Consider the following 72,089-nt stretch of genomic DNA (forward strand, 5'->3'; position numbering starts at 1 on the left):
GTTTTACATAGCTTCAGTGCAGGTTCGCATAAGCTCCTAGCTGGCAGACTAAAATCACTACAGACAAGTTCGATTGACAGCCTCTGCTGGCATGTGATTGGCTGCACGCTAGTAAGGGGAGGCATTTTACTAGCAGCTACTGGTGCAATGATAAATGCAGGAAGCGTATTGCTGGCCATGGGCAGCTATAACAGGCGGACTGGTTTGCTGGAGCAAGCCTTGTCCGCCCGGTGCTTCTTAAATGATGACCAAAAGTGTAAGCTTAATTAGTTTAAAGTTTAAACTTTTACTTATCCCAGGTATTCTTGAATCCCCCACACTGTTTGTCTTTACCATCTCTAATGGAAGTTTATTCCATGAATCAACTTCCACTAAACAAAATAAACTAATCAACAATCTTTTGGAATTTGCAACAATCACTGAATGCAAGGGCAAAAAAATAATAAGAAATTAAATAAAAAAATATATTATATATATATATATATATATATATATATATATATATATATATATATATAAAATATATTATTTACTGTATATATATATACACAGATAGGTGGAGAAGCGCACTCCCACTTGCTCATGAGACAAATACCAGAGTGCAAAATATCTCAATAAACACAGTCTAACAATTGCACTCTCTGAATTTAAACCACAGCAACTTTATTGTGTGACGTTTCAGAGTATTCACTCTTTCCTCTGACAACCATAAAGTGAACAAAACAGTGCTTAAATAATCAATCAGGCTCCTCTCACTTCCTCTATAACCAATCACAAAAAGTATCACAAATGATACTTATTACAAATAGGTGATAATATAAACAAAACATCATGTGGATATAGATATACATCATGTCAGGATATGTAACACATACCGTTAGTGCAAATCTTATTTTGATAATATTCTTAATATCAGCAGTGCATGTAGTGCATATAACTAGTGACAAAATCATCTGAACCATCTTATATAAACATAATTATTATTATTATTATTACCTAGAGCTCTATAGACACAGCCATATACACACAAGAACTCACTGCATAGATGAAAAAGCAAATCCGTAGGGACTTATGAAATACACTCCATACAGCACCATTAGAAAACATTTACAACATGGTAGAGTGTTCCCAATACTGTGTGAGGAAGAAAGCGTGTAACATATCGTCACCCCGTGCACTGTGCCGATTGGCCAATCAAGAGGCCACATCACGATCCAGGATACACCCCCCCAAGCATAACCAAAAAAAATTGCATGCACATTACCCACTGTTTCATATTAGGGGTTGATCAGTTAATATAACACCATCACTAACCCTTTGATTCAGCTACTTTTGACACATCCAACATTTACACCGCAATGTGGTTCCGATACAATGCTTCAGGGGGTATGACTTGTGACGCCATATACGCCCTATTACCAAACATTTACAGCATGGTAGAGTGTTCCCAACGCTGTGTGAGGAAGAAGGTGTGTAATAAGATTTGCACTAATGGTATGTGTTACATATCCTGATATGATGTATATCTATATCCACATGATGTTTTGTTTATATTATCACCTATTTGTAATAAGTATCATTTGTGATACTTTTTGTGATTAGTTGTAGAGGAAGTGGGATGAGCCTGTTTGATTATTTAAGCACTGTTTTGTACAGTTTATGGTTTTCTGAGGAATGAGTGAATGCTCTGAAACGTCACACAATAAAGTTGCTTTGGTTTAAATCCAGAGAATGCAATTGTTGGAATATTGAGATATTTTGCACCCTGGTATTTGTCTCATGAGTGAGTGGGAGTGCGCTTCTCCACCTATCTGTATCTATACTTTGAAGTACCCACTGCACTTTAGCATACCTCCTCTTCAGCTACACTACACGTGGTGATACTTTGGGAGAAAAAACACTTGGTATTGGAGGATTCACATGGAGACACATATACCTATGACCCAGACACAAGACCCTGCTCTATCTGTACCACTGGAGGTAGAGGGTGCTGAAATGTTTACCCTGACTGAGGTAGATGCAGCAAGGATTTTATTTGATTATGAAGAAATTACACCTGACACTGAAACAGCACAATACATCTACCTATCCCTGCTTAAATTAAGTGGGAGGGAAGTGGATCTACATCTCCATGGTGAATAACTGTCTGAGTTTTATAAGAATAAAATGATCCCCAAAGGCTTCCGCGTCCACAATGTACCTACGTTTGGGAGAAATAATAGTGAGTTCTGCAAAAAAGGGTGTGCAGTATTGAACAAATGTTCATTGGATTTGCTGCTACTGGTAGTTGAGAAGGTAAGATCACTCTTGGGCAAAGTAAAGACTGAAATTCAAATTTTTGATACAACAAAGGGCACTATACTACAACAAGATCACACAGAGGATTGGCTTATTAAACTATCCCAACAGGTGAAGGAATATAAGGAAGCATTAGTGGCCTTTAAAAATAAAAAAATACTTCAAGTTGTGGAAGACTATAAAGACAGACAGGTCTACAAATGGATGCTGAGTCCAGAGGAAAGACAAACATACAGACCATGAAGGCCACGCAGACAGAGGATGTAAACAAGGAGACACTTGAATACAGTTGATACTAGCTCAGGCTCTGACTCTGATGCCCCTATGAGATATGAGAGACCTGCTACATCTGGTTCACAGCAACATTTTTTAGGGGTGTCTACAAGAGCAGGCCACTGAAAAAAAGGAGGGAGACCACATCCAAGGAGACCTCCACTACCTGGAAGGGAGTGGAGGATATAGTGATTAATCTGTCCGACAGGCCCCTATATCCAGTAGAACAGAGATTATTAAACAGGGGCCTTACATTTGTACGCTCAAAGAAACCTAGTGGATTCAATACTTGGTTGGATGTACAGAGGTTCCAAAGAAACCTGAGATTGCAAGACTTCTTTCAACATGAGACTGACACCAATGGTGATACACCATTTAAATGAAGGAGTACATTTGATCCAGTACAAACATACACAAGATTAGTGCTACAAGAGATACCAAACATGGATACTAAACGAGTGAGAGCGACTATTTCATCTGAAGAACAGAAGGCTATTACTGACCTGTCAAAAGATCCTAAGATTGTGATCCACAAAGCAGATAAAGGAGGAGCAATTGTAGTACTCAATTATTCAGATTACAGAGAGGAGATCTGCTCACAACTAGAGGACCAGTTGGTGTATCAACCCCTGTTGGGAAACCCCACTAAATAATTCCAGGGGATTGTCTCAGATGTATTGAAAGATGTATTGGAAAGAAATGTGATTACTAAGGAAACATATGAATGGTTGACTGTGGAATTTCCTATTTGTCCAATCCTCCATACACTTCCAAAGACACACAAGAGCCTACAGAAATCACCAGGGCGGCCTAGCGTATCGGCCAGATGGTCCCTATTAGGTCCATTGGCCCAGTGGGTGGACTACCATCTTCAACCACTTGTGAAACAGATGGCAGCATATGTTTGTGACTCCTCCGATATCCTTCGTCTAATACCTGAAATTCAAGGTGTTGGTCCTGATGACTACCTGGTGACAATGGATGTCACAAGCTTATACAGGATCATTCCACATCAAGATGGGATGGAGGTGGTCGGAAAGGCTCTATCAAGATACCCTTATGTGGGTCCTGAGAGTGAATACATTATCAAGATTTTACAACTATGTTTAAACTACAACTACTTTAGGTTTGAAACCAAGTATTTCCAACAAATCACAGGAATGTTGAATATGGCCCCTTCTTACGCCAACCTCTACATGGGGGACTATGAGGTTAATGTGATGAAAGTCTATGAAAATCCTAAAGTCATCATGTACAAGCGGTACATTGATGATGTCCTGCTAATTTGGAGAGGCGATGAGGACAGCCCCATATCTTGGCTTAAAAACTTGAACAAACAGACAACACCTGTGAAGTTCAAGATGGTACACAATAGAAATGAAGTGGATTTCTTAGACCTAAGGATCTTTAAGGATGGGTCACAACTGGAAACCACAATATACCATAAACACACGGAGAGAAATTCGCTGCTACTAGCAAACCGTTGTCAAATACCATCCCTCATCAAAGCAATACCGAAGGCGCAGACATGCAGAGTGGTGAGGAATATTTCCAAAAAAGAGGCAACATATTTTTTCAACGACAGGAGATGTCAATGAAATTCTATACAAGGGGTTATACTTATGATATGCACAGAAGGCAGCTAATGAATATACTAGAAATGAACTGCTGACAGATTAACGGAAGGAAGCTACTAGTACACGGATGACATTTGTTACCACATATACCCCTGCAGTGGATATATTGGCAAAATCAGTGAGGGAACACTAGAGTCTATTGACAACTGATACAGCTCTCCCTTTTCATACAACGGAGCCCCAGAGAATGGGTTTTAGAAGAGGTCATAATCTACAGGACCTGTTGATGTTAACAGACCCCACAAATGCATACTTAAAGGAATCATGGTTAAAGACCCAGAAGCCGGGATGTTTCAAGTGCATCAGTTGTATTATGTGCAACTCAATGATCCAGAGCAGTTCTTTTCACCATCCACATTCGAATCAGAGATACAGGATTAAGAGCCACCTAACCTGTTCAACTAAATATGTGGTGTATTTACTCAATTGTATTTGTAGGAAATACTATGTGGGTAAAACGTACAATGATATTAAGAAAAGAATGGCTAATCATCATAGTGCAATTAGGATGGCTTTGGAGAAAAGGAAAACTGATCAACCAGTGGTGCGGCACTTTCTGGAGATGAACCACACAGTGAAGGATCTACGCTTCATACTAATAGATCATTAACACCCCCCTGAGACGAGGTGGAGATAGGAAGAAGAAACTCTTACAGTTGGAGGCATGATTTATTTTTACCCTGGGGACTGTACACCCAAGAGGCTTGAACACCAGTATTGACTGGCACTGTTTTTTGTAAAACATAGTGCCATGGGAAGGTATCTACCATACTCTTTAAATACATGGGGTGGTAAGTTATAGTAGTCATATAGATTACAGGTTCTATGTAGCCTGGTATGCCTATATTTATCATATGAAGTTAGATCTGATGCTTCCCTCCCCTGTTATAGAACCATGATTTAGTTACACCATGATAGGGTAGATCGCCATTTCTTTTCATCCTACTATGTAGATATTGCTTTATTTTGGTATATATTTCTAGTACAGATATCTGTACATCTTGATATACCCTATTATATATTTGCCACATTGTCTTGCCCCGTTGCTTTTAGATTATTCCAGGTATACATATGTATAGTATCTATGTTTATGCCTTGGTGAATATAAGTTGATCAAGCCATAGTTTTGTGCCTACTTTATGGGTGTGGATAATCACTACATAACATAGCTGATATATTGATCGCCACATTATCAGTAGTAATGCGGGGGTGGAAAGGATGAATCAGCTGTTTGAGGGTGAATGCATTGTGACATCCAATCACACTGTGCTCTCGTTGGTTAGCCTGCCCTGGGGGCGTATATGGTGTCACGAGTCACACCCCCTGAAGCGTTGTATCGGAACCCCATTGCAGTGTAAATGCTGGATGTGTCAAAAGTGGCTGAATCAAAGAGCTAGTGATGGTGTTATATTCACTGATCAGCCCCTAATATGATACAGTGGGTAATGTGCATGCAATGTGTTTTGGTTATGCTTGGGGGGGTGTATCCTGGATCGGGATGTGGCCTTTTGATTGGCCGACCGGCACAGTGCATGGAGTGATGATTTGTTACATGCCTTCTTCCTTACACAGCGTTGGGAACACTCTATTATGCTGTAAATGTTTGCTAATGGTGCTGTATGGAGTGTATCTCATAAGTCCCTACGGATTTGCTTTTTCATCTATGCAGTGAGATCTTGTGTGTATATGGCTGTGTCTATAGAGCTCTAGGTAATAATAATCATTTGTCTCCTGGGTTCAGTGTTAATGTTTATATAAGATGGTTCAGATGATTTTGTCACTAGTTATTTGCACTATATGTACTGTTGATATTAAGAATATTATCAAAATAAGATTTGCACTAATGGTATGTGTTACGTATCCTGACAAGATGTATATCTATACCCACATGATGTTTTATTTATATTATCACCTATTTGTAATAAGTATCATTTGTTAAAGGGACAGTCTAGTCCAAAATAAACTTTCATGATTCAGATAGGGCATGCAATTTTAAAAATTTTCCAATTTACTTTTATCACCAATTTTGCTTTGTTCTCTTGGTATTCTTAGTTGAAAGCTTAACATAGGAGGTGCATATGTTAATTTCTTAGACCTTGAAGGCCACCTCTTTTCAGAATGCATTTTAACAGTTTTTCACCACTAGAGGGTGTTAGTTCATGTGTTTCATATAGATAACACTGTGGTAATGCACGTGAAGTTACCTTGGAGCCAGCACTGATTGACTAAACTACAAGTCTGTCAAAAGAACTGAATAAAGGGGCAGTTTGCGGAGGCTTATATACAAGATAATCACAGAGGTAAAAAGTATATAAATATAACTGAGTTGGTTATGCAAAACTGGGGAATGGGTAATAAAGGGATTATCTATCTTTTAAAACAAAACAAATTCTGGTGTAGACTGTCCCTTTAAGACAACCTGCAATAAGTGTACCTGATAAAAAAAACAAAACCATTTTATCTCAGCCTTTCCTAATACATTTTCTACATCTCCTCCCCTTCAAGGTTTCACAATCTTTCTAATAGCTAAAGAAATAAATAATATGTTTTGGGTCAGAGTTATGCTTAAATTTAAAATGAAGGGAGACAGTGTGTTTCTCAAAAGCTTTTCTTATATTATACACATATTAAACAAATCTTTTACTCAGGGGTCTGGAGGTGTGACCTATGTACTGCAACTTCATAAAACTTGGACTACTTTTAAAGGATTTACACCCCCCTACATTTACACCCCCTCACATTCCAGTTATTTAGATTAAGATATTCCATATATTTTTCTAGCTCTGATCTACTTTTTAGCCATACAAAATAACAGGTCATTTTTATAACGATAATGGGCAACTAGGTTTGCACTCCAGTAAACATAATGGTGCTCCCACCTGGACATATACAGGATCCCACAACTGGGAGAAAACCTAATGCTCATTGCCATACCGCTGGTCTGCAAATGGCATTTATTATCATACCAAAAGAAATTTGTTTTAAAGACCAATGTTATACCTTCTAAAATATTTTTGTAATGATTGGGTTAGTGCTTGTGTGAAAACAGTTTATAATATATATATATATATATTTATAATATTATATAATATCAGCACTACCCTACGGATGCAAAAAGCTCACTTCTGGTGGAGTTAGTGTGCAAGAGGGAGTGTTACATACAGCTACATTTGTAATCTGGCCCTGTATTGGGTTACATAAAGTACATAAAGGAACAATGTCCCATACATTTAATTTCTGCAGTTGGTATAACAAATAATGTTAAACACATTAAAGAGAAACCATTTTTACAGTTCTATTTTCTATAGCATAGCTATTTTCTAAAATGTATTTTATTACATTTTAGAACAGGCCTTTTTTATGTCAATACTGCCACATAACACTAAAGTCCACAGCTACATATACAGTATATACATTTATCAATTATGCAGATTGTGTTTGGAGCTACACCTATTCATTTGAGCATAAACCTAAACTATAATAAGAAATATGACACAAAAGCAAATTGGTGATTTTGCTTAATTTACAGTTTAAAGATGGGATTCAAATTCTTATTATAGAGTAGTTTAGGAAATATATTTTATCTCAGATATACATCATTTAATAAATAGCATAACTATTTAGAGAAATAACATTAGCATTTGAAAACACATTTCTTGAAATGTGGTCATACAGCGTCTAGAATGTTGACCTTGAAAGGAAAAGAAAGACAATAAAATGCAGGACAGGCTGAGATCTAAGCTCTGTCAATATGATTTCTTATTCTATTTTGCTCAAGGATTTCAAGGATTTAACATTCCTTAGTTTAAGTCTTGTGGTGGTGGTAGACCACTTAAATTCAGCATATTGTTTATCTAAAGCAAACACGTTTTTTGTTGCTGTTTTTTTAACTTTGTTAGTGTTTCAGTTGGTATTTGTCCTAAAAACATAGTGATGACAATTATAAAAACAATAAGTAAAGGAGATATATGCAGAGGCTTTCTCGTGATACAAAGATGGTAATAAGTCATACCCTGACACATGATGGCAGATAAGAACCGCAAGTCCAAACAGCCCATCATTCCTATAAAATCTAAGCTAAATTAGTTTGTAGGATAACGTTATTTTTATTCCAGGTATTTTTAAGTCCCTAAGCATTATCTTTACCACCTCCTATTGAACTTTATTCAATAGGGCCGATTTATCAAGGCCTGAATGCATCCGTATGCATCTGTTTCCAAGCGAGCCTTCAGGCTCACCAGAAACAGGAGTTAAGAAGCAGCGGTCTTAAGGCCTTAACTCATCCACCACCTTTGAGGCGACGGACAGCCCTGCAAGCAGTTGATTGGTCACAAATGTGAAGGGGGCGGCATTGCACAAGCATTTCACGAGAAATGCTTGTGCAATGATCAATGCCTACAGCGTATGCTGCCAGCATTTATCGATGTGCGGCGGACATGATCCGCTACAGCTGATCATGTTCACTCACACTTTGATAATTTGGACCCCAAGAGTCAATCATCCTTTCTATAAAAAAGTGGTTCTGCACATTCATTTTTTTCTGAGTGGATCCCATGTTAATATGCTTGGATCTGTGAGTGAACTTTCAAGGTATGTGAAACATATGTTTCAAAAGTATTTCTCATTTAAAATTTGTTTGTATAGTAGTATTTTTATATTTGTTAATTACATTTCAAAATTTGATTTTGGCTTCACGGTTGCAGACTTGATTACCTAAAGGGTAAAAAAAAAAATTGGGCTAAAATCAGTTTATGTTATGGGGGGCTCCTAATATCCACCAATTGAATTTTTTATTATTTGAGAAATGATTTGTGCAGTAGTCTATTGATTCACTCATGTGACTATAAGAATTCTAGATGGCCTATTTTTATTGAGAGTAACTGTATATATTCTTTGTACAGCACTTATTACGTTGTCTTGATTTTTGTTACACATTAATATAAATAAACTGGAAATGCAATTTTTTTAGGATATATTACTAGAGTGTTAAATTTTGATAGTATACTGAGGAATGCAAAAGACCTTTCCATTCTACTATGACAACAGAAATATTCATTATGAGTGCCAAACATTCACAGTAATTAAATAATAGATATCCTGCTATAATTGGTGATTTAAATATATAATAGTTACATCTGTGTCTCTTTAAGTGGCTATTAAAGGGACATGAAACTCAAATCTTTCTTTCATGTTTCAGATAGAGTGTGGGATTTTAAACACTTTTCCAATTCACTTCTATTATCTATTTAGTTTTGTTCTTTTAATATCCTTTGTTGAAAAGGATACCTAGGTAGAATCCTGAGCTGTTGATTGGTGGCTACACATATATGCTTTGTGTTATTGGCTCACCCAATGCATTCAGCTAGCTCCCGGTAGTGCATTGCTGCTTCTTCCATGAAGAAAACCAAGAGATTAAAGCAAATAATATAAAAGAAGTAAATTGGAAAGTTGTTAAAATTGCATGCTCTATGTGAAACATGAAAGAAAAATACATTTAAAGGTATAGTCTTTAACTAATGGACAACCAGTAGTTAGAAGCCATAATACAATACAGAATTGTCATCTGAACAGTCAGAAAAATGCCATTCTGATTTTATCCCCAGCATGCTGCCTATGTGGTCTAGGGACAAATCTAGCCTTGAACTTGACTTTATACATTGTAACCTTTATCTCACTGCTTGAGTATTATGTTTTTCTTCTTTCCTTCTACTTTGAAGTTTTGCTTTCAATGTAGATTAAGTTAGTTTGAACACTTTGGTCTAGCTTTGTATGTATACCCACAGAGAAAAGGTTGGAAATCATACTTTTTGGTATAATTTTCCTTTCTATAATTTCCTTAAGCTATCCTACATTAATTATTTTATCTCACATGATTCCCCTTTAATATGAATAAGTGAGAGTGATGCATATTGGCACTTTATAATATTTTATACTATTATTTGTCAAAATACTTCATTGGTTAATATTAAGTTTTACAAGATTACAAAAATGCCTTATTACATCACTTTTGATAAACATTTATTTGATATTTTCATACATCAATCGACTGAATATTTTTGTAAGATTTTAATTTTTATATCATTACTCATCAGTTAAATTAATACATACAGTATCTTAATATTTATAACAGGGCTATTGTGTTTAATCTAATAAATTTTTCTTTCCCTAGCAAGTTAACATTTTACATCTTTTTTTTTTCAATTCTTTATTTATTCAAAGGACATACATCAAACATACATTCCACTTGACCTGGGATTTAACATCTTCAAGTGATAGTGAGAATACAAATGTCTAAGAGTACAGAAATAATAAACATTTATCGAGTAATTAATCTTCAACAATGAATTTTCTTTACATTTTCTTAACATTTCACCCATCAACTATTCTTCTCCTTCAGACCATCCCCTCCCCACCAGGGTGCCATAGTTCACTCTCCTAGTGAATGCTTCCTACTCTCACTCTAAGGGACAATGTTTACTCTCCAAAATCTAATTGCCATTCCCAGGGCCATCTTTATTATTGGCTGGACCCTGGGCTAACAATTTCTAGCCCCCCTCCCCATGCAATTTCGCTTTCCACTCCAACATCCCAAAAAAAAACTAAAATAATTTATTTATTTATATCATTTAAAAAAAAACAAAATAAATTGCAATATGTGAAATTGGACCTTAAGCAGTACTAATAAGTAAATAACTATATAAATTCCTCCACTGTGGATTCATTTAATATGCTTTTGAATGTGATTATGCTGTGAGATTAGCTGGTTAAAGAGATTTAGGGCAGCCAACAGGAGCAAAGCCAGGTAAAAACTGAGGAGGAAGCATGGAGGTGCAGACAAATATAAGTTTACTGACTGGAACAGTAGAACTACTATGGGAAGCTGTAAAATCTGAGACAAAGAGAAAAAACTGTAAAAATAAACCTTACCTTAATGTGCGAAGTATCAGCATGACACTATACATCAGCCACAGCAGCACATATCATGTCTTTGCTAGGAATAAGTTCCCTCTCACCCTGCACTAGACAATGCTGCACGGAGGTGGGGTGTGTGTGCACTCACTTATTCTTCCCACTGACACCTTTCTACAAAGCACTATTCCCTAACAAACTTCAGTTAGTTGATCTTAGGGGCACAGCAGAAAGAGCTAAGGGGACCAGCAGACTGGATGCTGTTTGCCCAAGGCTGCATGGATACAGTGTGAGACGAGTCACACAGCCTCAAGACTGAAGAGCGCAGTGTATGCAGCTGCACAGATGCTCAAATCCTCATCTGCCTGCCACTCCAGCTTTCTGCTGCATGTGCCTACAGTCAGCCCTACCAAGAAACAATTCCCACCACCAGAGCAGTTACCTGGTAACAATGGTAACCCCAGCAGAACATTTTCTGATGCAGTGAGAATGGCTGTATGCTGAGTCAGGGCTTAGCATTCAGTGCTGCACAGTGCACATCTAAAACAGCACATGGCAATAGCTTGGCATGTCACATGACACCCATATGGTCTGGCACAGTTTCTCACAAATAAATATAAGCAGATAACTTTTGACTGTGACAGTATTAGGACTGACTGTGTCCCCCCCCCATGTCACATTATCTTTTAGGAATCTTGGGCCCCTCAACAAAGACTGGGCCCTGGGCAGCTGCCCTGTGTTAAAGACAGCCCTGGCCATTCCCCTCTTAGTTGAGCCTCCAGGATGTATTCTGAGTTTCGCACAGGGTACAGTATTCTTGTCTGCTGAGGTGGTTCGAGGGTATGCAGGTGTACCTCCCATTTCCCTTATGAAACAGGTTGTGTGTCTAGAAAGTCTCCTATAGTGCCTGCCTGTTCATACAGCAATTGTTTATGTATCTCCCTTTTTAGCTGCATCATGGTCTGGGCCCTCTTACCCAACCAGTTTTTGTAGATAATCTTCCTAGCCTGCAGAATAACGTTATGTGTGCATAATGTGTTTCATCTATTGAGGTTTTGGCAGTCTAGAAGTGCAATAATTTATGGTGTGAGTGGAGCAATGGAAATATTAAGGGACCTTAACCAGTAGTGAATCATCCCCCAGAATTTCATCAATTTAGGACATGCCCAGATCATGTGCAATAAATCTGCTTTAGCTTGGGTACACTTCGGACAATTCCCAGTGGATTCCACCTTCCAACTCCTGTAGAGTTTAGGCATAACATACGCCATTTCAAGAATTTTCATGTGTGACTTCCTAAGATCCATAGATAACGTAGCTTGATGTACCCTTTGTATGCTGTGTTTAATCTGTGTCTTAGTTACAGTTGTCTCTAGAAGCCCCGACCATTTTGCACCAATGTGTTCCTGTGTTTGTTCATTGGCTGGAGCTAGTAATACTTTGTAGATTGGGGAGATAGACCTGCATCCCTGTGTGTATAGATTGCACAGCTGATGAATAGTGTTGTCTTTGTCAGGGAAATCCCCAGATTTAAGCAGTGTATTAACATAATGCTTTGCTTGTAAGTAAGCAAAATGGTGTGTTCGCGGTAGGGCATGGGACGCCTGCAGGTGCGCAAACATGCAAACTGTCTCCCCACCTCCCTTCAGCATCATTGCTATCTTATCAATGCCCAGTGTCCTCCAAGTCTGAAATGTCTGTGTTGTCATTCCTGAAATGAAATTGGGGTTCCCCTGTAACGGGATGTACTTGGTGAGCTCATGATTTAACTTTAATTTGCGACAGAGCTTTCTCCACGCATACAGGGGCTGCTGAACTAGGGGGTAGTGTGTTAACAGCCTGTCTGCTTTTATTGCCTTTAAATGTGGTAGTGCAGCTAACGACCAGGGTTCAATAAGCATTTTACATTGTTTTTTTTTTTTTTAGTTGGCTTTGCAAAGTATAGTACTGAGGTTCTGCAAAATTAAAAACATCTTTGTGTAATTATCAAATTGGCTTCAAGCTACCATTAGATGGACGGACAAGGACCCAGCTAGGGAACCTATCTACCCATCTTTGTGGCAAGTGGTCAGCAGCAGCTGCACATCTACTGCCCGCAGTTATCATTGCAAAAGACAGAGCCGCCCTCTGCTCTCACACATTTGGTGACTTCAGGGTGATTTACTTTAGAGTTGGCGAAGAGGTTAAGAAGAAGTGATTGTACAACCACTGCTTTTTAATGTGCAGTAAACAGGCTTATATGAGTGAATCTGCACCACTATGGCTCTAGAGTAGCTTCCACTGTTTAGTTAATGATGATTATTGTGTAATAACTGCACATAGCTCCTGCACTTGTTATATGGAATTCCTTGCCTTACTTTGTAAGTCTAATCTCAAATCAGTGAATCCCTACACACGTGTGTTCAGACATGCATATACTCTACATTATGCTATGTATCTTCTTTTCAGAATCCTCACCTTCTCTCTATCAATCATATACCTTTGTTATGATTTTCTCATGCTCTCAAAAAATACTATTTTTAAAAAAGCATCTCTCCCTGTAACTTTCTAAATCTCTGTTTAGAGGTATTGACTCTAGAGACAGAATCTCTAAAGAGTATTACATGCTTAAAGGATACCCTAGAAACTTTACATTAACAATCTGTTTAACAGTGCCTTCAAAAATGTACCTTATCATTTACTCCTTAATAAAAATCATTTGCTCATTTTCCCTGAAACTTTCCAATATATTGATAAGTGAAGGGCAAGAATTATTATTATTTATTTATTTATGTATTTATTATTAAAGGGACAGTCTGCTCAAAATTAAACTTCCCTGTTTCAAATAGGGCATGCAATTTTAAAGAACTTTCCAATGAACTGTTATCATAAAATTTGCTTTTTTCACTTGGTATTCTTTGTTAAAAGCTAAACCTAGGTAGGCTCATATGATAATTTCTAAGCCCTTGAAGACTGCCTCTTTTCCAGTGCATTTTGACAGTTTTTCACAGCTAGACAGCACTAGTTTGTGTGTGCCATATAGATAAACAGTGTGCTCACTCCTGTGGTGTTATTTTTGAGTCAGCACTGATTGGCTAAAATGGAAGTCTGTCAAAAGAACTGAAATAAGGGGGCAGTCTGCAATGGCTTAGATACAAGGTAATCACAGAGGTAAAAGTATATTAATATAACTGTGTTGGTTATAGTGTTAGTGTACAATAATGCTAACATTTTTGTGCTTCACTTGTAATTTAGGTCTATATTTTTAATGGAAATGTGCAGATGAATTAAGTATAATCCTATATGTGTACTGCTTGAAAAATAAATGAAAATACACTGTACAGTAAATGAATTACATGAATAAATTGAAAACAAGCGTTGTGGTCAATATTGGTATCTGAAACAAATGGATGGGTTTTTGCTAATAGTAAATAAAAAATGCAGATATAGAAATGCATAGTGATAAATTATTTGCAATAAAGAAAATGTCTTTACTTTCCTAAATGTGCAAACCCCTTGAGGAATCTTTACTAATGCAATAAAAGTAACATCATGCTCCTCCAATATCTAACCTTCTTTAAATTGTTGAAATCATATAGCTATAATAATTTAATGCTGTATTCCACAGCTTCCTGTAGAGATATTCATTTACAGTATATTGCACATCACTATTTTATCATAGACATTATGTTATATAATTTACACACTAAAAAGTATATTCTGGTAATTTATTTGAACATTATATTTATTGATCTATGGTCTTGTTATCATTCTGGTCTGTAATCTGTATACTTAATAAACTTACACATACACACATCTCAGAAGCAAGTATGTGTTTTAGCAATGTATGGCAGCAAAGTTTGTTACAATGTTTTTAGCAATTTTATACATTGTTGCTAATGCTTTTGCCATAGAGTGCCAAACATAGCTACCTAGGTTTACTCTTTAACTAAAGAAAGTTAAGCAATTTTAATAACATAATACTTTATTTTTAATTGCATGTTGCTCTGTCTAAATTATGAACGTGTAATTTTGACAACAAATACCTTTCACCAACCACCTAACATATACACCTAAAGGACTGTTTAGCTGTATGAACTTGATACTCAACCATTTACATGTTTTAAAGATTCCTTGTGGCTATATTTCTTATTAAACAATTTAGGTAACTGCCTAGAAAGTTCTTTTTCTCAGAGGAGATTCTTTTAGGCTCTCTGAGGGAGGGAATTTAATTTTGCAATAAATCCCTCATCATCTTAAATGTTGTACTCTGTACAACGGGTTGCCAAAAACAGCCTATAAGCAACTGTATTGGAGCATATATATACAAAACAGCATAAAAGAGGCATTAAACTCATAATAAATTGATGTAATGCCCCATGAAATGTTTAATTGTGTGTATTAAAAAACAATACAAATAATATATATATATATATATATATATATATATATATATATATATATACATACTTTTATTATTTTAGCTGCTTTTCCCATGATTATATCATGCAGAATCCAGAATGCTAAACCTGCCATGCACTTCAAAGTTTGTTTGATCAGTGAAAAAGCTTATTTACATCTGTCACTAATGGGCAACAACAGAAGAGATAAGATAAACAATACTCAAGAGGCTTTTTAAGTGATATGTCGCTGAACAGCAAAACAATCCAGAGATTTCTAACAAAATAATAGACTAAACCTTTTGCCAAATGCAGATATTTCTCAGTGCAATGGCTAAAGAGACAGTACACATTTCAACAATGTTTTAACCCCTTACTGACCACAGCACTTTTAAATTTTCTTATTGTTTGGGACCAGGGGTATTTTTACATTTCTGCGGTGTTTGTGTTTAGCTGTAATTTTCCTCTTACTAATTTACTGTACCCACACATATTATATACTGTTTTCACACCATTAAATTGACTTTCTAAAGATTCCATTATTTTCATCATATCTTATAATTTACAATAAATAATTATAAAATATGATGCAAAAATGAAAAAAAAAAAACACTTTTTCTAACTTTGACCCTCAAAATCTCTTACACATCTACAACCACCATAAAATACCAATGCTAAATAGTTTCTAAATTTTGTCCTGAGTTTAGAAATACCCAATGTTTACATGTTCTTCGCTTTTTTTTCAAGTTATAGGGCAATAGGTACAAGTAGCACTTTGCTTTTTCCAAACCATTTTCTTTTTTCAAAATTAGCGATAGTTACATTGAAACACTGATATCTGGCAGGAATCCCTGAATAACCCTTCACATGCATATATTTCCTTTTAGAAGACAACCCAAAGTATTGATCTAGTCCCATTTCCGTATATTTCATGCCACCATTTCACCATCAAATGCAATTGTTCCCTTTTTCATAAACTTTCATTTTTTCACTGAAATTATTTACAAACAGCTTGTGAAATTATGGCACAAATGGTTGTAAATGCTTCTCTGTGATCCTCTTTGTTCAGAAATAGCAGACATATATGGCTTTGGCATTGTTTTTTGGTAATTAGAAGGCCGCTAAATGCCGCTGCACACCACACGTGTATTATGCCCAGCAGTTAAGGGGATTATTAGGTAGCTTGTAGGGTTAATTTTAGCTTTAGTGTAGAGATCAGCCTCCCACCTGACACATCCCACCCCCTGATCCCACCCTGACCCCGCTCAAACATCTCCCTTCCATCCCCCACCCCACAATTGTCACGGCCATCTTAAATACTGGCAGAAACTCTGCCAGTACTAAAATAAAAGACTTTTTTTCTTTCTTTTTTTTCCCTCTTATTATTTTCATATATAGCTCTCTAACCCTCCTCCCTCTACCTATTTCAATTTGTCACCATCTTGGGTACTGGCAGCTGTCTGCCAGTACCCAGTTTGCTACAATTTTTTTTTTTTAATTAAACACCCCATTTTTTTGTAGTGTAGCTGCCCCCCTCAATACACTCCCCACCTATCCCTCCCAGATCCATTTTCCAAACACCTATTTCCCCTCTCCCACACCCTCTTTCCCTCACACTCCATGAAGATTTATCACAGTAGCGGGCGGGCACAGGTGTGCACCCCCGCCTCTCGTGCACACACTCCCTCTATGGGCACTCCTGGATCCGGAACTCATCTGCAGCGATGGGCCGCACACCCGCCTCCCTTGTATCCCTCCCACACCACCAACGATTGGCACCATCACTGGCCCCCTCTCCATTGATTGCCTAAAAAAATCATTACTGCCTAAAAAAATAAATGCTGCAATACCATGAAAGAATCTGGAAGCGATAACGATCTCTTCCAGTGCTTTAAATCCCAGAGGACGTGCCAGGCACGTCCTTGGTCATTAACTGACACCCAGTGTAGGTGCCTGACACATCCTCGGTTGCCAAGGGGTTAATGGGAAAGGCCAAAAGGCCAGATTAGCACTAACTGCGCTAGAAGGAAGTTTTGTGCTCGTTGAGTTGCGCTTGTATTATAAGTTGAAAGTAAACAGTTTTTGGTCACGCACTAACCCAACGAGTTCAAAAAGCCGAAGTTAAAATATCGCATGCATGTTCACATATTCCCCCATAGAAGTCAATGGAGCAAAAAAACTGGAGAGAAAAACTAACACGCTACTCATGTGAAACCCGATCGCATATTCTCATGTTCGCTAACCCGACATGAAAATATTAATATTTTACATTCGAATGTACGTTAAATAACATATGTTTTATTTATTTAGAAATAAACATTTCTAGATATATATATAATATTTTTGGTACAATATATATATATATATATATATATATATATATATATATATATATATATATGTATATATATATGTATGTAGTTATCTATACCTATATATAATCATACACACACACACACATATATATATATATATATATATATATATATATCTATATATATATATATATATATATATATATATATATATATATATATATATATACATATATACTGTATGTATATATATATATATATATATATATATATATATATATATATATATAATTATATATAGGTGTAGACAAATATTTTTATATATGAATATCTATTTATGAATAATTAGAACATATTCTGCCATGTGCAGAACAATTTAATTTCAAATATTTACAGTAAATACATAGTTTAAACCTTTATTAAAAATTAATATAGCATAAATATACTATTAGTATTAAGTGTTTTCATCTACTTAACTGCAAAGGGCTCCAATATTTGTGTGCATACTGTATGTATTTATGTTTTTATACGTGTGTGTATATGTCTGTAAATACATATATACACATATAAATACATATGTACACATATAAATACATATGTACACATATAAATGCATATATACACATATACATTCATACATACATATATACACACATATATACATAAATATGCATACATATACATCTTTAGAGATGTATATGTATGTATCTCAATGTTAAAGTCCTTTGCCTGCCTAACACCTAAGACCTCATATCTTTGAGCCCTTATAAGTTTTGTGTGCAATTTATTTTTCTTAATAATTTTTATTAGATAGTGTTATGAATGTAACTATACTTTGTAATGTATTTTTGATGTGTTTTGTGCAACCTTTTGTTTCACGAAACAGTTAACCAGAGCCAGGGGCGGACTGACAAGTCGGGCAATTCGGCCCTTGCCCGAGGGCCCGTTGCCTAGAGGGCCCTCCCACTGCCACTGCAGATGCAGCACTAATTAAAGAGGGAGACGTTTTAAAAAAATATTTTTTATTTTTTTTTATATCAAAATTTATTTTTATGCGTTAACTTTCTGGGATGGGGGTGTAAGCTCTCTGTTGGCTCATGGCTCAGTGATATCAGTGAAGTGTGGCACACAGGAAGTAGTTTAAACCTGCGCATGGGATTCCGTAGAGGATGGAGGTTTATTGTTGTCAGAGCTGGATGGCTACTCTGAATTAAAGCTGGGGCCCGCCTGTTTGTTAAACAAGCCTGTGCTGTCTGTTACACAATCCATATGCACGGACCTAACATTCTTTGTAGCAAAGCAGAGGACCAAGGTAGGGCAGCATTTTAGTTGATATTTATTGTCTACGAAAGAAGCTGTCTGTCAGCCAGGAAAATGTACATGCTGTAAGACCGCAGTGAAAAGTTTGTTTAAACAGATTAACGATCTTGTATCTCCTCTCAGTTTAACAGAGGGGCACATCTGTTATCTGACCCAACCTATCAACTCTGTAATCTTGACATGGTGACCCTTCCACTGCCATAACGCTAATTCCAAAAGCTTCAGGAATGACTTCTAACAAAATAGCAGTATCATTTGTTGTGTCTCAGTGATATTACACATATTTAACTTTTTGTATCTAAAAGACTAAACCCTCTCTAATTTTACCCCATAATCCTAGTCAATCAATATATTTACTATTACCCATGTGTGTGTATGTGTCTGTATGTGTGTATAAATATATGTATATCTGTGTGTGTAATATGTTATCATTATTAACCCCTTATGTGAATGCATATTTACCAAACCTGTGCACATTATACCTCTAAAATTGCAGCAGGTTAAGTGCACCATTAAAAAAAAAAAAAACACAAATAAATATGCAAACTCTAATCAGAAATGTGCTGCAGTCCATTAAGATCTGAGTTATACTGTATGTCTACTATTAATTGAAGCAATAATATGTGCACAACAGCAAAACACACTGAAAGGAACAGTGAGACGCTTCTATGTGTGAATGCACATACTGTATGTGTGTGTGTGTGCGCGCATGTGTGTATATGGGTGTATATGATGAATATATTAAATTTTGTGTTTGTTAGTATTTTTATATATGTATATTAACTGTATATGTGTGTATATATCCATGTGTTTGTGCCTGTATGTGTGTGTGTGTATATATATATCCATGTATGTATGTGCAAATATGTATATATCTGTGTGTGTATGTAATTAATGTTATAATGCTTAACCACTTATGTGCATGCATATTTCCCAAACCTGTACACATTTTACCTCCATAACAACAGCAGGTTAAGTGCACTATTTATTATTATCAGGTATTTGTAGAGCACCAACAGATTCCTTGGCGCTGATTTAAAAAAATAAAGATAAAAAACACAAATATGAAGACATAAATCAGACATGTGCTGCAGCCCATTTAAATCTGAGTTTTATATAAGTATCAGTTGTACCTCTGACCAAAACTTGCCAGTAATCCACTGAAAGTAAATGCGATCTATTGTAGGGCTTGAAGATTTTATATTGGTTACAATTGTCAAGATGCATTCTCCACTTCTGAAAACTTACAGTTCAGACTTGCAAAAGTGAGTCTTCAACACAATTAAATAAAGCAGTTTCTGGTCTTAGGTGGCAGAAATAAATCACTTTAAACTCGCTTATTCAGGCTGATTGACAGGCCCTGCTCTCACGCAATTGGTTGCCAAAGAGCAGGGAGCAGGACAGAGTCTTAAAGGGATAGGAAAGTTCAAATTTAAACTTGCTTAATTCAGATAGAGCATGTAATTTTAAGACACTTAATTTCACTTTTTTTTTTTAAATGTGCTTTGTTCTCCGGGTATCCCTTGTTTAAAAAGAATATGCGCATATCCTACACTAGTGGGAGCTAGCTGCTTAGAGCACCTAAAGCTGTCTATACCCCCAAGGCGGATCTCTCACCTAAGCTATATGCCAAATAGGCATGGGAGACTGATTATATTTATCTAACACACAGAGACATAACAAAAATACTGACACATAAATGTCAAGTTTTTTAAAGATTTTAAAGATTTTACTAGATAGCCCGTCACAACCTGCTAAAATACTGTACTGTCCAGTTGAATACTGGACACCTTACAACCCTGTACATGTATATAAACTTGAAAGAAAGAGAATTACCTGATTTTGACTACCTGTTGCTTTTTACTCAGCTCAAGAGTGAGATCTAGTGCTGAATGTATTATGATATATATATATATATATATATATATATATATATATATATATATATGCCATGCATACCATATTGCCATGCTTGGTTTACGATTTTGAATAACTATGCGTCTAGCAGTTGTGTATTGAAGTAGTTGAATCACAGCCCCTCAATGCATGCCATATTTCCATGTGATCAATGTTAACATCTCATAACTGTGTAGAAATTTCTCTCTCTCTTTATATGGCAATTAAAAACATGTTGGGGGAGGGGCACAAGAGGTGGGGGGGCAGTAGGGTGGAGGAGGTGTGGTAGGTAGGTGGAGCAAAAATGGGGTGGGGGGCCCTGCCACACTTTTGCCCGGGGGCCCTGGTTGGTCTCAGTCCGCCCCTGACCAGAGCTCTGAAGACACAGCAATCATTCTAGCATAAATTGCAATTGCGCTCAAGTGATCACGTTAACTTTGAACTCATAATACAAACGATAAGGCCGATGAGCGCAAACACCCGCAATAAAACCCTTATCGCTCACATGCATATGTTTGTGCTACTCTCGTAATCTGGCCCAAAATGTTTCTTTCATGATTCAGGTAGATCATATATTTTTAATTAACTTTCAAATTTACATCTATTATCAATTTTGCTTAAAGGGATAGAAAACCCCAACATTTTCTTTCATGATTTGGATAGAACAAACAATTTTAAACAACTTTCCAATACTTCTATTATCAAATTAGCTTCATTCTCTTGTTATGCTTTACTGAAGGAACTGCAGTGCACTACTGTCAGCTAGTTGAACACATCTGGTTAGCCAATCACAAGAGACAAATGGGTGCAAGCACCAATTGGCTGCCAGCTACCACTAGTGTAGGATATGTGAGTATACTTTTTCAACAAGGGATACCAAGAGAATGAAGCACATTTGAAAATAGAAGTGAATTTAAAAGGGTCTTAAAATTACATGCTCTATTGGAATCATGCAAGTTTAATTTTGAATTTCCTATCCCTTTAATTTTCATATTGTTGAAGGAGCAGCAGTGAACAACTGGGAGCTTGCTGAACACATCTGTAAACCAATGACAAGAGGCATATGTGCAGTCACCAATCAGCAGCCTTGATCCATTTCTAGGCATGCATTTCAACAAAGGATACCAAGATAACTAAGAAAATTAGATAATAGAAGTAAATTGGAAAGTTTAAAAAAAAATCTGAATCATGATGGAAACATTTTGGGTTTCATCTTTAAGTATTTAAAGTGAATGTAAATTTTGATGCTTAAGTGCCCGTTTTTTAAAAATTCGATTAAAAACAGGGGCACTTTAATTCATCAAAATTTACATTTCACTCCTGTTGTGAAAAAAAACTTACCTTTTAATCTTCACAGCAGCTCCAGCTTCTTCCAGTTTTTGCAAGCCATTTCTGATGTCAGAAATGATGGATAGGTCATCCTCCAATCAGAGATTCCCCCCTGGGGAATCAGTGTCTGATTCAACGCTGTGATTGGAGGAAGCCGGATTCCTCATTTTAGACCCAGGCTTCTTTGGGGTTTAGTGTTAGGATTTTTTAAGGGTGTATTGGGTGGGTTTTATTTTTAGGTTAGGGCTTTGGGCAGCAATAGAGCTAAATGCCCTTTTAAGGGCAATGCCAATCCAAATTTTTTTAGTTATGGCTTTATTTGGGGGGTTGGTTGTGTGGGTGGTGGGTTTTACTTTTGGGGGGGTTGTTTGTAATTTTTTTTACAGGTAAAAGAGCTGATTTCTTTGGGGCAAAGCCCCGCAAAAGGCCCTTTTAAGGGCTATTGGTACTTTAGTTTAGGCTAGGTTTTTTTTTTTATTTTGATATGGCTATTAGATTAGGTGTAGTTAGTTTAAAGATCTTGTAATTTTTTTTATTTTCTGTAATTTAGTGTTTGTTTGTTTTTGGTAATTTAGCTAATTGTTTTGAATTTAGTTAATTGAATTTAATTTAGGGAATTTATTTAATTGTAGGGTTAGGTTACGTGTTAGTGTAACTTAGGTTAGGTTTTATTTTACAGGTCAATTTGTATTTATTTTAGCTAGGTAGTTAGTAAATAGTTAATAACTATTTAGTAACTATTCTACCTAGTTAAAATAAATACAAACTTGCCTGTAAAATAAAAATAAACCCTAAGCTAGCTACAATGTAACTATTAGTTATATTGTAGCTAGTTTAGGGTTTATTTTATAGGTAAGTATTTAGTTTTAAATAGGAATTATTTAGGTAATGATAGTAAGTTTTATTTAGATTTATTTTAATTATATTTAAGTTAGGGGGTGTTAGGGTTAGGGTTAGACTTAGATTTAGGGGTTAATAAATTTAATATAGTTGCAGCGACGTTGGGGGCAGTAGATTAGGGGTTAATAAATGTAGGTAGGTGGCGGCGATGTTATGGACAGCAGATTAGGGGTTAATAATATTTAAATAGTGTTTGTGAGGCAGGAGTGCGGCGGTTTAGGGGTTAATATGTTTATTATAGTGGCGGCAATGTCCAGAGCGGCAGATTAGGGGTTAATAATTTAATTTTAGTGTTTGCGATGCGGGAGGGCCTCGATTTAGGGGTTAATAGGTAGTTTATTATTATTATTCTTTATTTATAAAGTGCTGACAGATTCCGCAGCGCTGCCCATGGGTACAAGGATAACAGTACATTGGAGAAACAATACAATAAGACACAAAATTTTACAGACAAATACAGGGGGAATTGAGGGCCCTATTCCTGTGGGAACTTACAATCTAGACGGGTAGGAGGATTGGAAACAGGAGGTGGGGACTGCAGAGATGAGAATGATATTAGTGAGGAGATAGAGGGCAACTGTTAGTTAAGTGAAGTTATTTTGTTGATAAGTTGGGTGATAAGCTTCCCTGAACAGAAAGGTCTTTAGGGAACATTTAAAGGAGGGGAGGTTAGGGGCAAGTCTGACATCTCGAGGAAGTGCGTTCCAGAGGGTTGGTGCCGCATGAGAGAAGTCCTGTAGTCTAGAATGAGAGGAGGTGATGGTAGAGGACTCAAGAAGCAGGTCATTGTTGGATCTTAGGGGACGGGCAGGAGTATATTTGTTGATGAGTGAGGACAGGTAGGGTGGGGCAGCATTGGTGAGGGCTTTGTAGGTCAGGGTGAACATTTTGAATTTAACGGGGAGCCAGTGAAGGGACTCACAGAGAGGTGCAGCAGAAACAGAGCATCGAGAGAGGTGGATTAGCCTGGCAGATGCATTTAGGATGGATTGGAGGGGAGAGAGGCAGGAGAGAGGGAGGCCAGTTAGTAAGTTGTTACAGTAGTCAAGACGGGAAATTACCAGGGAGTGGATGAGCTATTTGATAGTTTCAGCACTCAGAAACGGACGAATTTTAGAGATATTGCGTAGGTGGTTGCGCCATGAAGAAGAGAGCAGTTGGATGTGGGGAATGAAGGACAGATTTGAGTCAAGCGTGACTCCGAGGCAGCAGACTTGGGGTGATGGGGAGGTAGTGGTGCCGCTAACAGTGATAGAAAAATTAGAGACTGGAGTGGAGCTAGAGGGGGGAAGTAGTTCGATCTTGGACATACTTATTTTTAGGTGGTGAGAGTCCATCCAGGAGGAAATGCCAGATAAGCAGTTTAGTTTATGGGTGTTAGTATACTTTTTAGCACTTTAGTTAGGAGTTTTATGCTTTGTAGTGTAAAAATCATAACTACTGACTTTAAAATGCGGTACGAATCTTGACGGGATAGGGTGTACCGCTCACTTTTTGGCCTTCAAGGAGAAGCTCATAATACCGGCGATATGGAAGTCCCATTTAAAATAGATTTGCGGTAAGACCAAAAAAGTGTTCGGTGCCCCTAAATCTGCAAGACTCGTAATACCAGCGGTAGTGAAAAAGCATCGTTATAACCTGATAGCGCTGCTTTTTCACTATAACGCAAAACTCGTAATCTAGCCGATAGTTTCAGAGGCTATAAAGAATCTGTCACAATGAAAGACTACCAATAACTATATCAGTAAGAATTTTTATTGTAAAATATTATTTAAATTAGTAGAGGGCGATTCTGCCTAACAGAAGGTTACTGCTCTACCCAAGCTTTTCGCCAGTAGGGCACTCACACTCAAGATGTCATGCTGAACACTCCTGGAAGCTCTGTCTTTGTGAGTGCACTTCTCAGGAAAGCTTAGGGATAGAAGTCACCTTTAGATAGGCAGAACTCTCACTGCTAATTTAAAGAGACAGAGTACATCAAAATGTTAGCACTATTGTACACTAACACCACTCAAGTTAAATTAAAGAGACAGTCTACTTGAAAAATGTGATTGATTAAAAATGTAGATAATTCCTTTATTACCCATTCCCCAGTTTTGCATAGCCCACACTCTTATATAAATAAACTTTTTAGCTCTGTGATTACCTTGTGTCTAAGCTTCTTGAGACTGTCCCCTTATTTCAGTTCTTTTGATAGACTTGCATTTCAGCTAATTAGTGCTGACTCATTAATAGTCTGTGAGCACAATGTTATCTATATCACACACATAAACTAGCACTGTCTAACTATGAAAAGCTAATAAAGGGTTAGATTACAAGTGGATCGCTAAATATTGCTTGCATTCAAGCGATATTAGTGCTACACTGAGTAATGCCAGTGCACGCTAATATGCACTGGTATTACATGTTATGTGCAATGCGAATGTGAGCTCACATTCACATTGCTAGGAAGCATTGTGCTAACAAGAGTGCACTTCCATAGGCTACAACGGGAGCTTTGTTGTGATTCCGTCAAAGATGGCATCAGATCCTCGTGCAGCTATTGCAGCATATTTTTAAATTTATATGAATATGACTATAGTTATATATGTATATACACATATTAACACATAAATATTTATGTATTTAAGCATATACATATATTTATACTGGGAACACACAGTTCCCATAGACTGCAATGTAAAGGCACTTTTTAGTGCCATTTTTTTTCCTGCCAACTTTAGACCCCAAAAACTGACTAGCACCAGATGTTATTTTTTTATTTAAAAAAAAATGCTACATTTTTTTTAAATAAAAAACTAGAATGCCCTCTATTTTGAGGGCATTTGGAGCACTTTTAGAAAATTAACCAGAGATCCGATCTCTGGTTAATATTCTGAGAGCTAATTGCTACCGCAAGCTCACGGTAGCAATAACCAGCCACTTGTAATGGCTAGCTATTTATTACGTGCATGATAATTTGCCTTTTGTAAACCGATAAAAAAAAATAATATATTAACATATCTATTTTGAATGCATTCTTATTTTACAGCAATTTTTCATGCCTGCCTAAAATTTGTGCACGGTACTGTATCTATCTAAATTGTTAGTAGGAAATACAGCCATAAGGAATGTTTAAGACATTATGTTGCAAATGGTTGAGTTCCCACAAGTTCATGCAGGTAAACAGTCCTTTAGGTGTATATATTAGGTGGTTGGTGAAAGGTGTTCATTTTCAAAATTAAACTTTCATAATTCAGACAGAGCATGCAATTAAAAATAAATAATTATGTTTTTAATATTGCTTCACTTTCTTTAGTTAAAGAGTAAACCTAGGCAGGTATCTTTGGCAGTCTATGGCATCAGCATTGACAAACATGTATACAATTGCTACAAACATGTTAACCAACACTGCTACCATACATTGTTAAAAACACATGCTTGCTTCTGAGCTCCTATAAGCCTACCTAGGTTTACTCTTCAACAGAGGATACCAAGATAGCAAAGAATATTTGATAAAATAATTACATTTAAATCTTTCTTTATTTCCCCTTCTTCTAAGTTATATGCTAGATCTACACAGCAACAATGGAAGTTGAATTTTGAGTTTACTATCACATCTATATATATATTTTTTTTTTTGCTATCCTTTGTTGAAAATCATGAATCTAAGCTTAGGAGTGTACACATGTCGGCAGCATTATATGGCAGCAATTCTGCAACAATGTTATACATTAGCAAGAGCACTAGATGGCAGCACTGTTTCCTGTCATGTAGTGCTCCAGACATCTACAGAATATCTAAAGAGATATCTAGATATATCTTAAAAAAGACTAACATAAAAACAAAGCAAATTTGATAATAAAAGTGAATTGGAAAGTTTTTAAAATTGTATTCTTTGTCTTAATCATGAAAAAATTTGGGTTTCATGTCCCTTTAAATGATAAAAAGCTGCCTCCAAAAATGAATAATTTAAAATATAAACTTGTATAACCATCCATTTTAGTAATAGTGATATAATCAAATATCTTGTTTCAAGCTGTTTGTGTGAAGTTCATTCAAAGGCTTTTTTTACCATCTTGCATTATATGACTCTTCCTTGTTTTCTAACATTCATTTTGTTAGATGTATAAAAAATGATGGCCCAAAGCCTGCTTCTGCTGTATAGTGGTGTCAGAGGAAAAGCTTTGAAGAGCAGGTGCATAGAATACTGGCTATTTTAGTGACTAAGTTCAGCCAAGCCAAATTTTTAATATATGTAAATATCTGAGTATCTAACATGCTTTCATTTCCCATTTGGATCTTTGGTTTGGTATAAAATATTTTTTATATAAGAATCATACAAATTAGAATCAAACTGAAAACATGTATGGACGTAATACTTTAAATACATTTTTCATACACTGTTTTCTGTTTTCCTATTCAACAAGATAGGGAAATAATTTGAAAAACGGAGAAAATGTATCTTTAAAGTGACACCAATGTGAAACCTAAACTCTCATTGTTAAGATAAAGTATGCTATTTTAAGAAAGCTCTATTATCAAAATGACTTTCTTTTGGTATCATTTGTTGAAAAGTATACCTAGGTAGGATCAGGAGCAACAACACATGAGAGTTAGCTGGTGATTGATGAGACAAGTATGTCTCTTGTCATTGGCTCACCAGGTGTATTCATCAAGTTCCCAGTAATGCCTTGCTGCTCTGGGGCTGACTTTGACTACCTAAAAAAAAATCTAATTGTAATGGCACTTTAAGCAACCAATCAGGATGCCAGTCCTAGGACTTTCAAGAGAGCATGCATCTGGCATATGTAGTTATTTTATTTCCCTCCTCGGTTTAAAAAAAATAATAAAAAAAAATACTATGAAATCTATCTAGAGTTCAGTGGAACCTCATGATAAAACAGTAAAGCAAAGCTGAAGAGATTTTGAGATAATGGGGCCTATTTATTATTAAATGTCTGTCTGTCATAATCCGATCAGCGGACCATGTTCGACAGACATTGCTGAATGCGGAGAGCAATACGCTCTCCGCATTCAGCATTGTGCCAGCAGCTCTTGTGAACCGCTGGTGCAATGCCGCCCCCTGCAGATTCTCGGCCAATCGGCCGCTAGCAGGGGGTGTCGTATTCGATCGGGTTGATTTCACACGATTTCTGTCCGCCTCCGAGCAGGCGGACAGGTTATGGAGCAGCGGTCTTTAGACCGTTGCTTCATAACTGGTGTTTCCGGCGCATCTGAAGGCTCGCCAGAAACACGACCCTTCAAGCTCCATACGAAGCTTGATAAATAGGCCCCAATATATCTTCCTTTTTGAAAACCTCTCATATAGGATAATGCGTTAAAAATTTTTTTGCAGCAAACACAACTTAAATACATTGAAAATTACAGTTACATTCATATAAACACTTTCTGGTAAAATTTGTCATATAAATATAAAAAAAAGAGTTATAAGGTATATGGTATATGACAAGTATGTATTCCTATAGATATATAGGTATAGATATCTATTTTGTATTAACATTATATATATATATATATATATATATATATATATATATATATATATATAAAATAATAATACAAATTACATTTTTCCTATGTGAAGAATATAGGAATTTAAAATATGCATATTATGCTTTGTATTTCGTGCTTTAGGTATAATGTGGTGTCGGGTTGGCGCACATAAAGATTTAGTATTCCTACCCTAAAGTGCATTCATGAAATATTAAATCTAAAATGTTAAAACATATTACTAATAATTATTAACCCCTTAACGACACACGTCGTACAGGGTACGTCAAACACAAACTGATCTTTAAAGGCCAACCCTGTACGATCACTGCCAGTCTCTTTCAAGGCATTGCCATGATGCCTTGATATTGAGGCATCACTGCAATACGTTTTTTTAAACACTGATGCAGAGAGAGCAACTCTGTGGCCCTCTCTGAATCGGCCAGCGATGATGGCGATCGTTGGTGGGAGCAGCTGCAGGGAGGTGGGTGGGCGGCCCATCGCTGGCAATCTTCCAGCCAGCAGTCGGAAACGAGGGGTGGGGGGCATGTGCACGCGTGCCTGTGATCCGGTACTATATAATGTTGAAATGGTGGGAGAGGGTGGTGGGTGGCGGTTGTGGGTGGGAGAGGAGGGGGCAAATCATTTTTCAAAATAGGTCTGGGAGGGGGTAGGGTATGGAGAGGGGAAGCTACACTACAGAAAAACAGTGTTTTATTTGGAAAAAAAAAACACATTTAAATGCAAAGTGGGTACTGGCAGACAGCTGCCAGTACCCAAAATGGTGGAAAGTAGTTAGTGGGGGGAGGGTTAGAGAGCTCTTTGGGGTGGATCAATGAAGTTGGGGGCTAGGGGGGATCCTACACAGCAGAATATATTTTAAATTTTTTTTTTTTAAAAATGCATTTTATTTTAGAACTGGCAGATTTCTGCCAGTACTTAAGATGGCGGGGACATTTGAGGTGTGGGGGAGGGATGAGAGTTGTTTGGGAGGGATCAGGGGGTGGGATGTGTCAGGTGGGAGGCTGATCTCTACACTAAATCTAAAATTAACCCTTTAAGCTCCTTACAAGCTACCTAATTAACCCCCTCACTGCTGGGCATAAAGTGTGGTGCGCAGGGGAATTTAGTGAAAAAGTTAACAATTTTTTTATTTGATTTCATTTGGCGGTGAAATGGTGGCATGAAATATACCAAAATGGGCCTAGATCAAAACTTTGAGTTGTCTACTACACTATACTAAAGCTAAAATTAACCCTACAAGCTCCCTACAAGCTACCTATTTAACCCCTTCACTGCTGGGCATAATACAAGTGTGGTGCGCAGCAACATTTAGCCGCCTTCTTATTACTAAAAAGTAATGACAAAGCCATATATGTCTGCTATTTATGAACAAAGGGGATCCCAGAGATGGATTTACAACCATTTGTGCCATAATTGCACAAGCTGTTTGTAAATAATTTCAGTGAGAAACCTAGTTTGTGAAAAAGTTTGTGAAAAAGTGAACGATTTTTTTATTTGATCGCATTTGGCGGTGAAATGGTGGCATGAAATATACCAAAATGGGCTAGATCAATACTTTGGGTTGTCTACTAAAAAATAATATATATACATGTCAAGGGATATTCAGGGATTCCTGACAGATATCAGTGTTCCAATGTAACTATCGCTAATTTTGAAGAAAAAAAAAAAAGGTTTGGAATCAAGTGCTACTTGTATTTATTTATTGCCCTGTAACTTGAAAAAAAAAAAGCAATGAACATGTAAACATTGGGTATTTCTAAACTCAGGACAAAATTAATATACTATTTAGCATGGTCGTTTTTTTTTGGTGGTTGTAGATGTGTAACAAATTTTGGGGGTCAAAGTTAGAAAAAGTTTTTTTTTTCAATTTTTTCATCATATTTTATAGTAAATTATAAGATATGATGAGAATAATGGTATCTTTAGAAAGGCAATTTAATGGCGAGAAAAACAGCAGAAATATAAAAATAGCCCTGGTCCTTAAGGGAAAGAAATTGAAAAATGGCCTTGTCCTTAAGGGGTTAAAAATAATTATACATACAATAAAAAATCCTAAATAATCCATAGAATATATATATATATATATATATATATATATATATATATATATAATTTCCAATATTCACTCCATGTGAGTAAAAAAATGCTGCACTCACCGGTCTTTGTAGAAAATGTTTCTTTATTGTAAACAAATGACAATATTCATCACACAAGTACCCCCAGACTTTTCGGTGAGCCTCTGGCACCTTTCTCAATGGGTCTGCTTTCAATCCTCCAACAAACGATCTGACCACTTGTAATCTAACCCTTTGTGGGTTTTTTAAAACACAATTTTGTAATATTAATATTAATATACTTACTGCTCTAGCACATTAGCCCTTTATGGCTAACTTAAAGGGACCCTTAACACCTGACTTCTAATAATCCCAAAAACCTACTTTTTCTTATTAAACAAAATAAAGTAATCACTGCTGCCTATTTTATCTGTTCCTCTTAGCCCAAACTTTTGAAGGAGATTGTTTTAAAATACAGTGTTGAGGCAGTGCTTGATTTCCTATGTAAGCTGCCATATTGTAGCGTGCGTTACAGGGCTCAGTAGTCACATGATACACACACCATATTATCTATGCATACACAGTACTTAGAGGAAGGAATCACATCTCTCTCTCCCTGCAGCGTGTGAGCTGCAGTGTCTGAAAAGTTATTTTTCAGTGAGGGTATTAAGAAAAAGTAGGTTTCAGCAATTTTTATCAGGTGTTTAATGTCCCTTTAAATTCCTTTAAGAAAAAACTTAAATATTCTTGAATAAACAAGGTACAGCCTTAAATTATAAACACCAACTACTTTTGAATGTACAGATATATTTTTTAATAAATAAGATCATAAGGATTCTAAAACTAAAGAGTAGAGAAATCTTTCCCTTTGGCAAAATTATGTTTATGATGCAGCCGGACACTTAATCTAGATAGATTAAATTAAATTTAAAATTTTATTTTCCATTTCTGTGATCAAATATTTTAATGCCTTTAACATAAACTAATGCACATAATAGTCTTTTTAAATACAACATGTTGCAACAGTTTAGCTTAATTAAATGCCATAAGTAAAAATAAAAAATGAGAGCTAAGTAAATTGAAATAAGTTGAATAATGATTGGAGGCTCAATGCACTGAATTTGACTTAATTAAATGTTAGATGATAGTGATCACACCTGCGGGATGAATTTTAAATAGTGGATTTAAGTCTGAAACAAGCTAACTGAAAAATAAATATTTCGAGATGCATGCCAGTCTGAAAATTATGCAGCGGTCTGTACAATTCATTGGAAGACCTATGTGTAATATCTTTTCAAAATGTTTTTTTTTTAAAGCTTGTTTTCATGTGTCATGGTTGGACATGTCTAATTCATCAACAGTAATCTATTAAAACCTTATTTAGCATATTTTAATTTAACGACAGGTACAACCTCTAATTTTCTTTGTATGATTATCTCTCTTCCATTTAATTTAAAATGTATTTTCTATATGCATTTATCATAAATTGCTTCACTATAGTATTCAACACAGAGTTCCATAGTTGTAAAATCTGATTAAATATCCTAACCCTAGTGCTATGATCTTGTATTGCTGCACCACCTATGTTTCATATTTTATTTCTAAAACTCCCTTAACATGCCACTTCCACCTGCTCATGCTATATATTTCTAACATACTATCTTAAAGAGACAGTCAACATTCCCCAGTTTTGCATAACCAACACAGTTATAATAATACACTTTTTACCTCTGTGATTACTTTGTACCTAAGCCTCTGCAGATAAGACAAGGTCTAAGAAATTAGCATATGAGCCTACCTAGGTTTAGTTTTCAACTAAGAATACCAAGAGAACAAAGTAAAATTGATGATGAATGTAAATTGAAAAGTTGTTTAAAATTACATGCCCTATTTGAATCATTAAAGTTTATTTTGAACTTGACTGTCCCTTTAACCTTTTCACATTTCCAACACAAGAACCTTTCATATGATGTACATTTAATAAGCAACTCTTATCTACTGTCTGCAAAAGTCCACCAACGATTTAGAGACTTTGGGCTCCATTTATCAAAGCTTCAAATAGAAATCCGCCTGTGTTCATGCATCAAAATACGCGCATAAGTCAGCTCTCAGATTTATCAAGATGTGGACCCTATGTGGATACACAACAGATCGATTTAACATATTTTCTGCCCATACAATGCTAAATCCAATCAAGTCCACCAGGATAGCAAATGTGAACCTTTCTTGTCACAAACACATAACTAGTGTATACCAAAATGTGTATTATAAAACCATAGACAGTCTGGAAATCTGTATTAAATTGACACTGAACCCAATTTTTTTCTTTTGTGATTCAGATAGCGCATGCAATTTTAACCCCTTAGTGACCAGAACACTTTTCCATTTTCTGACTGTTTGGGACCAAGGCTACGTTTACATTTCTGTAGTGTTTGTGTTTAGCTGTAATTTTCCTCTTACTCATTTACTGTACCCACACATATTATATACTGTTTTCTCGCCATTAAATGGACTTTCTAAAGATACCATCATTTTCATCATATCTTATAATTTACTATTACATTTTTAATAAAATATGATGAAAAAAACCACACGTTTTATAACTTTGACTGCCAAAATCTGTTACATATCTACAACCACCAAAAAAAACACATGCTAAATAGTTTCTAAATTTTGTCATGAGTTTAGAAATACCCAATGTTTACATGTTCTTTCCTTTTCTTGCAAGTTATAGGACAATAAATACAAGTAGTACTTTTCTATTTCCAAATATTTTTTGTTCAAAATTAGTGATAGTTACATTGGAACTCTGATATCTGTCAGGAATCCCTGAATATCCCTTGACATGTATATATTTTTTTAGTAGACAACCCAAAGTATTGATCTAGGCCCATTTTGTTATATTTAATCCCACCATTTCACCGCCAAATGCGATCAAATAAAAAAAAATTGTTCACTTTTTCACAAACTTTAGGTTTCTCACTGAATTTATTTACAAACTGCTTGTGCAATTATTGCACAAATGGTTGTAAATGCTTCTCTGGAATCCCCTTTGTTCAGAATTAGCAGATATTTATGGCTTTGGCATTACTTTTTGGTAATTAGAAAGCCCCTAAATGCTGCTGCGCACCACACGTGTATTATGTCCAGCAGTGAAGGGGTTAATTCTGGAGCTTGTAGGGTTAATTTTAGCTTTAGTGTAGTGTAGTAGACAACCCAAAGTATTGATCTAGGCCCATTTTTATATATGTCATGCCACCATTTTACTGCCAAATTCGATCAAATAATTTTTATTTTTTCACTTTTTCACTAACTTTGGGCTTCTCACTGAAATTATTTACAAACAGCTTGTGCAATTATGGCACAAATGGCTGTAAATGCTTCTCTGGGATCCCTTTTGTTCAGAAATAGCAGACATATATGTCTTTGGCATTGCTTTTTGGTAATTAGAAGGCCGCTAAATTCGGCTGCGCACCACACTTGTATTATGCCCAGCAGTGAGGGGATTAATTAGGTTGCTTGTAGGGAGCTTGAAGGGTTAATTTTAGCTTTAGTGTAGAGATCACCCACCTGATGCATCAAACCCCTGATCCCTCCCAAACAGCTCTCTTCCCTCCTCTACCCCACAATTGCCCCGTCATCTTAAGTACTGTCAGAAAGTCTGCCAGTACTAAAATAAAAGGTTTTTTTCATTCATATATTCTGCTGTGTAGGATCCCCCTTATCCCCCAACCTCCCTGATCCCCCCTAAAGAGCTCTCTAACCCTCCCCCCCACTATTTGCCCCATTTTGAGTACTGGCAGCTGTCTGCCAGTACCCACTTTGCAATCAAATGTGGTGCTTTTTTTTTTTTTTTATAAATAAAGCCCACTTTTTCTGTAGTGTAGCTGCCCCCCTCCATACCCTCCCCCTCCCAGATCCCTTTTTAATCATGAATTTCCCCCTCCTCTGCCACCCACCACCCTCTCCAACCACCCTCTCCCGCAACTTCCAAATTTTAAAATGAGACTTAGATTGCGGGCGAACGCGCAAGCCCAACCCCCGTGGGCTCCCATGCGCACCTGACAGCCTCCGGAAGTTTGCCAGAGATGGGCCACCGACCCGCCTCCCTGCAGCTGCTCCCACCCACCAAAAAATGTATCGCAGTGATGCCTCAATATCGAGGCATCATGGCTGGAAGCGATCAGGATTGCTTCCACCACTTGAAACCCCTAAGGTCGTACAGGGTACGTCCTTGGTCGCTGACCTTTTTTGTCAGTTCTTTGTTCTTGGTTGTTAGGGGGTTAAGCAACTTTCTAATTTACTCCTATTATCAATTTGTATTCGTTTTCTTGCTATCTTTATTTGAAAAAGAAGGCATAAGCTAAGGAGCCAGCCAATTTTTTGTTCAGTTCCCTGGACAGCAGTTATTTATTGGTGTGTGAATTTATCTACTAATCAGCAAGAACAACCCAGGTTGTTCATGAAAAATGGGCCGGAATCTAAACTTACATGCTTGCTTTTCAAATAAAGATACAGAGAGAATGAATACATTTTAAATTATAGGAATAAATTAGAAAGTTGCTTAAAATTGCATGCTCCATCTGAATAACGAAAGAAAAAAATTGGGTTCAGTTTCCCTTTACTATAATTTGTACCTGAAAAAAATCACATAACTTTGAAAGCTTTGAGAATGGAAGTATTTACAGTTGCAGCAATCCTACTACTACTGGGGTGCCATAGGCAATGTCTTGCTCAACAGCAGAGGCAAGGAGTTATCTGTGAATGACAACGCATAAGAGACCCCCAATTATTTTTGCCCTATTGTGGTCTGAAAGCTCTTGCAGCAGTTCAGACTGTTAAGGAAATCAATTGTGATGATTTTTAATTAAATGATGTACTATTTGGAGCTGATCATCTTCAGAACAAGTGCAATTCCTGGTATGCTCAAATGGTTGGCCATTCTGAATTGCCTAACTACCAGAACTTTTCAATCCGTGTCCAATGTTGTGATCATATGAGTTAACCAACGTTCTCCAGGCATCTACAAACTGTTTTAGACGCCATGTACACTATTTTTAAGCATCATGTTTGTCTCCCAGAAACAGCAGATGAATGTTAATCAGTAAAATTATTTTTTTTTTTTTCGTATTTCTGGTATCCCAAATGTATTGGGGGAATTATACTGTACACATATTGCATTGAGACCACCCAAGAAAAGGAAGGACATTTTCCACAATCTAAAGCATTTCCATTCCCTTTCCCTCAATGTGCAAATGGTCCACTCATCTGCGTCTAGCCTGGCTTCTAATGTTCAAATCATTGCCTTTTATTTTCCCAGAATTGACACAAAATACATTCAACTCTACTTTTGATAAAGTTTGATGTTGAGCTTTAAAGGGACAGCCTAGGCCAAAATAAACTTTCATGATTCAGATAGAGCATGTCATTTTAAACAATTTTCCAATTTACTTTTATCACCAATTTTGCTTTGTTCTCTTGGTATTCTTAGTTGAAAGCTTAATCTAGGAGGTTCATATGCTAATTTCTTAGACCTTGAAGGCCACCTCTTTTCAGAATGCATTTGAACAGTTTTTCACCACTAGAGGGTGTTAGTTCACGTATTTCATATAGATAACACTGTGCTCGTGCATGTGAAGTTATCTGGGAGCAGGCAGTGATTGGCTAAACTGCAAGTCTGTCAAAAGAACTGAAATAAAGGGGCAGTTTGCAGAGGCTTAGATACAAGATAATCACAGAGGTTAAAAGTCTATTATTATAACTGTGTTGGTTATGCAAAACTGGGGAATGGGTAATAAAGGGATTATCTATCTTTTAAAACAATAACAATTCTGGTGTAGACTGTCCCTTTAATTCAGGGCACTTAAATTGATGCAGACATTCTCATTCAGGTTATCTTCTACCTTTAGTAACTTTAATAAATGGACCCCTTTATGATCTCCCTTTTTTCTTTAAAGGGACAGTCAACACCAGAATTTTTGTTGTTTAAAAAGAAAGAGAATCCCTTTATTACCCATTCCCCAGTTTTGCATAGCCAACACTATTATAGAAATACACTTTTTACCTCTGTGATTACCTTGTATCTATGCCAGTGGAAACTGCCCCTTATTTCAGTTATTTTGATAAACTTGCATTTTAGCCAAGCAGTACTCTCTCCAAGGTAACTTTACGTGCATGAGTTCAATGTTATCTATATGAAACACATGAACTAATGCCCTCTAGTGGTCAAAATGCATTCATATTAGAGGCAGTCTTCAAGGTCTAAGCAATTAGTATATTAACCTCCTAGGTTTAGAATTCAACTAAGAATACCAAGAGAACAAAGCAAAATTGGTGATAAAAGTAAATTGGAAAGGTGTTTAAAATTGAATTTCCTATTTAAATCATGAAAGTTCTTTTTTTGGACTTATATACATATCACAAAATAAAATAATATTCAAACAATTTACAAGCATACATTTTTTTCTGTGAAATAAATTCACAAAGAACAAAAAAGTAGTATTAAATTAGTGAATTATATTTTCCAATTCTTACTATCCTTTGGTTCCTTGGAGGGGTCAGAGAGAGGGGGGAAACAAAGAGAGTGAGAAAAAGCAATAAAACTATTTGTTCCCATGTATTGTAAAACAATATATATACATATATACTATATATATATATATATATATATATATATATATATATATATATATATATATATACATACATATATATATTTATATATATATAGTGTAGTATTGTAAAATAGATAAGTGAGAAAAAAGTATGAATTGTTCTGTGTATTACAAAAAGTTATATAATAGTGCACATGCTGCATTCTGTGTAATATAAGATAAGTAGGATTAGGTTCTTTTTGTTTCTTACCACCCAGAATCCTAATGTCTGATGTGATAACTTCAAAGCAAAAACATCTTTCTAGGTAACATATATTAATTCAATCTCTTGCATAGTCCTGTAGAATAAATAATAATAATAATAATAATAATAAACATCATCATTAGTATGATCATCAACCATGAAGAAGATGATATATCCTACTAATGATCTGCCTCATTAAAGCTTTATATACTTTAGTACCCAGGGTGGTAAAAATAAATACATAAAAATACGTTTTTCTGATGATAAATTGCACATTACAGACACTCTTACTACTGTGTAATGAATAACTAGAAACATATATAGTGAATAGATGACATGCCAGGAGACCAAATAAAGGCTCAGAGACCAACAACATATTCTATTCCCTTTAATGCTGCAATCCCTTTGCTTCTACAAAATAATAATGAATCAAATAGCATTTCTGTAACCCAGTATGGTTTGTGTCAGACTTTGTATTATTCTCTTCCCCTAGGTGTTGCTTATGAGATTTTTTTTTCTTCTACATATACTGGAATACAAATGACATATCACTCAGAACATGTATTCCTCAACTTTATTCAGAGGAAGCAGATCTGTATAACTAGAACCTACAATAAAACAACATATTGTTTTAGAGTTAGCTTGTTTATTTTTTATGGCACACATACAGCAAACCATATTATTTCCCAAAACTGTGTGCTACATCTCTGTCATTTCATGAATTTTGCGTTTGTTGTTGCAGGTTTTCGGATAAAAAAAATACGGAATTCTTTTCAGCATGTGGGTGCCAGCTGTGAAACTCTATCTCATTTCTTATTTGAAGAAGCTTATTAATGACTACAATATACCAAAGCCTTTATGAACATTTTACACAATGTCCCAGGAGAGTTTAAATATAACAAGTTAATAATGTCCAGATTCATGAACCATTTACCCACAAAGCATACAAAAGTATTACTCAAGGAAAAAAGAGCAAGAAAAAAATAAAACCTTTATAAATGTCTAAGAATCTTAACCGAGCTTGAACGTTCCAAATTATCCTCCGACATTCAGTCAATCCCAGCACTTCCTTAGGTCTCCAGTTTGATATATCGTTTGATAATCACTGAAGGTTTATATATACACCTGTTTAAAAAGCACTGTACAATTGTGTATTGTCGTGTAGTTACTTAAGTAAAGTTATGACTTTACATCTGGTATTCTGACACGAGTCATCGCTCTGCTACTTAGCAACAGATGCCTGGAGGTTTTGCACAGATGCTTCACAAAACAATGGAACTGTGATGAAAAGTAATCGGTCAAACCCAAATATTATTAAATTTCCGTGGCTGGAAATCTAACATCATTTGTTTTATAATAATTTATCATAATTTTTTCTTAGCAACTTCTACATAGCACTTTTGTTTATTTCACATTGCTCCACTAGACACAATGAAATTATGATATATCAGTATATTAGTTTACTACCAAAGTATTTTCTTCACTTTTCGACATGTAATTATGTTTTTGTCAGATGTAATGTTTTTTGAGAATAACTGCCTAGACCTCTGTGATTTAAACACAATTTGCTACCTTTGTTAGATTATTTTTTTTTTGCCATCTATGCTAATTATCATAAATTATCATAAATAATTATAAAACACAACTCAGAAATTAAAGCTGGCAGGACCAGTATTAAATAATTGTTTATTTCAATGTAGACATCCACACAATTAGAGGTTTTATCATAATTGGAGAATTATTTTTCTATTTACTTTTTATTATCTAAAATGCTCTGAACCACACAAAATATTGGTCATACCAGTTAATAATAAACTTGTGTTTTGGAATAATAATCAAGTAAAATATTTTATGTTTTATATTCTTCTATTTTAAATGGGCTGCATATTCAAACATTGAAACTGGAGAGATTTTGACATACTTTTAGAACCAGAAATCAAATGCAAAAAAAATCAATGCTTTGCATAACAACTGTCTTTGATTTCTAACTATACTTTTCAGTACTGCCTACTAGAATAAAAATTATACAACTGGTTCATGTAAAGGTTCATGTAACTTGGTTAAAATCAGCAATTTAAGATAGCACCCATGCTCTTTGAGAACATTGGAATATTCAGGAAGCGGTATAGTTCCAATTGTTGCTTGTATGTCAGTTTTTTTGTGGTTTCTTAAAGGGCCACTAAACCCAAAATCTTTCTTTCATGATTCAGATAGAGAATAGAAATTTAAACAACATTACAATTTACTTCCAATATTTATTTTGCTTCATTTTTTAAATATCCTTAGTTGAAGAAAAAGCAATGCACATGGTGAGCCAATCACACGAGGCTTCTATGTGCAGCAACCAATCAGCAGCTATTGAGCATATCTAGATATGCTTTTCATCAAAGAATATCAAGAGAATAAAACAAATTAGATAATATAAGTAAATTAGAAAGATGTTTAAAATTGCATTCTCTTTCTAAATCATAAAAGAAAAAATGTGGGTGGCATGTCCCTTTAAGTGTGCACAGTCAACAGCAGGTGACTGCATTAAAATGTGCTGTCACAGGTCTCTGCAGCATGACAATGCTCAAGCCATAAACGATTTCTGCATGTGAGAATTATATGTGTATTATTGCAGATCCTTACGTAATTTTCCCTTCCTGTGATGAATAATTGTTATGATTTGTGACTATGAAGATCAGACACATTTTGGTTTTTGAGGAGTTTTATTTCCTACATGATTATAAACTACTGCTTTTCTTGAGGAAACAACTTTCTGAAAATATTGAGTCTCATTTGGAAATCAAATATGATGTTTTAACGGTTGTTTGATTTGTGGCAGCGGTGTTAAACACTGTGTGTAGATGAAACACAAGCAAACTCGCCTTTGAAAAATTAATTGCTCCCCAGTCAATGGCGATGGAACCAGCAGCCCCAAAAATTTAAACTGTACCTAGTAATTTGAATGTAGAAAGCAGACTCCCTTAGTAAACAGCACATAACTGAAATACAATTATATTATTATATTTTTTATTTTTTATTTTGTTTAACCCCTTAATAACCAACAATGTACCCTGCACGTCACTGGTCTTTAAATGGGGATACATTTTTCAAGCAGTTAGACCCCCCTATTATACAAAGCCTGCAGGATGGAGGGTCTAATAACCAGTGTTTAATTTAATTACTTGTCCAAACTGCCCTAATGAAAAATAACTTCTGTATATATTAAATGTTATCACAAAGTTCTGTTCTTGACTCTTAAATATTGGAAATCAATAAAATATATTGTGCCTTGAAATTATGATCTGTAGGCATAAAGTAGGCTGGAAAAGTCAGTTACAAGTCAGTGCTTTGTGGCAAGCAAATTTAGGGCCTAATAATATAAAACGTTTCGCTATCATTAGATTATCTAAGAGGTTTCCTCAGTACTCCCTCAAACAGACATCTACAGTGACTTCCACTCATATTGGCACCCTTGATAAATATGAGCAAAGAAGGCTGTGAAAAATTGTCTTTTTGTTTAACCTTTTGATCTTTTGTTAAAAAAATATACATAAATACTCTGCTCTCATGGATATAAAACAATTGCAAACACAACACAGGTTTATAAAAAAAAAATCTCTTTTGAATAAATGTGTGGCACAATTATTGGCACCCCTATAAATTGATATGAGAAAAATATATTTGAAGTATATTTCCAATAATATTTTAATTTTTTTAGTACACCTGGGTGACTATGAACAGGAAATTGTTCAACCATGACTTCCTGTTTCACAGGGGTATACATATGAGGTAACACATAGGACAAATTCCCTTAGTCATTCATCACAATGGTTAAGACCAAGGAATATAGTTGTGATGTGTGGCAAAAGGTTGTTGAGTTTCACAAAATGGGAAGTGGCTATAAGAAAAAAGCAAAAGTATTAAAAATGCTCACTGTGAAGAGGATGGTTTGAGTGAACAAAATATTTCCAAGGTTCACAGCTGTAAAATTACAGAAGTTAGTTTCATCTTGGGGTCAGAAAATCTCTAAAACTTCAATCCGACGTTACCTACAGTACATCACCACAACTTGTTTGGAAGGGTTTTTTTTTTTTTTAAAAAAAAGCCTATACTCTAACCCAAAAACAAACTCAAGTGTCTTCAGTTTGCGAGGCATTACTGGATCTTCAATTGGGAACAGGTTCTATGGTCAGATGAAACCAAACAGGTTTTGCGCAAACAGAGAAGTAGCCATATTGAAAATAATGCTAAAAAGCACGGATATGTGAAAACATAATGTGGTATTTGTATATTATATACAAGGTTTAATTTATAAGAGGTAAATAAAATAAGCTTTGGCAAATAAAATTTGAATCACAATCTTATTAATCAATTTAGGGACGTCTCCCAGATGCAACAAATGTGACAATAAAGTATAAACAATAATTTAAAAAGTTTAAGTTAAAATCACAACATATAATGAATGTATATAAGCAAATATTGCATGTAGGATCAGGGGTTGAAACACCATTTACAGCAATTGATCAGATAAACTGACAGATGATTAATACTGCTAGTACAGGGAATGAAGACAAGCGGTTATCTTGAGTACTTTCCCCTCGGCGGATCTGACTGCGTCCAGAGGGATAGTGAGGGTAATGGGGTTAAAAAGTTACCTTAGTTGCTTCAAATGTTTCGGTAAAGATTTTGTGTTTCCCACAGGGTGAAACACATTGACCAGGACTTGCTGTCACTTTCATTCAGATGTACTGTCATTTTCAGTCATTCCTGTTTGGCTGATTGTATTTGAACTTTTAATCTGGATCTGAGGGTTAAGGTAAATATCTGTGACCTTGATGCATAATTAAAACATCTACCCTAAGGTGCCTAAGAAACTGTACAGAGGGAGGTGTTGGATAATCTACTTCAGCATATAGATCAAGTACTACACCAACAAAAACTATTACAGCGCCAAGTCAGCAGCCTATTGTTAATAAGTTGTTATACACCAAATATAACAAAAGTATCGGTAGGTGTTAAATTGGGGAATTTGATCCTATTGTATCCTAAATCTATGAATATACATAGATTTCTGATTGTTGTTAGATATCACAGCCGCCCAAATAGGGAACACACAAAATAAAGAATAAAAATATTAAATACAACAATCCATAGATCCACAAGACCTGTTATCAAATATAAGATATAAAATATAAAAATATACAAAAATAAAGATAAAAAAGAAATAATAAAAAATTCAATATATACAATATAATGATAGCAGTACAAAGTCTCTTGCATAAATAGTCTCTTGAAAGAGATCCCAAATAGTCTCTTTGGTTGTAAGTAATATTCAGAACACAGTACCTCAGTTAGAAGTTGTAAAAAATCAAGCTTGCATATCACGTGGTATAGAAGTAAGGAAATGGTTTCTTTCACCTTCCCAGGAATGATTCCCCCTGCTGCTCCCTTTGAGCCGTCCTTCCTTTGCACTGCTTAGGTAGACAGTGTAACATGTAAAACAAGAAATAGAGTGCAAAGGAGATTCAAGTGTAGTTTTATTAATATACAGTGACACACATACAATGATCTACTCACACTGAGTTAAAATGTTCATGCCCATGTAGTGTTAAATCATGACAGACTGCTCACACGCCCAAAAAAGTCTGCTGGGCGTGTGAGCAGTCTGTCATGATTTAACACTACATGGGCATGAACCTTTTAACTCACTTGTTATTGTACTATATTTAGTTTTATCTGAGGGATTTAACTGTATTAGCAGCAGGATTTATTAATTTTCCTTAGGCGCTCCTATATCATTTTCTTTATTGAAAATAAGCTCATGCCCACAGTTAAATATGGTGGTAGATTTTAATGTTTTGGGGCTGTTTTTCTGCCAGAGGACCTGGACATTTTGTTAGGATACATGGCATCATGGTCTCTATCAAATATCAACAGATATTAAATGAACACCAGAAACAAAGACAGACAAGAAAATCAATGCCCTGCCATTTTAATCCCAATCCCCTGACTTGAATGCCATAGAAAACCTGTGGGGTGAACTGAAGAGGAGAGTCCACCAGCGTCAACCTCAAAATATGAAGGATCTGGAGAGATTCTTTTTTTTTTTTTTTTTATTGGCGCTGTTAAAAAAAACTTAGTTAAGTAATCATGTTACAACACATCCAAAAGAACATTCACCATCATTATGGCGTAGTAGCAAAATCTTTAAACATGTTATATTTACATGCAGATAGGTATATTGCAGAAATAACATTAAGAGAAGTTAAAGCAATGATATTGAACATGTTATATTGGAACCTCTTTTTAGTCATTATGGACCTCTCCCACTGTACAAAAGGTCACTCATGGGCCTAAATGAGCTAGGATAGCATTTAAAGATAGAGCAATGAAACTAAACGTTGCTCTTGGACTTAAAATAAATAACATTTTGAGATACTTTTAGAGCAACTTAACATCTGCTATTAGTGGGAGGATGGTATGATAACTGGTGTGATATGTTGAACACTATGCCTAGATAGTTGCTATGTATCAACAGGAGATTAATTTTGCCTGTGGGGATGGGAAACAGACTGTGGCAAGGTAATTAGCAACCTGTAGTAATATTAGGGGGGCAGAATCATTTTAAGACGTATAAATAGTCATGTCTTCACAAATATATGAACAGTTTAGTATAGTAGTAAAATAGATAGTAATTAGATCCAAACGGTATAACAAGAACCTTCATAACATTCTAATTACGGATAAGACCCAATCTGAATCCATGAACAATATAAACATATTCTCTAGTATAGTAGTAAAATAGATAGTAATTAGATCCAAACGGTATAACAAGAACCTTCATAACATTCTAATTACGGATAAGACCCAATCTGAATCCATGAACAATATAAACATATTCTCCTACTCTGATAATTGAAAAATATAAACCAGCACACTGAATAAACATATATGCGACTGATTTTACATGCATAACCAAAGTTGAGCAAAAACAATTAACTTATAGGTTGATATAATGAGCCAGATATCTAAGAGCTTTTCTAGTGTGAATAACATTAGATGCAGGCAAAATCCAAAAAGAGTAGGTGACTTGTAAACCTGGCACTTTAGTCCCTCGTAGTAGGTTTATTATATGTACATAAAGTCAAAGAAAGGTTCCTTATAGTAGTTAGCATGGCAAGAGTTTCCAATATAGTGATATATATTGACTGGTAACCCATCATATTTGGCCTTTAGAAGGAATGTAAAGAATGATGGGTTTCTTTAAAACTGGGACCTTCAACCCACTACCATCATCGACAATCCCACAGAGGCAAACGAAAGAAGGCCCAGGTCATCCAGGATTGCATGCAGAGAGCTGTTATGAAGGCAATCAAAGGTGTCAGGGAGTATAAGTGAATGGTGAGTTGTAACTCGGTACCTGTAGAGTGTGGTTTTTGGATCACTTGATTGCCCCAAGGACTCTCTCCTAACCGTTCCTCCTGATTTTGGACAAGAGGAGGTAAACAAATGTTGGCAGTTAGTATGCCTGGCTGTCGCCGCACAGGCCCCCGGCCCGACCGACCACTTTGGAGCAGGACCAGGTGCGCCCACAGCAACCTCTGGGCTTACAGTAGGATTGCTCAGAGTGATGATAGGGGCTACCATGTAAATTTGCCCAGGCAGGCCGCATCAGTGGTACGACAGGGTTACCACAGGCTCGGACAACAACCCGCTCCCCGTAGCAGGATGGTAGAGGTTTGTCCTCTTCTTCCGGCGGTAATGTAAAGGTTTGAGATGGTCGACTGGGTTTATTGATAGGTATGGCAGGTATGTCCTTCCGAAAGAGGAGTACACGAGTAAGGAGGCTATTGAAGCTGTCATCCATGCGATGCTCTAGCGATGTTAGCACATCATTTATTTTGGCATCCATCTTGCTCTAATTGATTACAGGTTTCTCATGCAGTTAGGGTCTTTCCCTTCTACAGCAGACAAGGAATTAGCTGGAGTTCAAGTTCTCAAGTCAGAATCTAGGCATTAGGATATATAGATGTAGTGTCTTTAATAACAGCAGGTCCAGAGCTGCTTAACCCGGCTGGCCGGAAGGGGGGGGGAGTGTTGGGAAATGAAGGCCGCCGCATACAATTCACAACAAGCTAGATCAGGTCCCAGGTAGCTTTGGTGATAGATCTCAGTAGAATTAAAAAGAGGAAACAATAATGAAGTTAGATCTTGTTGATGTAAGGCAGGATGAGAAAAAACTTAAATTAAAACCGGGGGATTATCATAAGAGGCCTGGGAGCTTCATTATTTGCGACTTTACATGGCCGCTTCCAAGCCACGCCCACAGGATCTTGAGAGATTCTTAATGGAGGAATGCTCTCAGATCACTTGCCATGTATTCTGCAACCGCATCAGACATTATAGGAGACGATTCAGAGCAGTGATCTTGGAAAAAGGAGGTTGCACAAAGTATTGACTAAAAGTATTGACTAAAAGGTTTTCAATAAATGTGCCACAGATATATTTAACAAAGATTATAATTTTTTTGGATAATCCTGTGTTGTGTTTGCATTTGATTGATATCCATGAGAGCAGAGTATTTTTGTGTATTTAAAAAAAAAAAAAAAGATCAAAAGGTTTAACAATAAAGTACATTTTTCAGAGCTTTCTTTGCTTATATTTACCAAGGGTTCCAATATTAGTGGAGGGCACTGTACATTACAATATAACTTTAAAATATTTTGTGTGATTTATCTCCATGTTGGCGAGTTTTTGATCATTGGGGCCCTTAATCTACTTTTACTAGCAAGTTGTCTGCTTTTGTAAGTAACTTAAGTGAGCTGAACTATACCAGCTTACAACCAATTTGTTTTTAGAGAGTAGCTCACTTTTTGATAGTTAACTCAACTTGGTAATAAGTAATTACCAAGTTGGGACAAATTATTGAACTTTGTGTTTAGAGTGATTCTTTCAATCTAGAGTACTACAAAATGCTTCTTCTGTTTTATGAGTTTTGAAATTTACTGGGATCAATTAATATTCAGTTATAGGCAACAAATACTTCATCAATTTCCACAAGCAAAGTAGATGAGAGAGGTTGCAATTTAAAATATACATCACATTTTATGATCATAAGATTCAAACAGCTCAAGTGAATTACATTTAAACTTTATAAATTAACGCCCACAACTTGTTTTTGTTCATTAAATGTAATAATTAAAAATCCTTAAAGTCATGGTAAACTCTCCCCTTTTTAAAATCAGATCTGGAATGTAAGCGCTATTTTAGATGAAGTTTAATTCATTAGCTGTAATGAAGATGCAGTATAACATGCTTTTTAATATAGATATGAAATTCAAATACTGCATGCTCCTCCGCCCACTTCAAAAGTAAAATTTTCTGTGAGCTAACAGATTGAATTGTTGTCCAATAAGCGCTCTCCCCATATGGCACTTTTGTTGTAGCTAGAGCATTGATTGGAGAGTAATTCAATCATTTAGCTGACAGGAAAATTGACTTTTAAGTGGGTGGTGTAACGTGGGGTATTTGAATTTCATATCTATATTAATAACTAAGTTATAGCGCATCTTCATTGCACATGATGAATAAAACTCCATCTAAAATAGCGCTTACATTCCAGATCTGATTTTAAAAAGGGGAGAGTTTACCATCACTTTAATAAACCCAAGTGACTACAAACTTATTTTTTCTGCTTTACTATGTGCTATAAACCGAATTACAGATTTTCTAGTCTGTGTGCTTATTGGTTACCAGTGCTGAATATGCTGTTCTCTTCTAAATAATAGATAATACAATTTCAAATACTGAAATCTTTGCATATACTTTTTGGTAGTTAAGGTTACATAAGTTCTCTTTCAAAACTGAAAATCTTGGTTATGTAAGATTTATTTAAATTGATTTTTCCTAGCATAGAATACAAATATTTTTGTAAATACTCTTTCTGTAAGGGTTACATTGCAAGTGGTGCACACATGTTTGCACAAGGGTTTTCGCGATTATTTGCGTGAAGGTTAAATTGCACTCATATTACAAGTTGAATGCAATCGTGTGAGATCAATCAGGATTTACGCTAGAATCATTACCGTGATCTCAGAGCTGTGGTTAACTCTTTTGCAAAATTAAAAAGTTGCACAAAACACAACAAAAATACATTACAAAGTACACTTACACTCATAATAACACTGTCTAATAAAAATGATTAGAAAAAAATATTGCACAGAAATGATATAGGGCTCAAAGATATGAGATCTCAGGTGTTAAAAAAAAGGAAAGCAAAGAACTTTAACATTGAGCTACATACATATACAACTTTAAAGATGTATATTTATGTATATATATATGTGTATATATATATATATATATATATATATATATATATATATATAGTATATTATATATTTGTACATATGTATTTATGTATTTATATGTGTATATATGCATTTACGGACATATATACACATACATACATATGTACACATATATATACACACACACATATATATATATATATATATATATATATATATATATATATATATATATATATATCAGGGGCATATTTAGGTTTTGTGCTGCCCTAGGCACTCAAAATTCTGCTGCCTCCCCAGGTTTTAAGCCTTTTTTGCCCATAACATATTTTGGTTTCTGCCAGTACACATTTAATTGCAGGGAGCTTTAAAATATTTAAAACATTTATTAAAACAGCTTGAGAAAGATTTATAAATCTTTGAAGTAGTTGTAGAGGAGATAAATGAAATGTTTTATTTTTTAGTATAGTCTATTAGGTGTGTATGATCCACATGTATCCATTTCTGGGGGCAGTGCAAGAGTCTGCCTATGTGACCCCTTTAGCAGGGATTATATATATAATTTATTAAGAGTAAAGTGGCAAAAATAAGCAGCTCTTTAAATATGCACTTCCAAATGCATACTACTAACATGCATGTAAACCTATACAAAATAACTGCTAAAAGCACTTCTTTCAGTACAATGTGATACTGAGGACTTTTTAAGGAAGACATTTTTCACTGCTAAATGCAGCATCATTCTCAGGCAGCCACAGCACATCCATTCAAGGCAGCAATAGTGCCAGCTAACACTTAATGCCTCCTTTGCTAGCGACTTAACATTTTATTACCTAATGATTAGGCAATAAAATGTTAATGTCGCTAGCAGAGGAGGCATTAAGTGTTAGCTGTCCCAGTGCAAACTAGTAAGATAATCATGCCAACGGTACCTACTATCAGGACTCAGCCCTACCTCCAGTTCATCCACTGATACACTCCCTTAATACGATACGTCGCGTGCCTTCTGCCGCCTCCCTCCTCCATGATCAGTCTCCTCTCCCGGCTGTCTCTGTCACCGCTGACTGGACTCTTCACCTAACCCCCGTTACCGCCTGGGAGATCACGTGCGCACATGTGTGACTCCCTCAAGCCATGCGATAACAGCAGGAAGGCGCCTTGTCAGAATTAAATATTTTTTTTATATTTCCAGATTAGCCACATATTCAGTGAAGCCGCTGCCGCCCCCCAAAATCTGTCACTCTAGGCACCGGCATTGTTGGCCTATGCCTTAATACGCCCCTGATATATATACAAGTGCATTGGAGACCTTTGCATTTAAGTAGATAAAAATATGCAAAACCATATTTATATTTATTAAGTATTAATTCAGTGTTATAGTGTATATTTACTGTAAATATTTAACATCCCAATGTTCTGCACATAGCTGAATATGTTCTATGTATTTCCAAATAGATATTCATATATATATATATATATATATAAATATATATATATATAAAAATAGAAAGAGGCAGGGTGGCGCAGAAAACTCAAACTAGAAAATACAATAAAAATAAAATACAATACAGTTTACAGTAAAATATTATAGCAATATATAGTAAAATGAAATAATATAATGTGATACAAATGTCTATTAGCTGTAAAAAATCCTAAACGATCAGAAGTAATCAGGAGCACATCAAATATGGAGAGCAAAGTCTTCAGGCGTTAGTCCCCTATTAGATGTACACTTACTTGAATGAACCTCAATCACATGAGGTAAGAATGTACCACTTTCATAAAAGAGTAAGGCACTCCCTGTAGAAAAGATAGAACGATCAACTGGATCTCCCAGAGTGTAGACTTCTGTATCTTGGAATATGGATAGTAGAATCCTCCAAATGTCCTCGTGCTCTCTTTAGTAAGTAGTAAGTAGTAACTTCCAATTCCAGTATAGGTGTCTTTGTTACTGGGCATCAAGGTTGCTTAGGGTCACTTGTCACTGTTCTGCCCTTCTATATGCAGTCCTCTAACTCCCTCGCTGGCTGAGGAAGGAAGTGGAATTATGCCTCCTCCTAATAATTCACAAGAGGAGGTTAAACCTCATTCCCACGGAACAAGGAGATTCAATCAATTTAATTCTACAGTGCTGTAGTAGTGTGCACCGCTGCTCAATCACAAGTTCACAACAACCGGCTAAGGCTTTAAGTCTTTACATTAAGTTACAGACTGGGACTCTGTATATATCTATACCTATATATAATCATGTATAGGAAGGGACAGTGCTTAGTCCCGAAACGTCACAGCACAAATAAAAAAATGTTGTTTACTATGCTGTCCAGAGTCCAGTGAGTGCTTATCTTCAATCTTGTTTATATATATATATATATATATATATATATATATATATATATATATATATATAAGTCCACAAAGATAAAATCTCTACACCTCATATCTCTATAACTGTTGAAAACTCCATCATTACCCCAACATCACATGCCCCATGTCTTGGGGTCACATTTCCACTTTCCCCTTAAAAACATTGCTAAAATCAGACATTTTTTTGCACAAAACACAACTAAGAATTTAATCCACTCTCTCATTCTTTCCTGCCTCGACTACTGCAACTCCATCCTCTCTGGTCTCCCTAGCTGTCGCCTAGCTCCTTTACAATCCATAATGAATGCCTCTGCCAGGCTCATCTTCCTTACACATCGCTCTTCATCTGCTGCACCTCTCTGCCAATCCCTTCACTGGCTTCCTCTTGCCTTCAGGATTAAACACAAAATTCTCACTCTGACATATAAAGCCCTCAATTGCACTGCTCCCCCTACATCTCAGACCTTGTCTCCAGATACTCTCCCTCCCGACCCCTTTGCTCCGCTCATGATCTCCTACTCTCCTCCTCTCTTGTTACCTTCTCACATTCCTGTTTACAAGATTTCTCCAGACTGGCTCCAATCTTATGGAACTCTCTGTCTCAGTAGACTCGAAACATTGCTGTTTTATCCTCATGTTGCTTTAATAAAGAAAGGATGTTTTTACAAGAATCAGTGCTGATGCTATCTTTGTATCTTTATTATTATTATTATCAGGTATTTGTGCGTGCACTTGGACACTCTACCATTTAAAAGATTATTGCACTGGGAAGTGTATTAGTAAGGGTGCTGTACTCATCTTCTATGTTTGATAAATATATATATATATATATATATATATATTTACAAATAAATAGAATATATTCTGCTATGTGCAGAACATTGGAATGTGAAATATTCATATTTTCATGTTGGGTTAGTGCATATGAGAATATGCAATCGGGTTAGAGTGCGAGTCTGTGTTTTTTTCCACTTTTTTTTATCCATTTGACTTCTATGGGAGAAGAGGTTGTCTTTTGTGCGACAGTCTAATTGTGTTAGAAGTAACCTGTTTGTGCGTTTCGGGTTAGAGCGAGCGCAATAAGTTTTTATTTTCAACTCATAATACCAGCACAACCTAACATGCGCAAAATGATAACTTCTAGCACAATTAGCGATCTATCGGCAACGGTAAATACCACTACACTTGTAATCTGGCCCTAAATGTTTTATGAGTTCTAATAGTTGATTTCCTTGTTAATAGAATTGAAGCAAACAATATTCACAAAAAGAAAACCTGCTAGAGTAGATTATTTATACAAAATTAATATATTGGGAATGTATTTTATTGTTGTTATATATGTTATAACATGGTCTAGAAATGTTCTTTGGCATCCTGTATACAATAAAAATAATCGGCAGTTTTAAAGCTTTGTGATTTTTCAATTTATGGCAGAAAAACATACCTTAAATTATTTAAAAATAAAATATCACATAAATTACTATTTCAAATAACTCTGTATTTATTCTTATAAAAAATCAGTTATTAAATATGTTTTTAACTTTAGGTGACTGCTAACTTAAACAAAGGGAAGACCCTCTTTCTAATGCGGAAACGCATGTCGCCTTAGGACCCCTATCTCTGTGGAGAAAGGTTATCAGCTGCCCATTGAACAAACTTTTTGGAGGGGAGGAATGCATTACAAAAATGTTATTTCCTTTATCTGACCTGCATGGCTATTGGCTAGGAGGTGGAAACATTACCTCATTGAAAAAAAAAACGTTTTTCCTTGGGTGACTGGAGGCACTCATCTTGGCATACATTTGCTGCAAATTTGTAGCACTGGTAAATCCTAGCATTTTTGAATGCTTAAAACTATTAGGCTTAACATTTCTCAAAATTGCATAACATTGTGAATTGTACAAATGACATAAATTGATATTAATATGGCATGGAAGCCAAAATTTAAATTTCATGATTTAGAATTCATAGATATAAAAAAAATATATAAAAAAAATACTTCTATAATCAGATTTTACTCTTTTTCTTGGTATTATTTAATGACATTTCCATGGGATCATAATGAAGTAAGTTCAAGTGTATGCAAGTGTCTTGAATGCTATGTATAACATTGTTCCCTCTTTCCAGTGAGTGGTCTTTTATATTTATGTGACAGGAGGGCACTTAAATAGCCTCCTAAAAATCACTGGAACCTCTGAAATTAAAACAATGCCCGGAAGAATTTGTCATTGTTATGATAATTAGTTGGCATCCATAGCTACATATGACCTAGTTACGTGAACTAGGTTATACGTACCAAGGCCATATTATAGCCAGAGATTGCTGTGCTAACATGTTCTTTATTTAAATATATAAATATATATATATATGTATATATATATATATATATATATATATATATATATATATATATAGAGAGAGAGAGAGAGAGAGATAGATAGATAGATAGATAGATAGATAGATAGATAGATAGAAAGATAGATAGATAGATAATGCATGAAGAAGATCAGGTGGGATTCGCACACACACTTCCAATAGGTAGGAATTTTCTTAGTATAAATAATGTCCGGTGCAACGTCTAGTGAGACCACCCTTCAGGCCCCAAAGTAACAATATATATCCAGAGAAATGAGGTAGCACACGGTTTCAAAGGCTGAACCTTTTATTTAGAGCAACGTTTCGTGGCTCCTGCCCCTTTCTCAGGCTTGAGAAAGGGGCAGGAGCCCCGAAACGTTGCTCTAAATAAAAGGTTCAGCCTTTGAAACCGTGTGCTACCTCACTTCTCTGGATATATATAGATAATACAGCTACCATAACAAAACGTAAGTTATATGGTCACATTACTTTTGCAGCAAAAGTCCTCTAAATGGCATGGGCAATAAACTGACTGCAGATATTTTAAGTGTCACCTACAAACACTTCAAATTAAAGTTTATTTGTCTTCCTATAGAGAAAACAGCTCATTGTGGGGCTATGGTGGAAAGTAATGGACCCACCATAAATGTTAAAAAGTTTAGAAAAATAAATTGTAAAATCCTTCTAAAATGATGTGCTCAATATATCTACTTATTATAAATCAACATTTAGGGGAAACTGAAGTCTTAAATGATCAATATCAATATCATTAACAAGACTTGCATAAGATCAGAAAATATTAATGCTGATTATAAATAATGTATACTTTAAATTAGCAACACTTGATCCTGCAGCATCTTTATCTAGCAATCAGTACAATAAAAAAACAATTACATGACCATGCAAAATCAACAGGGAAGAATGTTGTTACAACCAGAATGTGTTCATTAACCTCTGCTGGATGGAAAAAATAATAATGCTTTTTACTGTATTCCAACCACAGTTCAATTTCCAATGTGATAAAACATTTTTTGCTGATTAAGAGAATAGATAAAATATGTATTCAATTGTTAGCATCATAGTACTAGATGACGAGAAAGAATGCCCATCTACATTAAACATTATTACATTTTAATTGGCTGAAAATGTGTGTTAGTTACTGGTAAAGTATTGTTGCCTTTAAAATAAGTCACAAATTTAGCTTTTTTTAGCCTCACTTATGAAGACTGAAAAGTTAATTTGCAAGTAAAACCTACCAGAATCTTTAAAGGGATATTAATAACTGTGAGATTATTACTCAAGTGACTCATTTATAACTGCCTTAACTGGATTCAGCAGAGGAAATAAGAAAACGGGTGTTTTAGCCTAGGTTACAACATGGCAGTATACATTATTTTATGCAGACCGCTATATTACACTTGTGTTTTCAATATTTAAACAAATAATATGACGTAAAAACTAGAGATGCATATATTATTCTCATGTTTATCTTTGCTTTGAATGCATCACTATGTTAAAGGGATACGAAACCCCAAAATCTCCTTGTGTGATTTACACAGAGCATATCCTTTTAAAAAATTCCAATTTACTTCTGTTATCCAATTTGCTTGATCCCATGGTGTTCTTTGTTGAAGAAATACCTAGGTAGGTGTCTGGAGCACTGCATGGCAGGAAATAGTGCTGTCATCTAGTGCTCTTGCAAATGGATAACAGTGTTGCAAAACTGAGGCCATATAGTGCTTCAGATAGGTGCATGCTCCTGAGCTTACAGCACTGCTTTTCAACAAAAGACACTAAAAGAATAAATACAATGTGATAATAGAAGTAAATTTGAGTTGTTTAAAATTGAATGCTCTATCTAATTCATGAAAGAAAAAATGTTGGTTTTATGTCCCTTTAAGTACGTTATTATTGTTTGATGCAACTTTAAGGACAAACAGCAGTCAAAAAAACAAAAACATAATAACTTCTAAGTTAAATGATATAAACTATATACACTATATAGTATCAACTATGTAAACTTATTTTCACTATTTACCTATATTATAAACTATATGACACTCCATCCCAGCCTTTGTAAATGCATAGTGATAATTACTACAGGTTGCTAATGAAAAACAATTTAAGCTGGTGCAGTGGATGTGAAGGCAATGTACTTCAAACATAATAAAATGAATTCTAAAGGTTTTTTTAACAAAACAGATAGGACACCAGTATAAATTCCACAAATTAAAAGAATCAAATAAATAAGTACATAAATAAATAAAAAAAACATGAATAAATGAATGAATTAATTAAAAATACTATTGCTTTTATGCTGACAATGTGAGGTTTGTTTGGCTTTTGCATTTTATTTATGATAAAGTACAACAATGTATATATTTCTATTTGAAGCATGTTTAGGGGAGCCAGGTAGCCCATATTTAACTAGACAGTCTTGTAGTTTAATTTATTGTCTTATAAGTATATGTAAAAAAAAGGTGCATACCTTTTCTTTTTAAACACTAAATACATGCTAGATAGAATGATGCATTCAAAGAAAAGATTAGTCCATGACTAACTTGTAGATGTATTTTTTAAAGTTTCATTAGTTGTTTAAAAAGTGACAAAATAAGTGTAAAGTTTTAGTGTCTATAAAACACTGGGAGCTGCCATGTTGTAACTTGTGTTACCTTCTCTGCTGTGGCCAATTAGGGACCATTATAAATAGGTCACTAGAGTGTGCAGCCAATGGTTGTGCTGGATTTAACAGTGTTCTGCACTTCCATTTCTAACAGGAACTGAAAAGCTCACAATTTCAGAATGGAATTACAGGCAAAGAGGACAAAATAAATAATGAAAGTATATTGCAGAGTTGTTTTATATATACAATTTATCATTTTATATTACCATCTCAAAGTGTTTAATGACCCTTTAATGTCTCTGGAGTGCTGCACAATTATTACCAATGAGTGGGTGAAACAACTTTAAAGGAACATGAAACCCAACATGTTCCTTTCATGATTCAGATAGAGACACATGCACCAGGCAATTTTTTCTTTTATCACATTTTCTTCATTCTGATGTTATTCTTTATTGAAGAGATATCTGAATAAGTAGTGTACATATGTCTGGTGCACTACATGTCAGGAAATAGTGCTGCCATTTAGTGCTCCTGCTAATGTATAATATTGTTGCAAACGTGCTGCCATATAGTGCTACAGACACGTTCACATTATTGATCGTACCTTCCTGCTTTTCAACAAAAGATAACAAGAAAATGAAGAAACTGTGATATTAGAAATAAATTAAAAAGTTGTTTAAAATTGTATTCTCTATGTGAATCATGAAAGAAAAATTTGGGGGTTTTATGTCCCTTTAAGTTTCCATCATTTAGTAGCCAAAAAGGCTTTTCTATAGGGCCAAGCCTTGATGTATATCATTAAACTGTTTACTAGAACGGGTTTCGTTCATGTTGTGACATCTGCGCTATCTGGCAGCCCTGATCACGTAACTGAACAAAATAAACTGGAAATGTAACTTTGAATCAGAACAACGCATTTTGGGGCGCTCAAATTAACTCTCAGGCAGCATAACAAAGTCAGAGATGCTCTTCTTGTTTGTTCTGATCAGCCATGATGAGTGAGACCCATTGGACAGAGAATGACAGTCACCTTTGTGCCTGGTAAGTGTCAGATTCCACACACCAGCACCCTGCTCCCTGCTTCATGGAGAACAAGTATGTTCACCTTTCTTTACAAACTAGGTCCTAGTGCCTGTGTCAGAATGCGTGCTTGTGTTTATTCTGGTTTTTTTAACTATACCTTTGCTTTCGATGAATTAATCTCACAAGACAAAAAAGGTGACCTCCACTCTTGTATAAATATACTGCATTTTTGTGTGTGTTAATATATATGTATTTGTATTAAATGCCATCATGTAATTACTGTTCATGCTTAAAAGTTAAAACATTATCCTCAGATTTCTGTTTTGGAAAATGTTTTGCTTAGATAATGTTTATTTTTGTTTTTATGCAATATGCCTGTGAATTTTATATTTTACTGTATACTGAATAGTTGGGGGGACATTTTTTTTTGGTGGCACTGCTATTAAGATAATTTACTGCCTGCCCATGAACACTAAGGTTCAAACTGCAGCTCTGAATTAAAGACTATGGATTGAATTCTGGATTTCATATGTTTTAAAGGGACATTGTACTCTAAAGTTATCTCCAATTTATTGTGTTCCCATTGGTCCATATTACTTGCTGGACTGTATTTCATTGTTATGAACTACTACTGTTGAAGAAAAATTATGCTTAAACTTTAGGGGACGCAAGAAAATACCCTACATAAACACCTACAAAATCAATATTGTTAAAAGATACACAACTATTATAAACAACCCACTGATGTTATATAATGCCAAGGGATGGACAAATGATATTAAGTCCAGGATATTATTTCTTATCTGTACAGATCGCTTTCTATATGTTGGCACAGTTTGTGGGTTTTGCCACAAGGTAGTGGATCCAGATATTACTCCTTGTATGTGATCCCTCTGATCCAGGCTACTCCTCCTATATTCGATACTCCAAAATAGATTCTGTGAGCAGACAATCACAAAAAGAGGGCGTCTGCTAGTGTAATACTGTGATATCTCAATTTGAATGCAATTCTGGTTATAGAACCATACTCACAAATCTCACAGTACCCAATTGTGCTAAGTGGAATGGACTGGGATCTCTCAGTGTCACAGTTTACTGATCCTGGGTTTAGGATGACATTCCTCTTTGAAGTTCCTGATCTCAGTTCAGGATAAAAGGCTCAGGCTTCCAGTGCAATAAATATGTGTATATTTATTAAAATAAGAAAAATAAAAACTATGGGTGTAGCAACAACCCGAAGATTATAAAAACAATCTGTCGCTCTGGACATCGCCAGCACTTAAAAAAATGATGAACCCCTATTCCGCCACTCTCCGACATCGTTGTCACTATAATAAAATTATTAACCCCTAAACCGCCCCCCCCTCCAACATCAAAAACACTATTTAAATATAATGAACCCCTAATCTGCCATCCGCCCACTCCGCCGCTATAATAAACCTATTAACCTCTAAACCTAACCATAATGTAACACCCCCTAACTTAAATATAATTAAAATAAATCTAAATAAAACCTACTATTAATAACTAACTAATTCCTATTTAAAACTAAATACTTACTGACCTGTAAAATAAATCCTAAGCTAGCTACAATATAATTAATAGTTACATTATAGCTATCTTAGGTTTTATTTTTATTTCACAGCTAAGTTTGTATTTATTTTAACTAGGTAGACTAGTTAGTAAATAGTTATTAACTATTTACTAGCTACCTAGTTAAAATAGATACAAATTTAACTGTAAAATAAAACCTAACCTGCCTTACACTAACACCTAACATTACAATAAAATTAAATAAATTAAATTAACAAAATACATTTATCTAAATTACACAAAATAAACGCTAAATTACACAAAATAAAAAAATGAAATTATCAAAAATAAAAACAAATTACTCCAAATCTAATAGCCCTATCAAAATAAAAAGCCCCCCCAAAATAAAAAAAACCCCTAGCCTACACTAAACTGCCAATGGCCCTTAAAAGGGCCTTTTGTGGGGCATTGCCCCAAAGAAATCAGCTCTTTTACCTGTAAAAAAAATACAAACAACCCCCCAACAGTAAAACCCACCACCTACACAACCAAACCCCCCAAATAAAATCCTATCTAAATAAACCTAAGCTAACCATTGCCCTGAAAAGGGCATTTGGATGGGCATTGCCCTTAAAAGGGCATTTAGCTCTTTTACATTGCCCAAAACCCACCCAATAAACCCTTAAGAAAACCTAACACTAACCCCTGACGATCCACTTACAGTTTTTGAAGACCGGACATCCATCCTCATCCAGACGGCAGAAGTCTTCATCCAATTCATCCTCTTCTTACGATTGGCTGATAGAATTCTATCAGCCAATAGGAATTAAGGGGGAAACATCATATTGGCTGTTGCAATCAGCCAATAGGATTGAGCTTTCATCCTATTGGCAGATTCAATCAGCCAATAGGATTGAGCTTGCATTCTATTGGCTGATTGGAATAGCAGTAAACATTTCATGGAATAGCAGTAAACATTGGAATACAGTAAATATCTCTACACATCCCTGATGGTATTTTGGTAAAATATATAAATATATATAAATACCTATATATCTATATGATAGTATATAAGTATATATATATATATATATATATATATATATATATATATATATATATATATATATATATAGGAATATATATTTAAAAATACTTACCCTATATCAAGAACATTGGTATGTGAAATATTTACAGTAAATACATAGTTAAACTCTTTATTAAATATGAATATAATTAATCTAATTAACTGCTAATGGCTCCAATTCACTTACGTATATGTATATATATATATATATATATATATATATATATATATATACATATATATAAATATGTGTACATATGTATTTATGTGTTTATGTGTATATTTGTCTGTAAATACATATATACACATATGAATACATAAATACATCTGTACACACATATAACACACACACACACACACACACACACACACAGACACACACACATATATATATATATATATATATATTTGAGCAAAAAAGTTCAGAGGTATGTGCACTCTTACCACCGTCCTGCAACTGCCAGGGTGCTCTAGAAAGGAATGTAAACAACAAGCAGAATGAAGCACTCACTGGACTTTGGATATCTGTGAAACATATTTATTCGTTCGTGACATTTCGGGACCTCAAACATCCCTTCTTCTGACAATACAATAGTGCAAATGAACAAGCTTATAAAGGCCTGTAGACCCTTCCCCCTAACTGTAACCAATCATCAAAAATTGTGTGCAACAACTGAGAACCAACACTTAAAGGTGGCCCAGCTCAACAGAAAATCATCATTATTAAGAAAATGCCCAATTATATGTGATGGGCTAAACACAGTGTTATAGCAAGTGCTAAAATAAAAATATACGGTGAAACATCGTCAAAACATATACATCCTCCCCCGGACCATAGGCTCCCCCGTGCTGTACGAAAGTGGACCAGACCGCACTGAAAGGCAAATGATTGGGTACAAATCAACTGCACCTCTAGGTTAAGTGGTCATAGCAACCACTTGCAACCGTAACAACAGTCAGGCCAAACCTCCCAGACGTCACATGTATCCATGGTTACCACTGACAACATAGACATAAGCATAAGTTAATGCCGCATCGCTCACGGCTAAAAGCCTCAGCTATGCTTTGTGTTAATTCATATTCTACTCGGTCACATAGCCACTCCGAATTGAAGGTGTAGGTAACACCAGATCAATCCACGTAATGGGGCCCAGAGAATATCGCAAGTAGAGCACCGCCCTCTGTATCCTCATTGGTCACAAGCAATAACCACTAGCCACAATCCGGCCCATCCCTGCAGATGTCATCTGTATCCGTGGCAACCACTGCCAACAAAGAAATGACCATAGGTAAATATCACATAACTCAAGGCTAAACACACCGGACCTGCGTTGTGCAAATTTAAAAACTATTCAGTCAAATAGCCATCATAAGACAAAAGTGAACGTAGAACAAGATCGATCTCTATAGTGGGGCAAAAGAGCACCGCACCCTGTACTCTTATTGGACCATGAGGGCGCACCTCCTGTCATAGAAAGAAATCATCGCTCTTATGATCCTAACAATCAACTTCCAAAAAAATGTTTTACACTGGGAAGACTATCGATGATGCCCGGACACGGATGGCTAACCATCAGTCTAGCATCAGGACTGCCTTAAAGAGTAGAAAGTCGGACCAACCCGTAGCCCAACATTTCTTAGAAAGTGGACACACCATCACGGATCTAAGATTCCGAGGCTTTTGTTACAAAAGGAAGCCAGATGGATACACAAACTGGGTACCCTGACACCCATAGGTCTCAATGTTCAAACTGGATTGCAAGCATTCTTATGATATACACTGTGAACTAATACAATAGGAAATTTAGTAAGAGTCTATTGTGGTTATGGGAGTCCATGACCACATCTTTTACGATGAGAGTCTATGATCTCATAAAATCTTGTATCTTGTGAAATATTGTTTGCACAATATATATTTTTTTTTTTGGTCATGGACACATACTGTTGATCTATGTAGGTTCCATCTCTATTTACAGTAAGGAAACTTTAAATGTTGGGGATTCCTGTAATTATGTATTTCTGCAGGTAGGATATTTGTTTTTATCGGAGCCCTTTTGGCCTTTTTTAGTTTTATGTATAGGTTTATGTATATATTCTGTTACATATTAAAGCACTTACACTCTTGTCTTTATCTTCAGGGATCATGGTCTCATGTCTCCACCCCACAGCTGGTGGGTGCCCTGCCAGGGTGCATGTAGTGTGGGACCAGACCACAGTCGATGTCGAGATTGCTGATATTGGAATGGTATGCTAGCTAGATGAGCCGGGATGCTGAGGCCAGGGCGTGTTTTAATCCAACCTCTAAGTGTGGTTAGCACCCTTGTGAGATTCAAACCCTAAAAATGCTGTCACAGGGAAGGCTCACACAAAAGATTTGCACTCTGACTTATATTATCTTTGGACTGGAGAGACTAAGGAGTGTACCCTTACTCTTGAGTACTACGATGTGCAATATCTCCCCACTAGGTACGGCCTTTTGGTGTACACAGTGTAATAGATCGCCCCTGATTCATGATATGTTTTGTCTGGTTGGTGGTAGTAGGTTGTTTACAAGGTGGCATGTTTACTATGTGAGGTTACTCTTGTCTGGGATATAACACTCTGGTACGCAGAATTCTGTTGAACGCTAGACTCTGGTTGCTTAACAAAGCTATGCATGTCTTTGAATTTTTGGAAAACATGTTCATTTGTTTTCTTGAGTTGCCCCTGGATGTCTAGGACTAGTTGTGTTAATGGTAACCTATGATCGTATAAGTGGCGAACACCATCAGCCTGAATAGTGGTGTTTTATAGCGTGACAGTGAGGCGAGCTATTTTTGGAAGTTGATTGTTAGGATCATAAGAACGATGATTTCTTTCTATGACAGGAGGCGCGCCCTCACAGTCGAATAAGAGTACAGGGGGCGGTGCTCTTCGTGCGATCCTCTTTTGCCCCACTATAGAGATCGATCTTGTGCTACGTTCACTTTTGTCTTATGATGGCTATTTCACTGAATAGATTTAAATTTGCACAATGCAGGTCCGGTGTGTTTAGCCTTGAGTTATGTGATATTTACCTATGGTCATTTCTTTGTTGGCAGTGGTTGCCATGGATACAGATGACGTCTGCAAGGATGGGCCGGAATGTGGTAAGTGGTTATTGCTAGTGACCAATGAGGATACAAAGGTCGGTGCTCTACTTGCGATATTCTCTGGGCCCCATTACGTGGATTGATCTGGTGTTACCTACACCTTCAATTTGGAGTGGCTATGTGACGAGCAGATTATGAATTAACACAAAGCATAGCTGAGGCTTTTAGCCGTGAGTGATGTAGCATTAACTTATGCTTATGTATCACCGGGGATATTTGACAATATATATTTTTATTTTAGCACTTGCTATAACACTGTGTTTAGTCCATCACATATAATTGGGCATTTTCTTAATAATGATGATTTTCTGTTGAGCTGGGCCACCTTTATGTGTGGGTTCTCAGTTGCACACAATTTGTGATGATTGGTTACAGTTAGGGGGAAGGGTCTACAGGCCTTTATAAGCTTGTTCATTTGCACTATTGTATTGTCAGAAGAAGGGACGTTTGAGGTCCCGAAACGCCATGAATGAATAAATACGTTTCACAGATATCCAAAGTCCAGTGAGTGCTTCATTCTGCTTGTTGTTTATATATATATATATATATATATATATATATATTTATATATATATATATATATATATATATATACATATTCAAATCTAGACATGTATATGTATGAATCTCTATGTTAAAGCCCTTTCCTTTTTTTCTAACACCTGTGATCTCATATTTTTAAGCCCTTATACCATTTTCAAACATTTAACAAATAATAATAATTAGATAATGTTATTATGAGTGTAACTGTACTTTTAAATTTATTTTTTATGGGTTTTTTTTTACACTTTTATTATTCAAGCGTAACAGTTAACCAGAGCAGCTCTGAGGTCGCACTATCACAATGCACGTTAAATTAAATTGTGCTCAAGGGATCACATTTACTTTCAACTTGTAATTAAACATGGTACTTCCAACGCATGCAAACAGCTGAAATAAACCAGATATCAACAAGTGCGCCACTATAATCTAGCCCTCAATACTTTGCAGTAGGCATAACAAGTCAAAAGGAACACATTAAGGGGAAACACCTTTTATAGTACTGGGTCTATTTAACTGTTAGACTTACATAATTTTTGGCCAGATTACAAGTGGAGCTCAAAATATCGCTTTCGTGAAAGTGATATTTGCTCTCCACTGATTTATACCAACGCACGCTAAGGTGCGCTGGTATTACAAGTTGAAAGCTCGCTTTTACATTGCCAGGAAGCATACTTACATAGGCTCCAATGGGAGCCTTGTTCTTATGCCGTCATACATGGCACAGAACCAAAGCACAGCGAAGGCAGCAAATTGTAGATATATATGTATATGCTTATATACATTATATGTATTTGTTAATATGTGTATATATACATATTGACACATAAATATATATGTATATCAGCATATACATATATATTTACTGGGAACACACAGGTCCCATAGACCGCAATGTAAAAGCCCTTTTCAGTGATTTCTTTTTTTCTAACACCCCACACCCACCAACTTTAGCCCCCCCCCAAAAAAATGCTACAATTTTTATTATTTTAATAAAATACACACCACTGTATTTTGCGGGCATTTGTGGCATATTTATAAAATTAACCAGAGATCTGATTTCTGGTTAATTTTATAAACGGTAATTGCTACCGCAAGCTTGCGGTAGCAATAATTAACCATTTGTAATGTCTGATTATTTATTGCGCCCCACTTGTAATCTAGCTGTTTATTAGCTACTAGCTGTTGCCCGCGGCTTTGCTCGCGTGGATTTTGTGATTTGGAAAAACGCAACCACTCGCAATGACGTGTGCCCTCAGGTGTGTGCCGGTTCGGGTTGCACACTCACTGACATGAACTTCTTGAGTTTTCTATAATTTTCTGTGTTTCTTGTAATCTAAATACCAATTTTCATATGTATAACATCTTCGGTTTTTGAGATATAGGTATCCTCATAAATCCCCCCCCTCTTTTGACCCCCTTAAGTGGATTTTGGAGAAATCATAAAACACGTTTTTCTTTATTTTTCAAGGAGAATCTAAATACCAATTTTCACGTCTGTAAAATTGTTGGTTTTTGAGATATAGGTATCCTCATAAAAAAGTTCACCCCCTTTTTACCCCTTTAGGGAATATCCAAAAATCCTTTAGTGGGTGCCTACGTCATAAAACAACGTAATTTCCAAATTTCCAAATTTCACGTTCCTAGGTTAAACGGTTTGAGCTGGGCGTTGATGAGTCAGTCAGTCACTCAGTCAGTCATGACTTCTTTTATATATATAGAAGATGCTACACATCTTTGCAAAATTAGAAAAAAAAAGGGATTGTAAACGAGGACAGACAGCAAGGCTTGGAAATGAGCACTGGAATAGGTGCTAAAAGCTGCTTTTAGATAGTATTTTAAAAAGAAGTAGTCTTTAACCCATAATAGAAAGGGAGTATTATTTAAATATGCCTTTTTTATATTTACTGCCCATTTCACATATTTTTAATAAGATTTTGCATATTTTTGTAGCTGTGGTGATACATCCATCTATTTACACATGTCTCTTTCAATATATGCTTTTATGGTTACATATCAATGTTTAAAATATAAACATAATTTTAAACATGGTAATTACTAATAGTGTGTTTTTTTCTTCTCTTTTTATTATGCAGCGGTCTTTTCAGTTTCTAACATATTTGATTTAATGAGAACTTGGCCTCCATTCTGTCCTGTGAAATGTTTTTCATCTGTGTAGTAATTAAATACATTTGGAAGTCTAGCACAAACAGATATTATTATGTCGGTTCTGATCAAGTAAATCAAGAAAGGATTCTAAACTATTATTATATTTATAAATATATATCAGATTTGTTTGCAATTCCCAATATGATTAATAGATCATTATTTGGAAATCCATTTTTTTTTAATTTTCAGATGTCAAATATTGAAAATTTAGATTTTGGTTTACAATATGGCAACAAATATATTTTTATTTTTTTTAACAAACACAAAGCATATTTTTACATGATGGCCTACACCTGTGCATCGCCTGCTGCCAAATCCATCATTTATTTTACAGCCTAAATTATTTGAAATGCTCAATGTTCTACCATAATGTGCAGTCATATAATTCTTTACAGCTTTTGTGGAATAGGATGTTAACTAAAAGGAAAACAACAAGGTTTTGCAAAAATTCAATATTTAACTAATATCTTCCATGTGCATAAGAAAACATGATTGTATTATACTTATATCAACTTTTAAAAAAATGTAAACAAAAAGATATAGGAAGAAGACAATTTCAAATAACAAAATTCCTCATTTAGAATGTAAATAGTTATTTGTGCAGATATAAAGGGCCAGTAAATGTCAAAAAGTTTCATGATTCAGATAAAGCATGCAATTTGAAAAAAACACTTTCTAATATACATCCATTATCAAAACATTGATATACTTTATATATGCACAATTTCTGAGGCTCCAGCGCCTACTGAACATGGGCAAAACTGTTCAGTATACATGTATATGCCAAAACAAGGAGTCACAATCTTAAGTTAGCACAGTATTTCCCAAACCTGGTCCTCACGTACCCTCAACAGGCCAGGTTTTAATTATAGCTGAGCACAGGTGAATTAATTAACTGCTGGGTGAGAGCAGGTGAGAATCATGGTTACTGATCAGCTGATTACTTCACCTGTGCACTAGTTCAGCTATAATTAAAACCTAACCTGTTGGGGGTATGTGAGGACAGCTTTTGGCAAACACTGAGTTATAGGGTAGCAGATTCAGGAGAAATGTAAGGAAGCATTTTTTGACAGAAAGGGCGGTGGATTCATAATATAAATGTCCAATTGAGGTGTTAAACACAAAGACCAAATTAATAAAAAAATTGCCTGGGCATGCATAAGGCTATCCTAAGACAAAAGTAACATGTAATATAGGTAGATTTGATCCACCTTTTTAGTTCTTATCTACCTTCAAATTCTATGTTTCTATATGCATTTTGCAATTGCCTGATAGCTGTCACATGATACAGGGCGAGGGCAAATCGGATTAACTTTGAAATTAATCAGAAAATATTCTATTACTGATTTCAAATTCAAAGAAAGCACTATTGTATTGTCGTTGTATTGTGTATTTGTCAATTATTCAATTCTGCTGTATTTAGAGGTCCTTTAATAAAGTTAATGGAATCTAATCTATTCATCTTAAATAATATTTTAATAGAGAGGGTATAGGTTTTAATGTGAATATTTAACTTGGGTATATAACAGATAATTATTAAAGCAGTATTGCATTTAGTAAAACACTATCAATATCAATAGTTTGTATGAAGTTTTCAAATTGAGCTTCATTTAACAAGGAGTAAATGCATCTTAGGAGTCCTTGCAGTGCAGGCTCTCTCATGCTTGTCTGCAACTGAAAATTAAGAAGCATAGTTCTGATACTGATCTCACCACCATCTCAGAGGCAGCACAGTTAAATCATTTAAATTGATCTATCCAGTGGATGGTACCATTCCCTGTATGGGAACACACTGACATATGGGGCCCCTCTGTATCAGTATTTTGCCAAAAAATATTAATTCAAGGGTGTGTTTATTAAAAACTTTGCCAAAAAAATGGCATCAATAGAAAATAATTTTATTTAAAGTAATGGTAAATTTGAACATTAAAGAAGTTACATTATGAATCTATGGAAAAAAATTAACAATACCTTCTTTTATGAATTTGAATGGAATTTTCAATTTTCTTACCATTAAGGACCAGGGCTGTTTCTACATTTCTGCGGTGTTTGTGTTTAGCTGTAATTTTCCTCTTTCTATAATTCCTTATTTTTAGGTCAAGGAAGTAAGTTTCCACGTCAGCGCTCAATTTGACTGAGGACGTGCTATGTACATCCTTGGTCGTTAACTGCCCCGTTTTTTTGAGGACGTACATAGCACGTCCTTGGTCATTAAGGTTATTTTAAGGTTAATTTGGGGTCAACACAATGGTATTCCCGACAGATTTAAATAAAATGCAGTTTATGCCAACATCAACTAAATTCTAATAGGTAGAAACAGAACTGAAACCAGCAGGAACAAAGAAAATATGTGGGTACATTCAAAAACTCAAAAAAAGTTAATTTTCCTGTTTAATATTCAAATTAATTTGTAATTATATTTTGCTCTCCTTACTAAGATTATATAGGTTTTTATGAAAGGTGTTAATAGCCCTAATAAAACCATGAACAGCGGATAAGATATTTTATAAATAAAAATAAATAAAATAATACATTTTAATTACAAGACATAGGGGCCGATTTATCATTGTGTGGGTGGACATTATCCGCTGTAGCAGATCATGTCCTCTGTACATCAATAAATGCCGTCAGCATAAGCTGTCGGCATTTAATATTGCACAAGCATTTCTCGTGAAATGCTTGTGCAATGCCGCCCCCTGCACATAGGCGGCCAATCGGTCGCTAGCATGGGGTGTCAGTCATCCAGATCATATCCTATTGGGATGATTGCTGTCTGGCACTTCAGAGGTGGTGGACGAGTTAAGGAGCATCAGTCTTAAGACCGCTGCTTCTTAACTTCAGTTTCAGGGGAACCTGAAACTATGGGGGTAGATTGCAGCATCCGCTGCTTGGTAAATTTACCCCATAGAGCTAGATTTCAAAATAATATTTTGGGTTACCCTCATACATGATAGATGATTAAAGGGACAGTTTGCCCCAAATTTTGTCCCCTTTAATTTGTTTCCAATGATCTATTTTACCTGCTGGTGTGTAGTAAATTGTTTACAAGAAGCTTGTTTACCTTTATCTTGGGATTGAAATAGCTGATTTAGCCTGTGGTATCCCCACCTATACTAAAAGTTTCTATACTTAAGTCCAGACTATTGACAGGCAAATTAAACACAACAAGCAGAAATTACACCCCCAGTGGGGTATAGAAGAGATAATTAATAAAATAATGATTTTTCCAATGTTCTCTCTAAGGCCCTGATAATCGAAAGTGCTACGAGGCAGAAAAATCTTGAAAGAGATCCACTGCTATGTCGAGCGAACCTGTCTAAATAATCCAAGCTGCCGACATAGTGGCATAGCCGAGTGGCGTTTACTATACATCACCAATATGGTCAGCAATGCTGGGTATTGGCTATAGACAGCATCGCCAACCATATTGGCAATGTATAGTAAAGGGATCCCTTGAATAGAACTGCCATACCTAACCCCTAATCCTAAATCCCCGAAACCTAAGTATCCCATGATTGCAAACTAACACTACACTAATAAATTCCAACAGCAAGTTACTGTTCAGCACTCTGTGAGGTTTTTATCCGTGCAAGCTGTCTGGGTCCATACCTGGCAGCTTACTCTGTGTAAAAAGATTTTTATTATAGCCAAAAAGTTAATACAACATTTCGGACCAACTGTCCTTAATCATGTATAAAATCACACTGACACATACAGTCTTAAAATACCCTTAACCCCTCCCACTTAATTGCAATACACACCTGTGTTCATCTATCTGCATCAATTAATTTGCCAACTCCCCCTAATGTGCACAAACCTCTTTCTTTATTAACACACTCTTTGAATAGAGTAGAGATTCTCATGTAAATTCATGGTTGTTTTATCATTGTATGTACACAATATAGACATTCTAAACCAAAGATGCCTATTCATTTATTAGCCCCAGGAATTTTTATTACTAGACCTTTTTATTGCCTTTCTCTCATAAATTAAAGGGACAGTAATAAAAAAATACTCCAGTCCATCTCTCTATTCATACCTCCTGGCCACATAGTACCTAATGTGTAGATCCAGAACAATTCTTTTTGTTGAAGTTTTTTCTCTCTATTGCCCCCCCTCCTCGGTTTCTCAACATGATCTATAATCTGAAATCTTATTTGACTCAGACTATGTCCAGCTGTCAAAAAATGGTGAGCCACAGGTGCATCTACATCCCCCTTTCTTATACTACTCTTGTGCTGATTCAGCCTCTCTAGCACCTTACGGGTGGTCTCTCCTACATAGCCCCACCCACATGGGCATTTGATTAGATACACAGCATAGTCCGTGTTACAGGTAAAATATCCTCTAATCAAAAATTTCTTGCCTGTACGTGGGTGGGAAAATGTAGAGCCCCGCACCATATTGTTACAGTTAGTACAATTTAGGCAGGGAAAGCAACCATTGTTCTTTTTGTCAATATACCTCTGCACTTTTGTTTTACCTGATCCTATATCCGCCCTAACCAGGGTATCTTTAAGATTTTTACCTCTCCTGTATGCTGGCATTGGCGGTACTTGGAATTCTTTCACTTTAGGATTACACTCACTTAGTACACTCCAGTGCTTTCTTATAATCCCCTGTATTTTATCACTAAGAGGAGAGAAATTACTCACAAATACCATCCTATCTGTTTGATCTTTTACTCTATTCTTTTGTTCTAACAGCTTATCCCTAGGAGTTTCCAAAGCACTATTTATGCCCTCCTGTATTAGTTTAGATGGATAGCCTCTCTTTGTGAAGGCATTCCCTATCTCACTAAGCCTCTCCAGTGCCAGACTCTCGTCTGATACTATGCGTCTTACACGCAGAAACTGGCTCTTTGGTAGAGATCTAGTGAGAGTGGGAGGATGTGCACTACTATAGTGTAATAGATTATTACAATCTGTTACCTTTCTATACAGATCTACTGACAATGAAGTATCAGACTTATACACTTTGGTATCCAAAAAGTTAATGCTCTCTTCACTATGGACAAGTTTAAATTTAATGTTCAGGGTGGCACTATTCAAATCCTTAAAAAACTGTTCCAGGGTTCCAATGTCGCCCAACCACACACCGAACACATCATCTATATAGCGCCACCATGTGGCGCCATATAGAATAAATAATGGGTGACTATATATCACATGCTCTTCAAACACATTCATGAAAATGTTCGCGTATGTGGGGGCGACATTGGAACCCATGGCTGTGCCCTGAAGTTGTAGAAAGTAATCATCCTGGAATAGGAAGTAGTTACATCTTAGTACAATACCAAGCAGTTCAATAATAAAATTTCTCTGTATCTCACTTATCTCTGTGCTATTACTCAGCATTCTATTAACTGCTCCAATTCCTGCTTCATGTGTAATGGATGTGTACAAACTTACTACATCCATACTGTACAGGATACCTTTTCCTTCACTTAATTCCAGACTCTGTATTTTGTTCAAAAAATCACCTGTATCCCTTATGTAGGAATTAGATCCCACAAAAGGTCTTAGATATTTATCAAGGAAAATGGAGGCATTGGACAGGATTGATCCGATTCCTGCCCCTATAGGGCGTCCTAGTGGAGCTACCTTGTCCTTATGGATTTTTGGTAACGTATAAAGGACAGGTGTTATTTCTTCAGTCTCCAATAGGAATCTCACCACATCCTGCCCAATGACCCCTCCTTTCTCTGCCTTAAATACACAGTTCTCTATTTCCTTCTTAATCTCAAATTTAGGATTTCTTGATAACAATTTATACACTTTCTCATCGGCCAATTGTGTTTTAATCTCTCGAATATAAAATTCTTTATCCAAAAAGGACAGTTGCACCACCCTTGTCCGCTCTCTTAATGATAATCCCCTTATTATTACTCAATTTCTTTAGAGCATTCCTATCCTTTTTAGTAAAATTCACTTTTCTGTTCACCTTGACTTCTTTACATTTCTTTTCTAAAATCTCTATATCCTTCTCAACCAATTGTATAAAGGTTTGTACACTGGGGTTAACCTGTGATGGCGTGAAATTGCTTTTATTTCTTAAATTCAACACAGATAGACTGAGTGTTTCAATACAAGCATTATCTTTAGCCGGTGGCACACTGCAATCTGAAAAAAACTTTTCAATTTTACTGATCTGTAAAACCTATGCAAGTCTTTGTGCAGCTCAAACATGTTACATTCACCTGTGGGACAGAATGATAGTCCTTTGTTCAACACTTGCTCTTCTTCCATGGTTAGCTGCGCTTGACTCAGGTTTACAGTTATTTCTTCTGGCTGGGAGTCACTGCCCGCTGCTTGTTGCCACTCATATTGACCCCTTTTCCGCTTCCCCCCTCTGCGTGTTTGCCCTCTCCTTCTGAGTCCCCCGAAGCCGATTCGGATGAGGAGCTCTGTGTGGCCGATTGGTCGTTTCGTTTATTCGACCTGACCGGAAGTACCTCCATACCTACTTCCGGTCGGCTCTCCAACTCGTTCCCCTATCCAGCGGTAAACTGTTCCGGTCTCATAGTCATGTTCATCTCGGGCAAACTTGGTCTTTTTCCTTTCTTGTATGGTACTCCTCAGCTCCTGCATCTGTGTCTCCACTTCACTTATCAGCTTATCCAGCTCTTGCACAGACATCGATGTCACCAGCTCTCGTTTATACTCCTCCATCTGGACTCTTTGTTTGCTCAGCTCCATCTGTAGAAATTCAACCGTGAGTACCATCAAATCGAAGGAACACTTGTTCAAGATCATTTCAAATTTCTGACAGTATTCGATTTTATCCCGCAACAGGGTGGGTTGCACATTCATTTGCAGGCCTCTAGGGATTCTTTTTACTCCGCTAGAGTCACTGCATGCAATTCATATGCTATATGCTTCTTCTGTGTGTGTTCATAGCTTTTACTTACAGCTTGACTGGGAGAGGCTCTCAAGAAGTCCATTGAGCCACAAATCAATGTGGTGATTCTCGCTGTCTCTGTGTCCGTGTATCCAAATGTCTTTGGCTCATCTTGTTTATCCTCCATAATTCAGGTGCACAGAACAGAATTGGTATAGCAACAATTCCAACAGCAAGTTACTGTTCAGCACTCTGTGAGGTTTTTATCCGTGCAAGCTGTCTGGGTCCATACCAAAAACCCAATAATATATAGAAAGTTCAAGCTGCAGCAGCACTGTGTAAAAAGATTTCTATTATAGCCAAAAAGTTAATACAACGTTTCGGACCAACTGTCCTTAATCATGTATAAAATCACACTGACACATACAGGCTTAAAATACCCTT

This window comes from Bombina bombina, chromosome 5, assembly GCF_027579735.1.
Source record: "Bombina bombina isolate aBomBom1 chromosome 5, aBomBom1.pri, whole genome shotgun sequence".
NCBI classification, from domain to species: Eukaryota; Metazoa; Chordata; class Amphibia; order Anura; family Bombinatoridae; genus Bombina; species Bombina bombina.